This window comes from Hyla sarda, chromosome 5 (assembly GCF_029499605.1).
Source record: "Hyla sarda isolate aHylSar1 chromosome 5, aHylSar1.hap1, whole genome shotgun sequence".
Taxonomy (NCBI): domain Eukaryota; kingdom Metazoa; phylum Chordata; class Amphibia; order Anura; family Hylidae; genus Hyla; species Hyla sarda.
This window is the reverse complement of record NC_079193.1, coordinates 337,718,808-337,790,896: the sequence shown is the minus strand read 5'-3', so window position 1 is coordinate 337,790,896 and position 72,089 is coordinate 337,718,808. Positions and strand designations below refer to the sequence as shown.

General features: G+C 41.7%; 2 protein-coding genes across 11 annotated transcripts in view; both read left to right on the top strand.

Moving 5' to 3' along the window:
* Window positions 1-9,182, top strand: part of UBR5 (ubiquitin protein ligase E3 component n-recognin 5) — a 159,266-nt gene extending 150,084 nt beyond the window's left edge. For all 10 annotated transcript variants that reach the window (XM_056522529.1, XM_056522522.1, XM_056522527.1 and 7 more), the window contains 6 exons: window positions 1-75; window positions 1,903-2,058; window positions 3,114-3,227; window positions 5,312-5,456; window positions 7,863-7,948; window positions 8,138-9,182. The exon at window positions 1-75 is cut by the window's left edge and continues 10 nt beyond it. In XM_056522529.1, coding sequence (XP_056378504.1) covers window positions 1-75; window positions 1,903-2,058; window positions 3,114-3,227; window positions 5,312-5,456; window positions 7,863-7,948; window positions 8,138-8,350 — 789 coding nt within the window. In that variant the 3' untranslated portion in view covers window positions 8,351-9,182. The remainder of the gene's footprint in view (window positions 76-1,902; window positions 2,059-3,113; window positions 3,228-5,311; window positions 5,457-7,862; window positions 7,949-8,137) is intronic.
* A 15,921-nt stretch (window positions 9,183-25,103) lies between these two features.
* Window positions 25,104-58,994, top strand: RRM2B (ribonucleotide reductase regulatory TP53 inducible subunit M2B). The gene is made up of 9 exons (XM_056522530.1): window positions 25,104-25,244; window positions 31,567-31,713; window positions 45,603-45,719; window positions 49,674-49,807; window positions 51,005-51,099; window positions 51,673-51,806; window positions 52,497-52,601; window positions 53,956-54,069; window positions 56,506-58,994. Exons 1-9 carry the CDS (start codon window positions 25,188-25,190, stop codon window positions 56,656-56,658), a joined length of 1,056 nt encoding a protein of 351 aa, XP_056378505.1. The 5' UTR covers window positions 25,104-25,187; the 3' UTR covers window positions 56,659-58,994.
* Window positions 58,995-72,089: the final 13,095 nt, after the last annotated feature.

Sequence of the window (72,089 nt, the reverse complement as noted above, 5' to 3'; positions counted from 1 at the left end):
CTGTGTCTATTACAGAATGAATTGTGTCCAATCACACTAAGCAGACAGGTTATTAAAGTTTTGCTTGGCAGAAAAGTAAGTAGGTCTACTGTCCTAGCTGGTAATGCAAAAAAAATTGTCATTTTAAGTGACTTATTTGCCCACAAATCTGGTGATATAAAGCTCCGTTAGCTGCCAAAAGATTTGTTTTTAATGCTTGAAGTGTTTCTCTGCCTGGAGCATATAGTGACAGGTCACCTATTGACTCCCATTGTAAAAGGCTTACATTTTGCATAGAAAAGTGTATTCTACTTCTGTTTTCAGTACAGTAAAACAAAAAGATATGCCCAATAGAAGTGAAAAGGATGCCCTCTTATTCCTCAAAAGGTGAACTGATCTCAATAGATAAGTTTAACACCGGCAGGACCAAGGGCGTACCAGTAATCGGGTGGTGAACGGAACGGGATGCCTGTTGAAATCATTCAGCCCTGGGGGGTCCTGAGACACGCTGGGCAATTCAGTCCGGCGATTTGTGGCGATTCCGGGTCAATCGGGTCTCTGATCAGCAGGAGTGAGGTGGCATGGGTGCCACTTCACGTTCACGTGATTTGTCGGTCGGGACGACCGACCAATCAATATCCTGCGGGGCGGTGATCGGTGCAGACGGCGGTCCCGTACCTGTCAGATTGTCAGGGGTCCCTTTAGACGGCAGCGGAGATGGTAGGAGCAGCAGCAATGGCGGAAGCGGCAGGATACGGCTGGAGGTGAGGCCTGTTTGCCTTTTGCTGTTGCTGAACAACTCCCAACATGCACAGCCAAAGGGCATGCTGGGAGTTGTAGTTTTACAACAGCTGGAGGCACTTTTTTTTCCCCTATGAAAAAGTGTGCCTCCAGCTGTTGCATAACTACAACTCCTGGCATGCTGGGAGTTGTAGTAGTGTGCCTCTAGCTGTTGCATAACTACAACTCCCAGCATGCCCTTCGGCTGTCAGTGCATGCAGAGTTGTAGTTTTGCAACAGCTGAAGGCACACTGGTTGCGAAACAGAGAATTTGTTACCTAAGTGTTTCACAACCAGTGTGCCTCCAGCTGTTGCATAACTACAACTCCCAGCATGCATTGAAAGACCATACGTGCTGGGAGTTGTAGTTTTGCAACAGCTGGAGGCTTGCACCCCTCTCCCCCATGTGAATGGACAGGGTACATTGACAAGGGTGGGGGTTTACAGTGAGTTTCCCGCTGCAAATTTTCCATCGCAGCTCAATCTCCCAGCGGGAAACTCACTGTAAACACCCGCCCGCTCATTTCGTGAGGGATGTAGTTTAACGAAATAGGGTCACATGTGGGGGGGTCCACTGTTCTGGCACCATGGGGGCTTTATGAACGCACATGGCCCCCGACTTCTGTTCCAACCAAATTTTCTCTCCAAAAGCTCATTGGCTCTCATTCTTCTGAGCATTGTAGTTCGCCCGCAGAGCACTTTACATCTACATATGGGGTATTTCCATACTCAGAAGAAATGGGGTTACAAATTTTGGGGGGATTTTTCTCCTATTACCACTTGTGAAAATGAAAAATTTGGGGTAACACCAGCATTTTAGAGAAAAAAAATCTAATTTTTCATTTTCACGTCCAACTTTAACGGAAAATTTAACATCGGGGGCGGGGCTATGACGTCACGAGCTCCCAGCTCCAGCGTTCGGAACAGTTTGTTCCAAACTCTGATCAGCGGAGTACCCCTTTAAGGGGTTGATGTATACACTTTTTCAGGTGTCTACAGCAATTGAAGGGCTTAAACACTGTGTGAACAAAACCTTGAATAGACAAATTCACTATACAAGTTATAACGTTGAACCAACAAAGTGGTTAGATTTTTGTGGTGATAAAATATTTTTCAACGCTAACGTAATATTTTTATTTCAAGGTAAACTGGCACGATTTTGCATTTTTCGATCACGTGATGTATGAAAGTTTGCGACAGCTTATCCTTGCCTCCCAGAGTCCTGACGCAGATTCAGTGTTTGCATCTATGGATCTAGCCTTTGCAATAGACCTGTGTAAAGAAGAAAGTGGCGGACAGGTATGATGATGCAGTGATTTCTTCTACAGGCTTTCTTCAGACTGGGTAACTCTGGATTCACTCGTGTAGTTAATCCAAAATAGAAATAATATAATGGAGACAAATGTCTCATCACCTCCTGTTTGTTCACAAACTGCATCCACGATTGCATGTGGAATTCCAGCTTAAAGGAAATCTGTCATCAGTGTCACCTGCACTAACTTGTTGGTAGTGCAGGTGACACTGATGACAACGGTGCTCACTTTGTCCCATTCCGTGCTGTTGTTCTCCGGCATCTTCATCTCCGAGCCCGACTTGGAGCATGGGCGGAGCTTAGTGATGTCACTGCTGCTGTTCTCTGCTGGGTTCCCACTGCTAGCAAACAGCAGCCTTGACGTCATTAAGCTCCGCCCTAGCTCCAAGCCGGGCCTGAAGATACCGAAGAGGATTGCCGGAGAACAACGGCACGGAATGGGACAAGGTAAGTACCGTGGTCATCAGGGTCACCTGCACTTACCTGTCTGTACCCACAGGTTAGTGCAGGTGACACTAATAACAGATTTCCTTTTAAAGGTATGTTTACACGTATTTTGCTACTCATTGAATTCCCCCTAAAGGGATCAGAAGCTTTAAAAGGGGAACTATGGAGAAATAAAACTTATCCCCACACACAGGATAGGGGATAATTGTCTGAATGCAGAGTCCATCTCCTAGGGTCCACTGCAATCTCATGTATGTGGCCCAGCTACTTACCTGGTGATTGGCAGAGCGGAGCGTCTCCCAGGCTAGAAGCCCGCCAAGGATGGATGAGTTGCCGAGCACTATACAGGAGATCGCAGGGGCCCTGCACCCCGATCGCACTTATTACCTCTCCTGTGGATAGGTTTTATTTCCCCAGAGTATCCCTTTAACATTGCATGCCGTTACTTATGTTCGTCATGGTTAGTGCATATGTGCACTTTCACAATGTGATCTGGTAGAGTAATGGCTGGATAATTTGCAAGCATATGGTCTCTTATACAAAGAAAAGATCCTGGGACCTTGCCTCCTTACACTTTTTTTTTGTTTTTCCTCAGGTTGAACTTATTCCCAATGGTGTAAATATCCCTGTAACCCCCCAGAATGTATATGAATACGTCAGGAAGTATGCCGAGCACAGAATGCTGGTAGTTGCAGAACAACCTCTTCATGTAAGTTGTCATTTGTACAGTATTTTTGTTTGTACACTGTTTTACATGATGATGATTTTTTTTTTTTTTTATCCATGAGTATTGAAAGCTTGCGAAATTATGCTGGTTGCCGTTACAAACAGAGCAGTGTAGAGCAGAGTTTCCGAACCAGTGGGCCTCCAGCTGTTTTAAAACTACAACTCCCAGCATGCCCGGACAGCCTTTGGCTGTCCGGGCATGCTGGGAGTTGTAGTTTTAAAACAGCAGGAGGCACACTGGTTGGAAAACACTGTTGTAGAGGAACCTTTCACCAAATGCTGGTTACCTTGTTCATAGGCAATTGGACTTGTATCAGGCAATCACCTGTCCATGGTGGCCACACGTATTAACCCCGTGATGCAAATGGACGTTCATTAACATCCATCTGCGGCTCCTGGGCTCAGCCAGTGAGCGCGCATCATTCCCCGTGGGTCCCAGTTGATTTAAGCAACCAGGACCCATGGATAATGCCGGACATCGCCGATTGGGCTGATGCCCGGTATTAACTCTTTAGACGTGGCGATCAAAGTGGATCACTGCCTCGAAAGTGAAAGCTTCCCGGCAGCTCAGTCGGGCTGATCGCGACCATCGCGGTAAAATCGCGATGTCCCGATCAGCTAGAACGCATCAGGAGGGTGCCTTACCTGCCTCCTGCACGTCCGATCGGTGACTGATTGCACCAAGCCTGAAATCCAGGCTTGAGCAATCGACCGCCGATAACACTGATCAATGCAATGGCATTGATCAGTGTATTGAATCAATGTAATGCATGTTATAGTCCCCTATGGGAGCTATAACATTGCAAAAAAAGTAAATAAAGATCATTTAACTCCTCCCCTAATAAGTTTGAATCACCACCCTTTTCCCATTTAAAAAAAAAAGTGTAAATAAAAATAAACATATATGGTATCGCCGCGTACGTAAATGTCCGAACTATAAAAATATACAGTTAATTAAACCGCATGATCAATGGCGTACATACAAAAAAAATTCCAAATTCCAAAATAGCGTATTTTTGGTCACTTTTTAAATCATGAGAAAATTTGCATAAAGCGATCAAAACAAAAATGGTACCACTAAAAACTTCAGATCATGGCGCAAAAAAATTTGCCCTCATACCGCCCCATACATAGAAAAATAAAAACTTTATAGGGGTCAGAAAATGACAATTTTAAACATTAATTTTCCTGCATGTAGTTATGATTTTTTCCAGAAGTACAACAAAATCAAACCTATATAAGTAGGGTATCATTTTAATCGTATGGACCTACAGAATAAAGAGAAGGTGTCATATTTACCGAAAAATTTACTGCGTAGAAACGGAAGCCCCCAAAAGTTTTTTTTTTTTTTTTACTTTTTCAAAACAATTTATTGAAACAACAGAAAACAAACAGATGGACAGTACATCAGTAAATAAAAATGAAGACAAAAAAAGAAAAACAGGGCAGCGGCCCCCAACGCATACATCAGAGTATTGACAGCACATGTGAATGAGAATACAGCTATTAAAATGTGGCACATAAGTAGTAAGCGTCACCAGTACGTAGTCTAGTAACCAAGCGTCCGCTCAGCTGCAACAATATGAAGGCACAATGTAACGCAGCGTTTTTCTTAAATTTTGTCGCACACTTTTTTTTTTTTTTTTTGGGTAAAATGACTGTCATTACAAAGTAGAATTGGTGGCGCAAAAAATAAGCAATCATATGGATTTTTAGGTGCAAAATTGAAAGAATTATGATTTTTTTAAAAGGTAAGGAGGAAAAAATGAAAGTGGAAAAAACAGAAAAACACTCGGTCCTTAAGGGGTTAAATATCAGCAGGTTCAGCGGACATTCATCCAATGTGTATAGCCACTTTATCACAAAACAAAGCTTATCTGAGGCTGCTAGAATGAATAGTAAGAGCCAACCAGCAGATGTATGAATTGGCATTGGGTGTGATTCTAAAAAGAAAACTTATGGAGAAATAAAGTTGCGTAGCTAAAGTAAATATTGTGGGGAAATAAGTTGTTTTTAAGAAATATTTTAGCAGAGCGTCTCTTTAATAATACCTCATGTATACCGCAGGCAATGAGAAAAGGATTGCTGGACGTGCTTCCAAAGTCTGCGCTGGAAGATTTAACAGCTGAGGACTTCAGGCTTCTTGTCAATGGCTGCGGTGAAGTGAATGTTCAGATGCTGATCAGTTTCACATCGTTCAATGATGAATCAGGTAACAGCACCGGGTCATGTTTGACTGTAGCAAAAACCAGGAACAAAACAAAAATCCATCTTGTAGTTTTATTAGGTATCAAAACAGCATCTTTGAACCTGGAAAACCCTTAAAATGTAGCTTGAGTAAAGAAAACCAAGCCCTATAGTCTTTATCCAGGCTTTAAATCATATTTGGACCTAGAATGCTTAAAGGTGTACTCCCCTGGAAACCTTTTTTTTTTTGTATCAACTGATGCCAGAAAGTTAAACAGATTTCTAAATTACTTCTATTTTAAAAATCTTAATCCTTCCAGTACTTCTCAGCTTCTATTTGCTCCACAGGAAGTTATTTTCTATTTGAATTTCCTTTGTCTGACCACAGTGCTCTCTGCTGACACCTCTGTTCATTTTAGGAACTGTCTGGAGCAGGAGAGGTTTGAAATGGGGATTTGCTCCTACACTGGATAGTTCCTAAAATGAACAGAGATGTCAGCAGAAAATTCAAAAAGAAAAGAACTTCCTGTGGAGCAAATAGAAGCTGATAAGTTTTAGAAGGATTAAGATTTTTAAATAGAAGTAATTTACAAATTTGTTTTAACTTTCTGGCACCAGTTGAATAAAAAAAATGTTTTCCAGGGGAGTACTCCTTTAATGTTAAATGAAAATGCTTGCAATCGGTTGCATTACACCTTTTATTAATTGTACATGTGTAACTTATATTGGTGGAAAATTGAACTATTTCATAGTGTGAAAGAGGCCTTACCCCTGCTCTGACTTTTAAAAACTCCACCTGAACTGCCTTTATAAGTTTCAGTGTTTTATGAAAAGTAAAGTTAGTCAAGTTAGATTTAGTGCTCACCAGAGGGGAACTGTTTGCATAACCAATCCCATTTGTTTGAATAGACATTTATCCGGGATCTCAGGTTGGATGCCGGGTGGTGAAACATCCCACATGGGTGCTGGACGGAGGGAACGCATTTTGCTGCATTCTGCTCTCCGGCATGCACAATAATTTTAACGCCTCATCCTAAACTGATGCACTTCTGTCATCAAATGTGGCATCCATTGCAGCTTAGATAGAAGTATGAGAGTTTAGCCCTGACCTGAGTGAGAACATAGTGCCCATAGCAACCAATCAGATCGCTTCTTTCATTTTTGAAAAGGCCTCTGAAAAATTAAAGCAGCAATCTGATTGGTTGCTATGAGCTTTTCCTCATAATAAATCTCCCCCATAGAGAAAAAGCTAATAATAAAAAAAAAAAAACATTATAGCAGTAAAAAAAAATAAGATACAACCTAAACCACATTACTATACTAAAGAAATAGTAAAAAGCAGACAAGAAATTAAGTAAAGGCCAGGCGAGGACTCTGTTATTGTCAGCTTATAGGTTTGTTCGGCAATACGGACATACTGTGACTGTGCTTGTACTGCAACATGGACAGATGGCGGTGCTTAGTAGTATATAGGTAACCACATGACAAAGAGAAAATGAAAACTGGCCACTCACCATTTCTTGTCTTCAAGCTTCTTTATTATCCAAAAAAAATACTCACATAGAATGTTGGGGAGAGGAACATATACTGGGGGGATACAGATAGGCAACAAGCTCCGTTTCACACGATTAAGTGCTTCTTCCGGCCATATGGCCGGAAGAAGCACTTAATCGTGTGAAACGGAGCTTGTTGCCATTTGTACAAACCCCCCTTCCCCGATATATGTCCCTCTCCCCAGCATGCTATGTATTTTTTCGGATAATAAAGAAGCTTGAATACAAGAAATGGTGAGTGCCTGCTTTCATTTTCTCTTTATCATGTGGACTAGGGATCAACAGATTATCGGTTTAGCCGATATTATTGACCGATATTCACGATTTTGGATGTTATCGGCAATTACCTTGTCGATGATGACTAGCCCCGCCCCCCCGGCCAGAGACCACCGCCGCTGCCCCATTGCCTCCCCCATTCCCAGCTTTATAATCACCTGTTCCCGGGGTCCACGCTACTTCTGGCTCCTGCGCGCTGCGCAGCGCAATGACTAGTTGCGTCCTCAACACTGCGTCACCGTCAGTGCGCTGGGGGGAAAGAACAGTCCCTTGGTCTCGTACCACCTGAAGATTAGCTGTTGTGTCCATTCATCATCCTTTCAGGTGAAATGCTGTATTACATGGAGTTTGTTCTAATAAATAGGTTTGTTACACATAGGACACAGAGCCCACAGGAGCGGCTCTTAGAGCTTTAGAAACAGCCATGGCAAAGAGTGTCGTCCTGAAGAAGGGACCTCTGCCTATACCCTAATACATCCAGATGGGACAGTCTTTAATACAGGCTTTCTCAATATTTACTTGGGAGTTTCGCTATTAAGCATTTGCTTTATAGTCTCAAAATCTTAAACTAAATATTGTCGTTTTCTTTTTTGCCTTTACAGGAGAAAACGCAGAAAAGCTATTGCAGTTCAAGCGGTGGTTCTGGTCCATAGTTGAGAAGATGAGTATGACAGAGCGACAAGACTTAGTAAGTGACTGTTAACAAAATGTATTTATTTCACTTCTAGTCAAATGTCCTAAATTTCTTCAACACCTATTATGAGGCAGCTGCTTGGTGGTTTTATATAAGATGATGTAGAGATTGTGTTCTAGAAACCCAGGTGATTTAAAAAAACAAAAATCTCCCTTCAATCTAATATTTGTTCCCTCTTTCTAGGTGTATTTCTGGACATCAAGCCCATCTTTACCCGCCAGTGAGGAAGGATTTCAGCCCATGCCATCCATCACTATCCGCCCGCCAGACGACCAACACCTCCCGACAGCGAACACGTGCATCTCCCGCCTCTACGTCCCTCTTTACTCCTCCAAACAGATTCTTAAACAGAAGTTATTACTTGCTATTAAAACCAAGAACTTTGGTTTTGTGTAGAGTAAATAAAGTGTGCCCCCTCTGTAATATACCTAGTAAAACAATGGGTTTTGTAGATCTTCTTTTCCATTTGTCAATCTAAAACAAGATATGAAGGTTACTGCTGTCACGCCCCCTGGTGGTCACTTTGTCACTTTCAGTGCTCCGGCCACGGTCACTACCGACACCAGTCGGGATAAGACATTCCTCAGTCAGCTGAAGGTACAGACACCCCACGGAACAGGACAGCAGAAGAGGATTACACTGTGATGAATAGCGAGAAGACCAGGCGGATATGTATCACTATTCACCTACTGCCTTTGTGGAAACTTTCATCGCTGTCTCTTGGAAGGGAGTGCGCAATTGCAATGTAAAAAAAATATTCTGTTCCCCTAACTTTTTTATGTGTGGGAATGTTTGGGTACATTTTTTCCCCCCCCCCCCTTCGCCCATGCTATTTAATTTGTAGTTTGGCTACTGTGATGTACATGATGTATATTAAACTTGTAAAAGTGATATCCAGATATGAAATATCGAGCTTATGTTGCACTATTTTGTTTTGAAGTGTCACTTGCCCAGATCTTGGTCTGACCAAGGCTTTTCTCCATAGACTGGAACGATTGTTAACCATGGGTTCTTTTTGTTTTGCATGTACAAATACAGCTGTCATTTTATGTTCTATGCACTCAAACAAATCACCTTTGTTATTTTCTAAAGTCATCCTTCACTTTATTATGCTCTGTCAATTCCTAATCAAATGGGGAAAGTACAACTCAAAGCCGATCTCTACTGTTTTTACTTTAAATGGAAGCTTTTAGTAAAAAAAAAATCAAACAACAAAATGAAAAACCTATAGTAAGTCTTTGCGTTATTTCTGACTTGAGATATTGAGGTTTTGTTATAGTCCAGCCTGCGCTGCATCGGTCAAGGGATATGTTGGCGGGGGGGGGGGGGGGGGGGGGGCTGCACATGTAACCGCTGAATCTGTCTGGTAGGAGATATCAAAATGTACCGAACGCTGAGGCAGTGGAGGGGTACTCCGGTGGAAAACTTTTTTTTTTTTTTTTTTAATCAACTGGTGCCAGAAAGTTAAACAGATTTGTAAATTACTTCTATTAAAAAAAAATCTTAATCCTTCCAGTACTTATTAGTTGCTGAATACTACAGAGGAAATTATTTTCTTTTTGGAACACAGAGCTCTCTGCTGACATAACGAGCACAGTGCTCTCTGCAGACATCTCTGTTCATTTTAGGAACTGTCCAGAGCAGCATATGTTTGCTATGGGGATTTTGTCCTACTCTGGACAGTTCTTAAAATGGACAGAGGTGTAATCAGAGAGCTCTTCCAAAAAGAAATTAATTTCCTTTGTAGTATTCAGGTTCGTGCAGGATCGAAGTACTGTAACTTCGCTCATCTCTAGTTAAAACCATTGTACATTGGGACCAGAACTCTATGGAAACCCAGTAATTGGTTCTGAAGCCATCCAAAGTGTCAAACAAAAATAGGAAAAAATGAGGACTACAGAAAAATAAGTAAATAAATACAGATGAAGCAAATCCTTACATATAAAAGTAATAAAGATCTGCTGGGAGCTGTAATCACTGTCTATGTAGAGGACAGGAGCTTCTTCAGGGTCCTGTACAGTACACACTGGGGGAGATTCTCAAAGAATTTTGTGCCAAAAAAAAATCAATTTAGCACCAAAATTATCAACCACATTTTCAAGCTTTTTGATAGTGTAGAAACCACATAAATAATTGTAGTTTTATTAGTTTTTTTTTTTTAGGAAAAGGTGTTATGTAAGTAATTACAAAAAAAAGAAAAAAATTATTATTGAAATTATTTAAAAAATATATAAATATATATGTATAATTTTTTTTATTTTTACTTTTTTTCTTGGTCACTGCACCTGCACTCACATTTAAGCTCAGAAATGTTTCATTTACATAGTTATCGCTTGTTTGGGCACTAGTAACCAAGGAATATTTTGTGAGAGGTTTCCACCAGAATTTTCTGGGATGTAAAATTTGGTGCAAAAATTGGCAATTTTGGTGCAAAAAAAAAAAAAATTCCAATATGGCTGCAACAAAAAAAATTTGCCGCGAAAATTAATATTCACATATATTCAAAGCAGCCCTAAAGACCTTTTGAAAATGTGAGGAGAATAAAAAAAGGTGTGAATAATATTGCTGGAGCACAAATTACAGTAGTTGACAATCTCCCCCACAATGTCCAAAAAAAAAAGTAAAATGGAGCCACCCCCACCTGGTGTCCAAAGGAGCAGCTAATCCTGGCACAGGTAAAGAGTTAAAGGGGTTTTCCAGGAAAAAACTTGAGATAGATAGATATAGATAGATAGAAATATATATATATAAACTGGCTCCAGAAAGTTAACGATTTGTAAATACTTCTATTAAAAAATCTTAATCCTTTCAGTACTTAGACATAAAAGAACAACCTTAACTTCAGAAGCTCATAAGTGCTGAAAGGATTAAGATTTTTTAATAGAAGTCATTTACAAATCTGTTTAACTTTCTGGTGCCAGTTGATATATATAAATAAAAGTTTTCCTGGATAACCCCTTTAAGTCTGGTTTCAAGTTACAATGACCTCAACATACAATGGTCTCTTCTGGACCATTGTAAGTTGAAAGATCGCTGTATAAATCAGCAGTTTTTTTCTCTTCCTGGATCACTGCTTTTAGGGTTGGGTCACACTGACATATTTTATGCTGCAGATCCACAGACGATAGACCCTACAGAGTGCCCCCAACTGTGCCTGCTCGTATCAGTGATCCACCGCTACGGCCAGACACTGCGATGTGCGAGTCGCCATGCGCGGTGTGCAACTCACACATCGCAGTGTGTCTGCTTGTACTGGCGGATCGCCGCTATGGGGGGGGCACACTGTAGGGTCCATCGGCGGCTGATCCGCAGCATAAAATACGCTGCAGATCCATGTGTGTGACCCTATAGACTCAAATAGAAAAGTCATGCACAGGCAGGAAGCATAGGAACTAATACTGTGCAGTGGCTCATGTCAGCCATATTTGATTGTTGGGACCATCATCTGTGTCTGTTACACCATGATAAATATTTATATACATGAATGTCCCATTTCAGATATTACCTGTACAATTTAATAGAAAGACTACTGAAAAGCTAGATTTCAATGCTGAGCTGCAGTAACCAGGCATGACCACATTGCAGTGAATGGAGCCATGTTGTACAGTAGCCCCATAACGCTGCTTCTTCCACCAAGGTATGTTTGGGATGTAGTCGTAAGGCTATGTTCATACAGCAGAAATTCTGCAGGAAAATTTTGCAGTAAATTCCTCAGAAATGAATTGCTCATTCACTTTAATGGAATTTCCTGTTAACATAGCCTAAAAGTTCAACTTAAAACCTGGAAAATGTCAAGGTCTCACTATTTGGGGTCTTCCCTGCTAAAAAAAATATTAGTAACACTGTGGATATGGATAGATATATATATATATATATATATATATATATATATATATATATGCGGCTACTCAAATTTAATATATATATATATATATATATATATATATATATATAAATATAATAGTAAATTTGAGTAGCCGCATTAGTGACTGTTTCTGTTAGTCCAATAAAAAAAAGTTCTACAAGATACTGAAAATTTTTTTGATCTACATCTATATATTTACCGTATTTTCCGGCATATAAGACGCACCCAATTTTATAGGATAAAAATCTAGGAAAAAAAAGATTCTGAACCAAATACAATGTAAAGTATAGGACAGTGATCTTCAACCTGTGGACCTTCAGATGTTGCAAAACTACAACACCCAGCATGCCAGGAGTTGTAGTTTTGCAACATCTGGAGGTCCGCAGGTTGAAGACCACTGGTATAGGAGGTAATACTCGTGTGTCCCCGCCGCTCCGGACCCGTCACCGCTGCCCTGGATGTCGCCCTCCATTGCTGTTGCGGCGTCCCTGTCGCTCTGGAACGTCTCTGCTGCCCGGTATCCTCGCTCTCTGTCGCTGCCATCACGTCGCTACGCACGCCGCTCCTATTGGATGACGGGACGGTGTGCGAGACGACGTGATGACGAGGAAGGAGAGCGCCGGCCATGCAGGGGATCCCGGCACGGAGCAGACACAGAGGAGGCAGGTAAGGTCCCTCCCGGTGTCCTGTAAGCTGTTCGGGATGTCGCGATTTCACCGCGGCGGTCCCGAACAGCCCGACTGAGCAGCCGGGTTAGTGTCCCTTTCCCTTCAGACGAGGCGGTCAGCTTTGATCACCGCATCTGAAGGGTTAATACAGGGCATCACCGCGATCAGTGATGTCCTGTATTAGCCGCGGGTCCCGGCCATTAATGGCAGCAGGGACCGCCGCGATAGGACAGGTTTTAATGTGTATTTGCCGTATAAGACGCACCAACTTTCCCCCCAGTTTTGGGGAAGAAAAAGTGCGTCTTATACAGCGAAAAATATGGTATATATATATATGTTTTTTTTTTTCCGGATTACAATGCTACATGACTTAGTGTTTAGTGGAGGATCGTCTCATTCTGCTTATCCATATATCAGCCTAAGCACAGGGGGCTGCCAGACTCCTTGAAGGTCCCAACATCTTAGATAAATCCGGGTGACTGTAATACACAAGGAGGGAGAATTATCAAAACCTGTCCAGAGGGTGCCTGAAGCCAAAATTGTCTTATTGGCCCATAACAACCAATCACAGCTCTGCTTTCATTTCTTAACAAGTGCTGGCAATATGAAAGCTGCGCTGTGATTGGTTGTTATGGACAAAACCGGACAGTTTTGTTCTCTGTCAGGTTCATAGGTCTTGGCCAGTATGTTGGTGTAATACTTAATTTCTCCTGTGGTGGTGCTGCAGGAAACTTTGGTAACCCAGTGTTTCCTAACTAGTGTACCTCCAGCTGTTGCAAAACTACAACTCCTAGCATGCCCAGACAGCCGAAGGCACAGATAAACAGACTGTACACCCCTGCTGTCCCTATGTGTTTGTGCACAAATAAAAGCAACAGAGAATGGTGAGTGCAGCTGATTTCTTCCACTTAGACTACAGAATACAGGTATCTGCATTGGCCGAGCACCTCCATTAGTGGCTGATGGCATCTGCACCCTCCCCCATCTAGTGGCACACTGCAGGCTGGGAAATAAAGGGTGGAGGGGAACCGCAGACTAAGGGTAGGGTCACATGATACGGATTCACAGCGTATTTTACACTGTGCATCCGCTGGTGACCTGGCCCTTAGTATCCCTATGCTCTCCATATATAGAGGTCACTATAGACCCCTATGCTCTCCATATATAGAGGACACTATAGACCCCTATGCTCTCCATATATAGAGGTCACTATAGACCCCTATGCTCTCCATATATAGAGGTCACTATAGACCCCTATGCTCTCCATATATAGAGGACACTATAGACCCCTATGCTCTCCATATATAGAGGTCACTATAGACCCCTATGATCTCCATATATAGAGGACACTATAGACCCCTATGCTCTCCATATATAGAGGACACTATAGACCCCTATGCTCTCCATATATAGAGGACACTATAGACCCCTATGCTCTCCATATATAGAGGTCACTATAGACCCCTATGCTCTCCATATATAGAGGTCACTATAGACCCCTATGCTCTCCATATATAGAGGACACTATAGACCCCTATGCTCTCCATATATAGAGGACACTATAGTATAGACCCCTATGCTCTCCATATATAGAGGACACTATAGACCCCTATGCTCTCCATATATAGAGGTCACTATAGACCCCTATGATCTCCATATATAGAGGACACTATAGACCCCTATGCTCTCCATATATAGAGGACACTATAGACCCCTATGCTCTCCATATATAGAGGACACTATAGACCCCTATGCTCTCCATATATAGAGGACACTATAGACCCCTATGCTCTCCATATATAGAGGACACTATAGACCCCTATGCTCTCCATATATAGAGGACACTATAGACACCTATGCTCTCCATATATAGAGGACACTATAGACCCCTATGCTCTCCATATATAGAGGTCACTATAGACCCCTATGCTCTCCATATATAGAGGACATATATAGAGGTCACTATAGACCCCTATGCTCTCCATATATAGAGGACACTATAGACTCGCCTCATGCCTTATATACAGGACACTATAGACCCCTATGCTCTCCATATATAGAGGACACTATAGACCCCTATGCTCTCCATATATAGAGGACACTATAGACCCCTATGCTCTCCATATATAGAGGACACTATAGACCCCTATGCTCTCCATATATAGAGGACACTATAGACCCCTATGCTCTCCATATATAGAGGACACTATAGACCCCTATGCTCTCCATATATAGAGGACACTATAGACACTTATGCTCTCCATATATAGAGGACACTATAGACCCCTATGCTCTCCATATATAGAGGACACTATAGACCCCTATGCTCTCCATATATAGAGGTCACTATAGACCCCTATGCTCTCCATATATAGAGGACATATATAGAGGTCACTATAGACCCCTATGCTCTCCATATATAGAGGACACTATAGACTCGCCTCATGCCTTATATACAGGACACTATAGACCCCTATGCTCTCCATATATAGAGGACACTATAGACCCCTATGCTCTCCATATATAGAGGACACTATAGACCCCTATGCTCTCCATATATAGAGGACACTATAGACCCCTATGCTCTCCATATATAGAGGACACTATAGACCCCTATGCTCTCCATATATAGAGGACACTATAGACCCCTATGCTCTCCATATATAGAGGACACTATAGACCCCCTATGCTCTCCATATATAGAGGACACTATAGACCCCTATGCTCTCCATATATAGAGGACACTATAGACCCCTATGCTCTCCATATATAGAGGACACTATAGACCCCTATGCTCTCCATATATAGAGGACACTATAGACCCCTATGCTCTCCATATATAGAGGACACTATAGACTCGCGTCATGCCTTATATACAGGTCACTATAGACCCCTATGCTCTCCATATATAGAGGTCACTATAGACCCCCTATGCTCTCCATTTATAGAGGACACTATAGACCCCTATGCTCTCCATATATAGAGGACACTATAGACCCCTATGCTCTCCATATATAGAGGACACTATAGACCCCTATGCTCTCCATATATAGAGGACACTATAGACCCCTATGCTCTCCATATATAGAGGACACTATAGACCCCTATGATCTCCATATATAGAGGACACTATAGACCCCTATGCTCTCCATATATAGAGGACACTATAGACTCGCCTCATGCCTTATAAACAGGACACTATAGACCCCTATGCTCTCCATATATAGAGGTCACTATAGACCCCATATGCTCTCCATTTATAGAGGACACTATAGACCCCTATGATCTCCATATATAGAGGACACTATAGACCCCTATGCTCTCCATATATAGAGGACACTATAGACCCCTATGCTCTCCATATATAGAGGACACTATAGACCCCTATGCTCTCCATATATAGAGGACACTATAGACCCCTATGCTCTCCATATATACAGGTCACTATAGACCCCTATGCTCCATATATAGAGGATACTATAGACCCCTATGCTCTCCATATATAGAGGACACTATAGACTCGCCTCATGCCTTATATACAGGACACTATAGACCCCTATGCTCTCCATATATAGAGGTCACTATAGACCCCCTATGATCTCCATTTATAGAGGAAACTATAGACCCCTATGCTCTCCATATATAGAGGACACTATAGACCCCTATGCTCTCCATATATAGAGGACACTTTAGACCCCTATGCTCTCCATATATAGAGGACACTATAGACCCCTATGCTCTCCATATATAGAGGACACTATAGACCCCTATGCTCTCCATATATAGAGGACACTATAGACCTCTATGCTCTCCATATATAGAGGTCATTATAGACCCCTATGCTCTCCATATATAGAGGACACTATAGACCCCTATGCTCTCCATATATAGAGGACACTATAGACCCCTATGCTCTCCATATATAGAGGTCACTATAGACCCCTATGCTCTCCATATATAGAGGACACTATAGACCCCTATGCTCTCCATATATAGAGGTCACTATAGACCCCTATGCTCTCCAAATATAGAGGACACTTTAGACCCCTATGCTCTCCATATATAGAGGTCACTATAGACCCCTATGCTCTCCATATATAGAGGACACTATAGACCCCTATGCTCTCCATATATAGAGGACACTATAGACCCCTATGCTCTCCATATATAGAGGACACTATAGACCCCTATGCTCTCCATATATAGAGGTCACTATAGACCCCTATGCTCTCCATATATAGAGGACACTATAGACCCCTATGCTCTCCATATATAGAGGACACTATAGACTCGCCTCATGACTTATATACAGGACACTATAGACCCCTATGCTCTCCATATATAGAGGTCACTATAGACCCCCTATGCTCTCCATTTATAGAGGACACTATAGACCCCTATGCTCTCCATATATAGAGGACACTATAGACCCCTATGCTCTCCATATATAGAGGACACTATAGACCCCTATGCTCTCCATATATAGAGGACATTATAGACCCCTATGCTCTCCATATATACAGGACACTATAGACCCCTATGCTCTCCATATATAGAGGTCACTATAGACCCCTATGCTCTCCATATATAGAGGACACTATAGACCCCTATGCTCTCCATATATAGAGGACACTATAGACCCCTATGATCTCCATATATAGAGGACACTATAGACCCCTATGCTCTCCATATATAGAGGACACTATAGACTCGCCTCATGCCTTATATACAGTACACTATAGACCCCTATGCTCTCCATATATAGAGGTCACTATAGACCCCCTATGCTCTCCATTTATAGAGGACACTATAGACCCCTATGCTCTCCATATATAGAGGACACTATAGACCCCTATGCTCTCCATATATAGAGGACACTATAGACCCCTATGCTCTCCATATATAGAGGACACTATAGACCCCTATGCTCTCCATATATAGAGGTCACTATAGACCCCTATGCTCCATATATAGAGGATACTATAGACCCCTATGCTCTCCATATATAGAGGACACTATAGACTCGCCTCATGCCTTATATACAGGACACTATAGACCCCTATGCTCTCCATATGTAGAGGTCACTATAGACCCCATATGATCTCCATTTACAGAGGACACTATAGACCCCTATGCTCTCCATATATAGAGGACACTATAGACCCCTATGCTCTCCATATATAGAGGTCACTATAGACCCCTATGCTCTCCATATATAGAGGACACTATAGACCCCTATGCTCTCCATATATAGAGGACACTATAGACCCCTATGCTCTCCATATATAGAGGTCACTATAGACCCCTATGCTCTCCATATATAGAGGACACTATAGACCCCTATGCTCTCCATATATACAGGACACTATAGACCCCTATGCTCTCCATATATAGAGGACACTATAGACCCCTATGCTCTCCATATATAGAGGTCACTATAGACCCCTATGCTCTCCATATATAGAGGACACTATATACCCCTATGCTCTCCATATATAGAGGTCACTATAGACCCCTATGCTCTCCATATATAGAGGACACTATAGACCCCTATGCTCTCCATATATAGAGGTCATTATAGACCCCTATGCTCTCCATATATAGAGGACACTATAGACCCCTATGCTCTCCATATATACAGGACACTATAGACCCCTATGCTCTCCATATATAGAGGACACTATAGACCCCTATGCTCTCCATATATAGAGGACACTTTAGACCCCTATGCTCTCCATATATAGAGGTCACTATAGACCCCTATGCTCTCCATATATAGAGGACACTATAGACCCCTATGCTCTCCATATATAGAGGATACTATAGACCCCTATGCTCTCCATATATAGAGGACACTATATACCCCTATGCTCTCCATATATAGAGGTCACTATAGACCCCTATGCTCTCCATATATAGAGGACACTATAGACCCCTATGCTCTCCATATATAGAGGACACTATAGACCCCTATGCTCTCCATATATAGAGGTCACTATAGACCCCTATGCTCTCCATATATAGAGGATACTATAGACCCCTATGCTCTCCATATATAGAGGACACGATAGACTCGCCTCATGCCTTATATACAGGACACTATAGACCCCCTATGCTCTCCATTTATAGAGGACACTATAGACCCCTATGCTCTCCATATATAGAGGACACTATAGACCCCTATGCTCTCCATATATAAAGGACACTTTAGACCCCTATGCTCTCCATATATAGAGGACACTATAGACCCCTATGCTCTCCATATATAGAGGACACTATAGACCCCTATGCTCTCCATATATAGAGGTCACTATAGACCCCTATGCTCTCCATATATAGAGGACACTATAGACCCCTATGCTCTCCATATATAGAGGACACTATAGACCCCTATGCTCTCCATATATAGAGGTCACTATAGACCCCTATGCTCTCCATATATAGAGGACACTATAGACCCCTATGCTCTCCATATATACAGGACACTATAGACCCCTATGCTCTCCATATATAGAGGACACTATAGACCCCTATGCTCTCCATATATAGAGGTCACTTTAGACCCCTATGCTCTCCATATATAGAGGACACTATACACCCCTATGCTCTCCATATATAGAGGACACTATAGACCCCTATGCTCTCCATATATAGAGGACACTTTAGACCCCTATGCTCTCCATATATAGAGGTCACTATAGACCCCTATGCTCTCCATATATAGAGGACACTATAGACCCCTATGCTCTCCATATATAGAGGATACTATAGACCCCTATGCTCTCCATATATAGAGGACACTATATACCCCTATGCTCTCCATATATAGAGGTCACTATAGACCCCTATGCTCTCCATATATAGAGGACACTATAGACCCCTATGCTCTCCATATATAGAGGACACTATAGACCCCTATGCTCTCCATATATAGAGGTCACTATAGACCCCTATGCTCTCCATATATAGAGGATACTATAGACCCCTATGCTCTCCATATATAGAGGACACGATAGACTCGCCTCATGCCTTATATACAGGACACTATAGACCCCCTATGCTCTCCATTTATAGAGGACACTATAGACCCCTATGCTCTCCATATATAGAGGACACTATAGACCCCTATGCTCTCCATATATAAAGGACACTTTAGACCCCTATGCTCTCCATATATAGAGGACACTATAGACCCCTATGCTCTCCATATATAGAGGACACTATAGACCCCTATGCTCTCCATATATAGAGGTCACTATAGACCCCTATGCTCTCCATATATAGAGGACACTATAGACCCCTATGCTCTCCATATATAGAGGACACTATAGACCCCTATGCTCTCCATATATAGAGGTCACTATAGACCCCTATGCTCTCCATATATAGAGGACACTATAGACCCCTATGCTCTCCATATATACAGGACACTATAGACCCCTATGCTCTCCATATATAGAGGACACTATAGACCCCTATGCTCTCCATATATAGAGGTCACTTTAGACCCCTCTGCTCTCCATATATAGAGGACACTATACACCCCTATGCTCTCCATATATAGAGGTCACTATAGACCCCTATGCTCTCCATATATAGAGGACACTATAGACCCCTATGCTCTCCATATATAGAGGTCATTATAGACCCCTATGCTCTCCATATATAGAGGACACTATAGACCCCTATGCTCTCCATATATACAGGACACTATAGACCCCTATGCTCTCCATATATAGAGGACACTATAGACCCCTATGCTCTCCATATATAGAGGTCACTATAGACCCCTATGCTCTCCATATATAGAGGACACTATAGACCCCTATGCTCTCCATATATAGAGGATACTATAGACCCCTATGCTCTCCATATATAGAGGACACTATATACCCCTATGCTCTCCATATATAGAGGTCACTATAGACCCCTATGCTCTCCATATATAGAGGTCACTATAGACCCCTATGCTCTCCATATATAGAGGACACTATAGACCCCTATGCTCTCCATATATAGAGGATACTATAGACCCCTATGCTCTCCATATATAGAGGACACTATATACCCCTATGCTCTCCATATATAGAGGTCACTATAGACCCCTATGCTCTCCATATATAGAGGACACTATAGACCCCTATGCTCTCCATATATAGAGGACACTATAGACTCGCCTCATGCCTTATATACAGGACACTATAGACCCCTATGCTCTCCATATATAGAGGTCACTATAGACCCCCTATGCTCTCCATTTATAGAGGACACTATAGACCCCTATGCTCTCCATATATAGAGGACACTATAGACCCCTATGCTCTCCATATATAGAGGACACTATAGACCCCTATGCTCTCCATATATAGAGGACACTATAGACCCCTATGCTCTCCATATATAGAGGACACTATAGACCCCTATGCTCTCCATATATACAGGACACTATAGACCCCTATGCTCTCCATATATAGAGGTCACTATAGACCCCTATGCTCTCCATATAGAGGACACTATAGACCCCTATGCTCTCCATATATAGAGGACACTATAGACCCCTATGCTCTCCATATATAGAGGACACTATAGACCCCTATGCTCTCCATATATAGAGGACACTATAGACCCCTATGCTCTCCATATATAGAGGACGCTATAGACCCCTATGCTCTCCATATATAGAGGACACTATAGACCCCTATGCTCTCCATATATACAGAACACTATAGACCCCTATGCTCTCCATATATAGAGGTCACTATAGACCCCTATGCTCTCCATATATAGAGGACACTATAGACCCCTATGCTCTCCATATATACAGGACACTATAGACCCCTATGCTCTCCATATATAGAGGACACTATAGACCCCCTATGCTCTCCATATATAGAGGTCACTATAGACCCCTATGCTCTCCATATAGAGGACACTATAGACCCCTATGCTCTCCATATATAGAGGTCACTATAGACCCCTATGCTCTCCATATATACAGGACACTATAGACCCCTATGCTCTCCATATATAGAGGTCACTATAGACCCCCTATGCTCTCCATATATACAGGACACTATAGACCCCTATGCTCTCCATATATAGAGGACACTATAGACCCCTATGCTCTCCATATATAGAGGTCACTATAGACCCCTATGCTCTCCATAAATAGAGGACACTATAGACCCCTATGCTCTCCATATATAGAGGACACTATAGACCCCTATGCTCTCCATATATAGAGGACACTATACACCCCTATGCTCTCCATATATAGAGGTCACTATAGACCCCTATGCTCTCCATATATAGAGGACACTATAGACCCCTATGCTCTCCATATATAGAGGTCATTATAGACCCCTATGCTCTCCATATATAGAGGACACTATAGACCCCTATGCTCTCCATACATACAGGACACTATAGACCCCTATGCTCTCCATATATAGAGGACACTATAGACCCCTATGCTCTCCATATATAGAGGACACTTTAGACCCCTATGCTCTCCATATATAGAGGTCACTATAAACCCCTATGCTCTCCATATATAGAGGACACTATAGACCCCTATGCTCTCCATATATAGAGGATACTATAGACCCCTATGCTCTCCATATATAGAGGACACTATATACCCCTATGCTCTCCATATATAGAGGTCACTATAGACCCCTATGCTCTCCATATATAGAGGACACTATAGACCCCTATGCTCTCCATATATAGAGGACACTATAGACTCGCCTCATGCCTTATATACAGGACACTATAGACCCCTATGCTCTCCATATATAGAGGTCACTATAGACCCCCTATGCTCTCCATTTATAGAGGACACTATAGACCCCTATGCTCTCCATATATAGAGGACACTATAGACCCCTATGCTCTCCATATATAGAGGACACTATAGACCCCTATGCTCTCCATATATAGAGGACACTATAGACCCCTATGCTCTCCATATATAGAGGACACTATAGACCCCTATGCTCTCCATATATACAGGACACTATAGACCCCTATGCTCTCCATATATAGAGGTCACTATAGACCCCTATGCTCTCCATATAGAGGACACTATAGACCCCTATGCTCTCCATATATAGAGGACACTATAGACCCCTATGCTCTCCATATATAGAGGACACTATAGACCCCTATGCTCTCCATATATAGAGGACACTATAGACCCCTATGCTCTCCATATATAGAGGACGCTATAGACCCCTATGCTCTCCATATATAGAGGACACTATAGACCCCTATGCTCTCCATATATACAGGACACTATAGACCCCTATGCTCTCCATATATAGAGGTCACTATAGACCCCTATGCTCTCCATATATAGAGGACACTATAGACCCCTATGCTCTCCATATATACAGGACACTATAGACCCCTATGCTCTCCATATATAGAGGACACTATAGACCCCCTATGCTCTCCATATATAGAGGTCACTATAGACCCCTATGCTCTCCATATAGAGGACACTATAGACCCCTATGCTCTCCATATATAGAGGTCACTATAGACCCCTATGCTCTCCATATATACAGGACACTATAGACCCCTATGCTCTCCATATATAGAGGTCACTATAGACCCCCTATGCTCTCCATATATACAGGACACTATAGACCCCTATGCTCTCCATATATAGAGGACACTATAGACCCCTATGCTCTCCATATATAGAGGTCACTATAGACCCCTATGCTCTCCATAAATAGAGGACACTATAGACCCCTATGCTCTCCATATATAGAGGACACTATAGACCCCTATGCTCTCCATATATAGAGGACACTATAGACCCCTATGCTCTCCATATATAGAGGACACTATAGACCCCTATGTTCTCCATATATAGAGGACACTGTAGTCTCCCCTCACTCCTTATATAAAGAATACTGTAGTCTCCCCTCACTCCTTATATAAAGAAAACTGTAGTCTCCCCTCACTCCTTATATAAAGAATACTGTAGTCTCCCCTCACTCCTTATATAAAAAATACTGTAGTCTCCCCTCACTCCTTATATAAAGAACACTGTAGTCTCCCCTCACTCCTTATATACAGAACACTGTAGTCTCCCCTCACTCCTTATATACAGAACACTGTAGTCTCCCCTCACTCCTTATATAAAGAATACTGTAGTCTTCCCTCACTCCTTATATACAGAACACTGTAGTCTCCCCTCACTCCTTATATACAGAACACTGTAGTCTCCCCTCACTCCTTATATACAGAACACTGTAGTCTCCCCTCACTCCTTATATACAGAACACTGTAGTCTCCCCTCACTCCTTATATACAGAACACTGTAGTCTCCCCTCACTCCTTATATACAGAACACTGCAGTCTCCCCTCAATCTTTATATACAGAACACTGCAGTCTCCCCTCTCTCCTTATATACAGAACACTGTAGTCTCCCCTCACTCCTTATATACAGAACACTGTAGTCTCCCCTCACTCCTTATATACAGAACACTGTAGTCTCCCCTCACTCCTTATATACAGAACACTGTAGTCTCCCCTCACTCCTTATATACTGAACACTGTAGTCTCCCCTCACTCCTTATATACAGAATACTGTAGTCTCCCCTCACTCCTTATATACAGAACACTGTAGTCTCCCCTCACTCCTTATATACAGAGCACTGTAGTCTCCCCTCAGTCCTTATATACAGAACACTGTAGTCTCCCCTCTCTCCTTATATACAGAACACTGTAGTCTCCTCTCACTCCTTATATACAGAACACTGTAGTCTCCCCTCACTCCTTATATACAGAACACTGTAGTCTCCCCTCACTCCTTATATACAGAACACTGTAGTCTCCCCTCACTCCTTATATACTGAACACTGTAGTCTCCCCTCACTCCTTATATACAGAACACTGTAGTCTCCCCTCACTCCTTATATACAGAACACTGTAGTCTCCCCTCACTCCTTATATACAGAACACTGTAGTCTCCCCTCTCTCCTTATATACAGAACACTGTAGTCTCCCCTCACTCCTTATATACAGAGCACTGTAGACCCCCCTCACTCCTTATATACAGAACACTGTAGACCCCCCTCACTCCTTATATACAGAACACTGTAGTCTCCCCTCAATCCTTATATACAGAACACTGTAGTCTCCCCTCACTCCTTATATACAGAACACTGTAGTCTCCCCTCACTCCTTATATACAGAACACTGTAGTCTCCCCTCACTCCTTATATACAGAGCACTGTAGTCTCCCCTCAATCCTTATATACAGAACACTGTAGACCCCCCTCACTCCTTATATACAGAACACTGTAGTCTCCCCTCACTCCTTATATACAGAACACTGTAGTCTCCCCTCACTCCTTATATACAGAACACTGTAGTCTCCCCTCACTCCTTATATACAGAACACTGTAGTCTCCCCTCACTCCTTATATACAGAACACTGTAGTCTCCCCTCACTCCTTATATACAGAACACTGTAGTCTCCCCTCACTCCTTATATACAGAGCACTGTAGTCTCCCCTCACTCCTTATATACAGAACACTGTAGACCCCCAGCTCCTCTCTTCCTTGTATACAGTTCCTTTCCCCTCCCTGTATGAGGAGGATCCGGGGCGGTACAGCCGGCACTCACCCCCTGTCTCCTCCTCCTCCTCGGCCGCACACAACAGCTGAGGCTGCGCCACAATGGGGGACATCAGGCCTCCTCCTCCGCCGGATGATGGCAGCGGTACCGGAGAGCAGGTAATGTGCACAGCGCCATCACACCCGAGCGACACTATGGACGGGTCACTGGCCCGGGAGGGGGAGGGGCCTGTGATGACGCAGCCGCATTGAACCCGCCGTTTGTGACCTGTAGCTGCCCTTATTTATTGCAGTTTCTGCTGCAGATCTTCCTATTAATAAGGGCAGGGGCCACAGATCTAATAAACCTTCCTTATACGGAGGGCCTGCTCTATCCATTAGATCTAATAAACCTTCCTTATACAGAGGGACTGCTCTATCCATCAGATCTAATAAACCTTCCTTATACAGAGGGACTGCTCTATCCATTAGATCTAATAAACCTTCCTTATACAGAGGGACTGCTCTATCCATCAGATCTAATAAACCTTCCTTATACAGAGGGACTGCTCTATCCATCAGATCTATTAAACCTTCCTTATACAGAGGGACTGCTCTATCCATCAGATCTAATAAACCTTCCTTATACAGAGGGACTGCTCTATCCATCAGATCTAATAAACCTTCCTTATACAGAGGGACTGCTCTATCCATCAGATCTAATAAACCTTCCTTATACAGAGGGACTGCTCTATCCATTAGATCTAATGAACCTTCCTTATACAGAGGGACTGCTCTATCCATCAGATCTAATAAACCTTCCTTATACAGAGGGACTGCTCTATCCATCAGATCTAATAAATCTTCCTTATACAGAGGGACTGCTCTATCCATCTGATCTAATAAACCTTCCTTATACAGAGGGACTGCTCTATCCATCTCATCTAATAAACCTTCCTTATACAGAGGGACTGCTCTATCCATCAGATCTAATAAACCTTCCTTATACAGAGGGACTGCTCTATCCATCAGATCTAAAAAACCTTCCTTATACAGAGGGACTGCTCTATCCATCTGATCTAATAAACCTTCCTTATACAGAGGGACTGCTCTATCCATCTCATCTAATAAACCTTCCTTATACAGAGGGACTGCTATCCATCAGATCTAATAAACCTTCCTTATACAGAGGGACTGCTCTATCCATCAGATCTAAAAAACCTTCCTTATACAGAGGGACTGCTCTATCCATCAGATCTAATAAATCTTCCTTATACAGAGGGACTGCTCTATCCATCTCATCTAATAAACCTTCCTTATACAGAGGGACTGCTCTATCCATTAGATCTAATAAACCTTCCTTATACAGAGGGACTGCTCTATCCATCAGATCTAATAAACCTTCCTTATACAGAGGGACTGCTCTATCCATCAGATCTAATAAATCTTCCTTATACAGAGGGACTGCTCTATCCATCTGATCTAATAAACCTTCCTTATACAGAGGGACTGCTCTATCCATCTCATCTAATAAACCTTCCTTATACAGAGGGACTGCTCTATCCATCAGATCTAATAAACCTTCCTTATACAGAGGGACTGCTCTATCCATCAGATCTAATAAACCTTCCTTATACAGAGGGACTGCTCTCTCCATTAGATCTAATAAACCTTCCTTATACAGAGGGACTGCTCTATCCATCAGATCTAAAAAACCTTCCTTATACAGAGGGACTGCTCTATCCATCTCATCTAATAAACCTTCCTTATACAGAGGGACTGCTCTATCCATTAGATCTAATAAACCTTCCTTATACAGAGGGACTGCTCTATCCATCTCATCTAATAAACCTTCCTTATACAGAGGGACTGCTCTCTCCATTAGATCTGCCTGCATACATAAAGCTGGAATCATTGGGAGCTATGGGCAACACTTTCACTTTCCTTGTATAGGGACAATGAGGGAGATTCCTCAAATCCTGTCCAGAGGAAAAGTTGCTGAGTTGCCCATAGCAACCAATCAGATCTCTTCTTTCATTTCTAACAAGGCCTCTGCAAAGTGAAAGAAGCGATCTGATTGGTTGCTATGGGCAACTGGTCAACTTTTCCTTTGCACAGGTTTAAGGAATCTCCCCAACGTGACCTAAAACATTGACGTCGTCTCATGATATACTGAGTGTGTGGTCTGATCATTGGGATCCCATCACCATAGGGTGGTGTTTCCCAACCAGCGTGCCTCCAGCTGTTGCAAAACTACAACTCCTAGCATGCCCAGACAGCCAACGGCTGTCTGGGCATGCTGGGTGTTGTAGTTTTGCAACAGCTGGAGGCATGCTGTTTGGAAAACACCACTCTATGGAATCTTTCCTGTATGACCAGGACAGGCCTTCATCCTCAAAATGTTCACAAAGAAGGACTCCATTCACTGACAGCAAGTCACTTACATATTAAGGCCTTATTCACACTGCAGACATTCAGCAGGCTTGCAGCAGAGTCCCATTTTTTTCAATGGGATTCTGCAGCTCTGCGCACACTGCAGGATTACACAGAATTCCGCCAGACTGCATTGCCGTCTATGGAGACGATGCATGGCAGCGCCCGCTCCAGACAGAATTTCAGCAGGGAATACCTCCGGGAGGAGATTTAAAAAGTGGTACTCCCATGGGAAACTTTTTTTTTTTTAAATCGACTGGTGCCAGAAAGTTAAACAGATTTGTAAATTATTTCTATAAAAAAAAAAAAAAAAAAAAAAAAAAAAACCTAATCCTTCCAGTACTTATAAGCTGCTGAATACTACAGAGGAAATTCTTTTCTTTTTGGAACACAGAGCTCTCTGCTGACATCATGACCACAGTGCTCTCTGCTGACATCTCTGTCCATTTTAGGAACTGTCCAGAGCAGCATATTTTTGCTATGGGGATTTTCTCCTGCTCTGGACAGTTCTTAAAATGGACAGAGATGTCAGCAGAAAGCACTGTGCTCGTGATGTCAGCAGAGAGCCCTGTGTTCCGAAAAGAAAATAATTTCCTCTGTAGTATTCAGCAGCTAATAAGTACTGGAAGGATTAAGATTTTTTTAATAGAAGTCATTTACAAATCTGTTTAACTTTCTGGCACCAGTTGATTTAAAAAAAAAAAAAAAGTTTTCCACCGGAGTACCCCTTTAACAGTGTGAACAGGACCTAAAGGGTTTGAATGGGATTAACTTCTTTTGTTAACACTGTCATCTCCAAGAGTCTTATATTGTCATTAGATGCTTGACCCGGGGGAAAGACTTGTACTACAGGTTGAGCCCGTTCTACGTGGGTGACACTCCTGCCATATCTATAAGGGTAGGGTCACACGGGCAGTATTTTGCTGCGTATTTTCTGCAGCTGATTTTTCTACCCATTGACTTCCATGGGTAAGAAAATATGCAGCAGATAAGTAGCTAAATACCGCGCGTATGACCCTACCCTTAAAGTTTGCCGCTGTTCTATACGAACGGCGTGACCGTCCCCGCCGGCCCTCTGTAGATGTAGCGCCGATGCACTCGACTACATATTCATTTAAAGGGGTCATCCAGGAATCGAAAAAAACAAAGCCAGCTTCTTTCAAAAAACACTACCAGTCTGTCTCCATGTTGGGTGTGGTTCTGCAGCTCAGTTCCATTGAAGTTAAAAGAGCCAAGTTGTAATACTACACACAATTTGGAGACAGACGGGGAGCGGTTTTTGAAAGAAATGATCTCTGTTTTTTTCGATTCTTGGATAACCCCTTTAACCTCCTCCTGATCATTTTAGTGTGAATAAGAAAGGAGCTGTCGGCAAATGCTCAAATTAGGACCGACAGCTCTCTTTTCCAATGCCACCCTACATTTGCACCCTCATCTTGACTCAGCGTGCATATGTTCTTAATAGAGAGAGCAGAACAAGCCCCTGCCAGATTCCTCTGTTGGCTTATCTCCTTTGAGAACAAGAAGATTGGGTATGTTCGAAATTCGACTGCCTGATCCTTTTCGTCCCCGACATCTACCGTCACAGGAGGCGTCCATACAGTCATAGCCAAAAGTTTTGAGACAGAAAGTTTGGTTTGTGATTTTGAAGGGGTATTCCGATAAGATGTCTAATCGCGGTGGTCTCGCCACTGGGGACCCCCGCGATCTCCGCTGCGGCACCCCAGTCATCCGGGGAGTGGCGACTACAGCCGCCATGCCCCCTCCATTCATGTCTATGGGAGGGGGCGTGACGGCTACGTAGTAGCCGTCACACCCTCTCCCATAGGCATGAATGAAGGGGGCATGGCATGGCGTCACGAACATGAAAGCTCCAAGCTTCCGTGTTTTTCGGATATTGCTGCAGCCAGCCCGGAGATCGTGGGGGGTCCCCAGTGGCGAGTCCCTATGTTCAGATATCTTATCCCCTATCTTTTGGATAAGGGATAAGATGTTTTCCGGCGGAGTACCCCTTTAATTCTTTTAGTCAGAGGTTTCTATGGTATATTGAAGTACAGTTAGAAGCATTTTATTCGTCTCTAAACTATTGATACGTGAAGGCTATGCAAAGACCCTTATGCTGACCCTGCAATGGAATTGCTTTATCCAGTCTTTCCCAACAGAGTGCCTCCAGCTGTTGCAGAACTACAACTCCCAGCATGCCTGGACAGCCGTTGGCTGTCCGGGCATGCTGGAAGTTTTAGTTTTGAAACAGCTGGAGGCACCCTGGTTGGGGAAACTCTGGCCTAGTCAGCGCATGGAGTTTATCACAACTTATGTGTTTTTGTTTGTCCATGCGACACCAAGTTCTCAAGCATTTAGGCCTTGGACCCAAAATTTCAAGGTTTTGATCACCGAGCCCAATTAGTTGTCCCTTTTGTCATGTGACCTAGTGCTCCATCATGCCGGAAATAGCTGCACCTCGTGAGCATAAAGTATAAGGGTCGGTTCACACTGGGAATTTTTCCACTGAATTTTTTTTCAGCGTATTTGTGCAAAAAAAGCCTAAGAAATAAATATACAGAGTATGAATGGTACTGAAATAATACTAGAAATAATAAATAATAGAAATAATAAATAATAGAAATATTAAATAATAGAAATAAATATACAGAGTATGAATGGTACTGAAATAATACTAGAAATAATAAATAATAGAAATAATAAATAATAGAAATAATAGAAATAATAAATAATAGAAATAAATATACAGAGTATGAATGGTACTGAAATAATACTAGAAATAATAAATAATAGAAATAATAAATAATAGAAATAAATATACAGAGTATGAATGGTACTGAAATAATACTAGAAATAATAAATAATATAAATAATAAATAATAGAAATAAATATACAGAGTATGAATGGTACTGAAATAATACTAGAAATAATAAATAATAGAAATAATAAATAATAGAAATAATAGAAATAATAAATAATAGAAATAATAAATAATAGAAATAATAGAAATAATAAATAATAGAAATAAATATACAGAGTATGAATGGTACTGAAATAATACTAGAAATAATAAATAATAGAAATAATAAATAATAGAAATAATAAATAATAGAAATAAATATACAGAGTATGAATGGTACTGAAATAATACTAGAAATAATAAATAATAGAAATAATAAATAATAGAAATAATAGAAATAATAAATAATAGAAATAATAAATAATAGAAATAATAAATAATAGAAATAAATATACAGAGTATGAATGGTACTGAAATAATACTAGAAATAATAAATAATAGAAATAATAAATAATAGAAATAAATATACAGAGTATGAATGGTACTGAAATAATACTAGAAATAATAAATAATATAAATAATAAATAATAGAAATAAATATACAGAGTATGAATGGTACTGAAATAATACTAGAAATAATAAATAATAGAAATAATAATGACACTGGAAGTTACATTTGCCGATTTACAGGATTCTTGTGGAAACTGCACAAAAAAATTGGGTGCGTGGTATGCACCAAATTTTATGTGTTTTAGGGGGTGCCTGGTATGCACCAAATGTTATGTGTTTTAGGGGGTGCGTGGTATGCACCAAATTATATGTGTTTTGGGGGGGGGGGGTATGCACTTTATGTGTTTTAGGAGGGGTGTGGTATGCACTTTATGTGTTTTAGGGGGGGTGTGGTATGCACTTTATGTGTTTTAGGGGGGGGGTGGTATGCACTTTATGTGTTTTAGGGGGGGTGTGGCCTAGAAAAGGGGATGTAACTTAGAGGAGTGCCAGATTTATTACCAGCGTCCGCCGTTTTCAGCGCAGAATATTATTGTAAGCTGTGCCAGCCATGAGGTGGCGCCACGTGGAGAAAACCGTCAAACATGTCTAGAGTGCAGACGACTTATAATATAATATCAATTTGATTTATCCGTCTTATGTCCCATAAAGGTATCTTCTAGTTTTTTACGTTTATTAAGAAATATTGGGCCCATTCCTAATGCTTAGCACAAATGGCGCCATATTAACTATTGTGTCTTCTGTCCACTTTGCAGAATGGATGTGTTAGTAATGGAGCCGGTGAGGAGGACGAGCCTCTTCTTAGGAAGAATCCCCGGCGCTTCGTCATTTTCCCAATCCAGTATCCAGACATATGGAAAATGTATAAGAAGGCGCAGGCTTCATTTTGGACCGTGGAGGAAGTAAGAGATTCTTTTTTCTAAGTGGCAGTGACACTTAAAGGGGTACTCCCGTGGAAAACTTTGTTTTTAAATCAACTGGTGCCAGAAAGTTAAACAGATATGTAAATTATGTACAAACAAGAAAGTTGCAACAGCACTCTAGGTCAAAAAATGGAGGCTCTTAGCGCACTTTTTGATCAAAATGTGTCCCCCCATCCACCACGCGGAGGTGGCCTCATATCGAATGGGACCCTAACATGATAACTCACCTCTGCTGTGCATATAGCCTCTGACTGTGTGACATGTTGGATCAGCCATTGACTAAACCACCTCCAGTCTGAGAGGGGTGGGGTGCACGGCTAAAGAGGGTGCCACACCCCCCAATTTACAAAGTAAAAACAAAAGGAAAAATAACCAGCACAACAACCTAATACACAGGTGCCCGCTGCTGTGGCAAATACAAAATGTACATTTTGGACCGTGGAGGAAGTAAGAGATTCTTTTTTCTAAGTGGCAGTGACACTTAAAGGGGTACTCCCGTGGAAAACTTTTTTTTTTTAAATCAACTGGTGCCAGAAAGTTAAACAGATTTGTAAATTACTTCTATTAAAAAAATCTTAATCCTTCCAGTACTTATTAGAAACAGATTTGTAAATTACTTCTATTAAAAAAATCTTAATCCTTCCAGTACTTATTAGCTGCTGAATAATGCAGAGGAACTTCTTTTCCTTTTGGAACACAGTGCTCTCTGCTGACATCACGAACACAGTGCTCTCTGCTGACATCTCTGTCCATTTTAGGAACTTTCCAGAGCAGCATATTTTTGCTATGGGGATTTTCTCCTACTCTGGACAGTTCCTAAAATGGACAGAGATGTCAGCAGAGGGCACTGTGGTCATGATGTCAGCAGAGAGCTCTGTGTTCCAAAAAGGAAAGAATTTCCTCTGTAGTATTCAGCAGCTAATAAGTACTGGAAGGATTAAGATTTTTTAATAGAAGTCATTTACTAATCTGTTTTAACTTTCTGGCACCAGTTGATTTAAAAAAAAAAAAAGAAAGGTTTTCCACCGGAGTACCCCTTTAAAGCATTATGGTTAATATAAACAGTAACTATTTCTCCTGATTTCCCAATAAATCTGTGCCGTCAGCTGGAGGAGGCTTTGGTTTGGATGATATCCTTAAGGGGGTACTCCTGTGGAAAAGGTTTTTTTTTTTTTTTTTTTTTAAATGAACTGGTGCCAGAATGTTAAACAGATTTGTAAATTAGGGAACCTAATTAGGGAATCTCTAAGGGAACCTATCCGTTGATTCCATTCACTGTTTTCATTAATATCCAGTAATGAGTCAACGGGCGGGATTTGTGCTCCTATAAAAAGGAAATAGTTTATGACAACCATATGACTACTGAGGAAAGGGTTACATTAAATAACCCTGAAACGCGTCTAGTCTTTTGGGCATGACCACTGGCATATATATAATTTCTTATGAATTGTGCCTATCCACCACGGCTGGTTTACCGCTTATGAACTGCTAAAACCATCAGGACATCCAGTCCGGTATCAGTCCGGTCCAAATAATGCCAAATACTTCTAGTGCAACGAACCCGGCTCCAGCAGCAGCTGACGTCACACGCCGGCAACACGAGGTGAGCTCCTCACATCCAGTATACGGTCCTCGTTTCCATCTAGCCAGCGGTGAGGACTTACCATCTCCAGCGCCTGCCAGCGCCAGCGTCCTCCCGGCGATCTGTGACCATCGGCGCCTGCCAGCGCCAATCGCCACCGCTTCCACCAGGACCTTGCTGGATTTCACCGTTACCACCTGGAACGTTGCACAGAGGACCCAGTGTACCAGCACCATCTACACACTGCGGTAACAGCGCCTCTTACCCAGGTTGCCACTATAAGGATCGGTAACATTCATTTGAAACTGTTGCAGATTGTTGAACTATTACAAGGATACATTATATTCTAAAGAGGGAACCGATTATACAGGCACCCTCAGCTATATTTCGCTTGTTTTGTGCAGTTGGTGCCTACATACCAGCGGTTAAACACCAGCTGCACATTAGGAACTAAATCTATGCCAGTGATATTGTCATTATGCCAATAATATTGTCTTAATTTTTGTTATCCACATTTTTATGCACAAGATTATTTAAAGGTTGTTTTATTGTATATGTTCTTCTCACATGGGCTCTGTGAGAAGTAACTAATTATAGTCTATTTTTTAATAAATTGTTTATATTATTATTATTGAAGCACGATCCAGACAATTATTTATTTAAATTTCTTTATCCAATATCTATACTATTACCTACTCACTTAGAAGGTCCGGGCAATTTTTTATTATTGGTTTTTCCTTTTTTGTGCAATTAAGGTATAGTTGCATGCCCTAGTCTGACCTCGGTGTGTATTATTTATTGTGAGCTGCACATACACCCCTTTTTTTCCAGATTTGTAAATTATTTCTATTAAAAAATCTTAACCCTTCTAGTAGTTTTTAGCAGCTGTATGCTACTGAGGAAATTCTTTTCTTTTTGAATTTCTTTTTTGTGTTGTCCACAGTGCTCTGTGCTGACACCTGATGCCCATATCAAGAACTGTCCAGAGCAGGAGAAAATCCCCATAGCAAACCTATGCTGCTCTGGACAGTTCCTGACACGGACAGAGGTGTCGGCAGAGAGCACTGTGGACAAGACAAAAAAGAAATTCAAAAAGAAAAGAATTTCCTCTGCAGCATACAGCTGCTAAAAAGTACTGGAAGGGTACAAATCTGTTTAACTATCTGGCACCAGTTGATTTAAAAAAAAAAAAATCATAATGTTTTCCACCGGCGTTCCCCTTTAAAGCGTTACTCTTTTGATATGTGGATCAGACACGTCAAAGGTTGCTGATGACTCCTGAGCCCCGCTGCGATTGTGAGTTGTTACCAGGGCAAGCGTGCGGCATTGCGCTTCACTCCCCGGCTGGCCGTCCATTTTCTGGATAGACTTTTATACAGAAAATATGTGCAGATCTCTCGGTCGGCCAGGAGTCGAGCGCAATGCGGCAGCTTGGTCTTAGCCCAGTACTGTGGGATTCCTGATATTGACTGTGAATAATATGAATTTTAGGGTCACCGTCGTTTCATGTTTTCTGCATTTCCCACCCAAAATTTAAAGCCATGCCTGGAGACGTGGCTAGGACATTGAGTAATACATTTACAAGAGGGTACAGTAAGCCATCCAAAGAGTTCATTTGAATCAGTACTGTGTACTAGAGATGAGCGAATTTACAGTAAATTCGATTCGTCACGAACTTCTCGGCTCGGCAGTTGATAACTTTTCCTGCATAAATTAGTTCAGCTTTCAGGTGCTCCCGTGGGCTGGAAAAGGTGGATACAGTCGTAGGAGACTCTTTTCTAGGACTGTATCCACCTTTTCCTGCCCACCGGAGCACCGGAAAGCTGAACTAATTTATGCAGGAAAAGTCAGCAACCGCCGAGCTGAGAAGTTCGTGACGAATCGAATTTACTGTAAGTTCGCTCCTCTCTACTGTGTACGAGGGGCTTTGAGCCCTGTATGGTTCAATACAGTGTTTCCCAACAGGGTGCCTCCAGCTGTTGCAAAACTACAACTCCCAGCATGCCCAGACAGCCGTTGGCTGTCCGGGCATGCTGGGAGTTGTAGTTTTGCAACAGCAGAAGGCACCCTGGTTGGGAAACACTGCTCTAGGCATCTGTTTCCTTGCTGGAGACCCCCAACAAAGTCAATTTAGTGCAGTCGTATATAAAATTCAGGGCACATTCACAGGAAGTGTTGCAGATTTGAAGCTCCAGAATTTATTTAGTTACATTGATATCTGCAGAAGATCTTGCCCATGTGACTTTACCTTAAATAGTTATTCCGGTATCAGAAAATAAGGATTTAAATAAAGCTATTGTCTCAAGATATATTACTAACTAAAATAGTTTAAAGGGGTTATCCAGGAAAAAACTTATATATCAACTGGCTCTAGAAAGTTAAAGAGATTTGTAAATTACTACTATTAAAAAATCTTAATCCTTTCAGTACTTATGAGCTGCTGAAGTTGAGTTATTCTTTTCTGCCTAAGTGCTCTCTGATGACACGTGTCTCAGTAACTGTCCAGAGTAGAAGCAAATCCCCATAGCGAACCTCTTCTCCTCTGTGTAGTTCCCGAGACAAGCAGAGATGTCAGCAGAGAGCACTGTTGCCAGACAGAAAACAACAACTCAACTTCAGCAGCTGATAATTATTGAAAGGATTAAGATTTTTTAATAGAAGTAATTTACAAATCTGTTTAACTTTCTGGAGCCAGTTGATATATATAAAAAAATTTTTTTTTCCTGGAATACCCCTTTAATCCTTAATTGTACTGGCTTCAGCATGTCTTGCTCAATTCACCCCTGACAGGAAGTTGTGTAGCCTTTTCATTGTCAGGGAAGTGTTGCCTCAGAAGCTCCCAAGCACCTCCTTCTCATTGTCAGCCATCTTAGGAGGCATGGCTGGATTTTGTCTCTAGGCGCTCGCCCCGTCCCCTTAATAGTGTCACCACCTCTGACTAACCCTACAGCTGCATCCCCATCTCTCTGTCATATACACATGCTGGGAGTTGTAGTTTTGCAACAGCTGGAGGCCCCCTGGTTGGGAAACACTGGTTCAATAGGAGCCATGCAGGAGAGTCTCTGGGTGCCATGTAATTGTCTTGGCAGAGGTACCATCAAACATGGCGACCTTCAAGTTAAAATGATAGTCACAGGGTCAGATTCCGCTACCATCGTCTTATTTTTTACCAATCGCACCTGCAGGGATTTTCAGTTAGGGATCCGGGAACCTCAAAGATCTGTTAATTCTGTTTTTATGGTGATGATAAGAACTCAATACGATCTGCGGGCACCGATATAAACCAACAGGAAACCCGTATGGCAGATGTAGGCAATAAAATGATGTTTTCTCTGAGACAATGCCAGCCATCTGCTTGTATAAAATACACTTCACCACCATCTGTGTGGCCATGCGTTCTTGGACACATTATATGGGGGATAATATCTATATAGGGGGAGATTTATCAAAACCCGTGCAGAGGAAAAGTTGCCCAGTTGCCCATAGCAACCAATCAGATCGCTTCTTTCATTTTTAACAAGGCCTCTGCAAAATGAAAGAAGCTTGTTGCCCATAGCAACTAGAGATGAGCGAACTTACAGTAAATTCGATTCGTCACAAACTTTTCGGCCCGGCAGTTGATGAATTATCCTGCATAAATGAGTTCAGCTTTCAGGTGCTTCGGTGGGCTGGAAAAGGTGGATATAGTCCTAGGAGACTCTTTCCTAGGACTGTATCCACCTTTTCCAGCCCACCGGAGCACCTGAAAGCTGAACTCATTTATGCAGGAGAAGTCATCAACTGCCGAGCCGAGAAGTTCGTGACGAATCGAATTTACTGTAAGTTCGCTCATCTCTAATAGCAACCAATCAGATTGCTTTCATTTTTAACAAGGCCTCTGCAAAATGAAAGAAGCAATCTGATTGGTTGCTATGGGCAACTCGCTTCTTTCATTTTGCAGAGGCCTTGTTAAAAATGAAAGCAATCTGATTGGTTGCTATGGGCAACTGGGTATTGTTTCTTCTACACAGGTTTTGAAAAATCTCCCCCTATGTCCATAATAGAGCATTCAGTTTAAAGGGGTTCTCCACTGCCCTGCCTTCCGGAGCTATGCTCGCAGCGTCCGGAAGTTTATTACTCCGAACGCTGTGTGCGGGCTTCCGTGTTCAAGGCTGCCCCTTCGTGACGTCACGCCCGCCCCCTCAGCGAAAGTCTATGGGAAGGGGGCGTGACAGCGGTCGCGTCCCCTTCCCATAGACTTTCGTTGAGGGGGCGGGCGTGACGTCACGGGGGGGGCCGGCGTGACATCACGAGGGGGCGGCCTCGAACACGGAAGCCCGCACTCAGCGTTCGGAGTAATAAACTTCCGGACGCTGCGAGCATAGCTCCGGAAGGCAGGGCAGTGGAGAACCCCTTTTAAGACATTCATATATCTGGCTACCTATAATGCGAGGTTCTTTCCCCTTATATTTATTAGTACCTGTGCACACAGGGGACGTGACCATGCAGTTATTTTTCTATGATACATTAGCACACTCATATATGTTTGGATACGATTTGTAGTATTTTTGCGTTATGTGTGAGTAGTTCCTACCATTTATAGATAAATACTTGAGGCTATTATGTTCACACAGCGGAAATGTCCTGAATTCAATGGAATTCTTCTGCATTGCGCACACAACGGAGTTTTTCGCCGCAGATTTTTCCGGCATCCGCAGAAAGAATAGACATGTCTGGTCTTTCTGCGGATTCCGCTCAGAAATGCATTGCTGGCTATGAGACGGCACATTTCTGAGCGGTCCTAGCGCCCTCCAGAACATTCAGTAGTGCAGAATGTCTGCCCCTGTTTTCCAGGAAGACATTCCGCACATTTACGGTGTTGTTAACATGACCTTAGGGTCTATTCACACGTACAGTATCCTGTGCAGATTTAAAGGGGTACTCCGGTGGAAACAAGTGGAAACCAAATGTTTTCAAATCGACTGGTGCCAGAAAGTTAAACAGATTTGTAAATTACTTCTATTTCAAAATCTTAATCCTTCCAGTACTTATCAGCTGCTGTATACTGCAGAGAAAATTGTGAAGTTCTTTTCTGTCTGCCCACAGTGCTCTCTGCTGACACCTCTGTCCGTGTCAGGAACTGTCCAGATTAGAAGCAAATCCCCATAGCAAACCTATTCTGCTCTGGACAGTTCCTGACATGGACAGAGGTGTTAGCAGAGAGCACTGTGGTCAGACAGGAAAGAAATTCACAATTTTCTCTGTGGTATATTTGTAGTATACAGCAGCTCATAAGTAGTGGAAGGGTTAAGATTTTTAAATAGAAGTAGTTTACACATTACAAAGTGTATAACTTTCTGACACCAGTTGAAAACATTTTTTTTTTCCACTGGAGTACCATTTTAATGCTCAAGATTTGAAGCTGTGTTCAGTCATTTAGTTTACATTGAAATCTGCAGCATCAAATATGCGCAGGATGCTGTAAATGTGAATATATCCTTAGGGTACGTTCACACATAAGGCTTACGCAGCGTACTTCACGCTGTGCAAAAACTGCTGAGCAGCGGGAAATACGCTGTCTATTCGCCGTTGATCATACACACAGGGCCCCCCGGTGGCAGTCCTATGTGTTCATTAAAGTTTGGAGGCGGGGCCAGGCATCTCTGCTCGTGACCCCGCCTCCAATCCTTACTGAACACATAGGGCTGCCACCAGGTAGAGAATACACAGCGTATTTCCCACTGCTAAGCAGATTTTGCGCAATGAGATATATGGAACTGTAGCCTTAACCTTGCAGTCAGGACAACGCCTGTCTAATTGTGGGGGGGGGGGAAACATGACCGAGGTCAAAGTTTTGCTTTTTTAAAGGGGTACTTCTGTGGGAAAAAAAAATTTCAAATCAACTGATGCCAGAAAGTTAAATAGATTTGTAAATTACTTCTATTAAAAAAATCTTAATCCTTCCAGTATTTATCAGCTGCTGTATGCTCCACGGGAAGTTGATTTTTTTTGTTGTTGTTCTTTTCAGTCTGATGACAGTGCTCTCTGCTGACACCTCTGTCCGTGTTAGGAACTGTCCAGAGCAGGAGAGGTTTGTTATGGGAATTTGCTCCTACTCTACCAGTTGATTTGAAAAGAAAAAATTTCCACCGGAGTACCCCTTTAAGGCTAGGTTCACATTACATTACTGCTCCCGCTAGTTGAATCCATCGGCATCCCGCCAAAAATGAAATGCTGATGTACTCTTACTGTATACGTGAATAGCGGACGCTAATGCTACCTGTGACTCTGTTTAAGACATACACTCTATTTTAAAAAGTGGAGCGGCCCGCATTATCACATCCGTAGAAAATAGCGCATATGTTCTGAACGGAGTCGCTAGGTGGCGCTGTATTGGCCATAGAAAACAGTGGGGCACTGCTGCTCCAGTATAGGTCGGCATCCCGTTTTCGGCGCAGGCCAACAGGAGCACTTATGTAGTGTGAACCTACCCTTAGTTTGTTGTTTTATATTCACTGTAGCTTATGACTAAGACCATGCCAGATCCAAACGCCTATAAAGCTGGATATGCAATATTAAAACAAATAAATAAAGGAGAAAAAGATTTTTATCTGGAATCCTGTGCATGTAATCCAGCTGTTGCAAAACTACAACTCCCATCACGCCCTGATAGCCAACGGCTGTCAGGGCATGGTGGGAGTTGTAGTTTTGCAGCAACTAGAGAGCTGCAGATTAGGGAACATTGGTCCACAGTATGTTATTATAGCTGCATTTTATCCATCAGGCATGTTATCTGTTATACATACCGTAAAGGCCTGTCTATATCATTATACCGTAAAGGTCTGTCTATATCATTATACTGTAAAGGACTGAATGTTATTATTATAATGTAAAGGCCTGTATATAACATTAACATTATACCGTAAAGGCCAGTCTATAACATTATACCGTAAAGGCCTGTCTATAACATTATACTGTAAAGGACTGTATATATTATTATACCGTAAAGGCCTCTCTATAACATTATACTGTAAAGGACTGTGTATAACATTATACCGTAAAGGACTGTCTATAACATTATACCGTAAGGGACTGTATATAACATTATACTGTAAAGGACTGTATATAACATTATACCGTAAAGGCCTGTCTATATCATTATACCGTAAAGGCCTGTCTATATCATTATACCGTAAAGGCCTGTCTATATCATTATACTGTAAAGGACTGAATGTTATTATTATAATGTAAAGGCCTGTATATAACATTAACATTATACCGTAAAGGCCAGTCTATAACATTATACCGTAAAGGCCTGTCTATAACATTATACCGTAAAGGCCTGTCTATAACATTATACTGTAAAGGACTGTATATATTATTATACCGTGAAGGCCTGTCTATAACATTATACTGTAAAGGACTGTATATAAAATTATACCGTAAAGGACTGTATATAACATTATACCCTAAAGGACTGTATATTACATTATACTGTAAAGTACTGTCTATAACATTATACCGTAAAGGCCTGTATACAACATACTGTAAAGGACTGTATATAACATTATATACTGTAAAGGACTGTATATAACATTATACCGTAAAGGCCTGTATATAACATTATACTGTAAAAGGCCTGTCTATAACATTATACCTTAAAGGACTGTATATAACATTATACCATAAAGGACTGTCTATAACATTATACCGTAATGGCCTGTATATCACATTTTACTGTAAAGGCCTGTCTATAACATTATACCGTAAAGGCCTGTCTATAACATTATACCGTAAAGGCCTGTCTATAACATTATACCGTAAAGGCCTGTCTATAACATTATAACGTAATGGCCTGTCTATAACATTATACCTTAAAGGACTGTCTATAACATTATATCTTAAAGGACTGTCTATAACATTATACCGTAAAGGCCTGTCTATAACATTATACCGTAAAGGCCTGTCTATAACATTATACCGTAAAGGCCTGTCTATAACATTATACCGTAAAGGCCTGTCTATAACATTATAACGTAATGGCCTGTCTATAACATTATATCTTAAAGAACTGTGTATAACATTATACCGTAAAGGCCAGTCTATAACATTATACCGTAAAGGCCTGTCTATAACATTATACTGTAAAGGACTGTATATATTATTATACCGTAAAGGCCTGTCTATAACATTATACTGTAAAGGACTGTGTATAACATTATACCGTAAAGGACTGTCTATAACATTATACCGTAAGGGACTGTATATAACATTATACTGTAAAGGACTGTATATAACATTATACCGTAAAGGCCTGTCTATATCATTATACCGTAAAGGTCTGTCTATATCATTATACTGTAAAGGACTGAATGTTATTATTATAATGTAAAGGCCTGTATATAACATTAACATTATACCGTAAAGGCCAGTCTATAACATTATACCGTAAAGGCCTGTCTATAACATTATACCTTAAAGGACTGTATATAACATTATACCATAAAGGACTGTATCTAACATTATACCATAAAGGCCTGTCTATAACATTATACCGTAAAGGCCTGTATATCACATTATACTGTAAAGGCCTGTCTATAACATTATACCGTAAAGGCCTGTCTATAACATTATACCGTAAAGGCCTGTCTATAACATTATACTGTAAAGGCCAGTCTATAACATTATACCGTAAAGGCCTGTATATCACATTATACCGTAAAGGCCTGTCTATAACATTATACCGTAAAGGCCTGTCTATAACATTATACCGTAAAGGCCTGTCTATAACATTATACCGTAAAGGCCTGTCTATAACATTATACCGTAAAGGCCTGTCTATAACATTATACCGTAAAGGCCTGTCTATAACATTATACCGTAAAGGCCTGTCTATATCATTATACCGTAAAGGTCTGTCTATATCATTATACTGTAAAGGACTGAATGTTATTATTATAATGTAAAGGCCTGTATATAACATTAACATTATACCGTAAAGGCCAGTCTATAACATTATACCGTAAAGGCCTGTCTATAACATTATACCTTAAAGGACTGTATATAACATTATACCATAAAGGACTGTATCTAACATTATACCATAAAGGCCTGTCTATAACATTATACCGTAAAGGCCTGTATATCACATTATACTGTAAAGGCCTGTCTATAACATTATACCGTAAAGGCCTGTCTATAACATTATACCGTAAAGGCCTGTCTATAACATTATACTGTAAAGGCCAGTCTATAACATTATACCGTAAAGGCCTGTATATCACATTATACCGTAAAGGCCTGTCTATAACATTATACCGTAAAGGCCTGTCTATAACATTATACCGTAAAGGCCTGTCTATAACATTATACCGTAAAGGCCTGTCTATAACATTATACCGTAAAGGCCTGTCTATAACATTATACCGTAAAGGCCTGTCTATAACATTATACCGTAAAGGCCTGTCTATAACATTATACCGTAAAGGCCTGTCTATAACATTATACCGTAAAGGCCTGTCTATAACATTATACCGTAAAGGCCTGTCTATAACATTATACCGTAAAGGCCTGTCTATAACATTATACCGTAAAGGCCTGTCTATAACATTATACTGTAAAGGCCTGTCTATAACATTATACCTTAAAGGACTGTCTATAACATTATACCTTAAAGGACTGTCTATAACATTATACCGTAAAGGCCTGTCTATAACATTATACCTTAAAGGACTGTATCTAACATTATACCGTAATGGACTGTATATAACATTATACCGTAAAGGCCTGTCTATAACATTATACTGTAAAGGCCTGTATATAACATTATGCCGTGAAGGACTGTATATAACATTATACTGTAAAGGACTGTATATAACATTATACTGTAAAGGCCTGTATATAACATTATACCGTAAAGGCCTGTCAATAACATTATACCGTAAAGGCCTGTCAATAACATTATACCGTAAAGGACTGTATATAACATTATACCATAAAGGACTGTATATAACATTATAGGACTGTATATAACATTATACCATAAAGGACTGTATATAACATTATAGGACTGTATATAACATTATACTGTAAAGGCCTGTATATAACATTATGCCGTAAAGGCCGGTCTATAACATTATACCGTAAAGGCCTGTCTATAACATTATACTGTAAAGGCCTGTATATAACATCATACCATAAAAGCCTGTCTATAACATTATGCCGTAAAGGCCTGTCTATAACATTATACCGTAAAGGCCTGTCTATAACATTATACCGTAAAGGACTGTATCTAACATTATACCGTAAAGGACTGTATCTAACATTATACCGTAAAGGACTGTATCTAACATTATACCGTAAAGGCCTGTCTATAACATTATACCGTAAAGGCCTGTCTATAACATTATACCGTAAAGGCCTGTATATAACATTATGCCGTAAAGGCCTGTCTATAACATTATGCCGTAAAGGCCTGTCTATAACATTATACCGTAAAGGACTGTATCTAACATTATACCGTAAAGGCCTGTCCATAACATTATACCGTAAAGGCCTGTCTATAACATTATACCGTAAAGGACTGTATCTAACATTATACCGTAAAGGCCTGTCCATAACATTATACCGTAAAGGCCTGTCTATAACATTATACCGTAAAGGACTGTATCTAACATTATACTGTAAAGGACTGTATCTAACATTATACCGTAAAGGCCTGTATATAACATTATACCGTAAAGGCCTGTCTATAACATTATACTGTAAAGGCCTGTATATAACATTATGCCGTAAAGGCCTGTCTATAACATTATACCGTAAAGGCCTGTCTATAACATTATACCGTAAAGACCTGTCTATAATATTATACCGTATATTATCTACTGCTATTTTTCTCACTCTTCCTCTCCATGTCCATTCTGCTCAAATCAATTATATCACCGTAACCCCAAGGCTATGATCCTACAATGTGCTGCACAACATGAGCACAGTAAGACATCCCCCTAGAGACATGATGTACGCCCCCTAGGGTCCATAGCCTAGAATCTACTGTATGTTATTAAAGTTGCACATTATACCGAATACTAGAATATTATCTACTATTCTACCGTAGATGAGATGCTGTAAAATACAGATAAATAGCTGTAAATTGTAATAAGTGCATATTATCTACTATATATTATCTTCTGTGATTTATAATGCCGCCATGTTATGTACTGTATGTAATCTGCTGTATGTAGGGGTACTCTGGTGCAAAACAAAGGTTTTCAAATCAACTGGTAACAGAAAGTTAAACAGATTTGTAAATTACTTCTATATAAAAATTGTAATCCTTCCCGTACTTATCAGCTGCTGTATACTACAGAGCAGAGAAAGTTGTGTGGTTCTTTCCTGTCTGACCACAGTGCTCTCTGCTGACACCTCTGTCTGTGTCAGGAACTGTCCAGAGCAGATAAGGTTTGCTATAGGGATTTGCTCCTGCTCTGGACAGTTCCTGACATGGACAGAGGTGTCAGCAGAGAGCACTGTGGTCAGACTGGAAAGAACTACACAACTTCCTCTGGAGCATAGAGCAGCTGATGAGTACTGGAAGGATTAAGATTTTGAAATAGAAGTAATTTACAAATCTGTATAACTTTGGCACTATTTGATTTAAAAAAAATGTTTTCCCCCACCAGAGTACCCCTCTTGGTGTGAACTGCAGAATATATCAGATTTCTTAAAAGGGGTATTCCAGGAAAAAAAACTATTTTTTATATCAACTGGCTCCAGAAAGTTAAACAGATTTGCAAATTACTTCTATTAAAAATTCTTAATCCTTTCAATAATTATCAGCTGCTGAAGTTGAGTTGTTCTTTTCTGTCTGGCAACAGTGCTCTCTGCTGACATCTCTGCTCGTCTCAGGAACTGCACAGAGTAGAAGAGGTTTGCTATGGGGATTTGCTTCTAAACTGGGCGCTTCCCGAGACAGGTGTCATCAGAGAGCACTTAGACAGAAAAGAACAACTCAACTTCAGAAGCTCATAAGTACTGAAAGGATGAAGATTTTTTTAATAGAAGTAATTTACAAATCTGTTTAACTTTCTGGAGCCAGTTGATATACATATATATATTAAAAAAAAAAGTTTATTCCTGGATAACCCCTTTAAGCATTTTCAATTCCATGAATCGCTATAGGACGCTTTATTAGAGCCAGATTCACACAGGTTCGGAAAACATGCCGATTCTGTGACATAATTGGCGTGAAAGTTTCTATCACCTACGAGAATTACTTTATATTATAATTGTTTTTTAATCTTCCTATTAGGTGGATTTATCCAAAGATCCTGCTCACTGGGAGAAGCTGACCTCCGATGAGAAGTACTTCATTTCCCATGTATTGGCTTTCTTTGCTGCTAGCGATGGCATTGTCAATGAGAATCTGGTAGGTGTTAGATTGTTCGTGTTTTGTTACTGTGTGTTACTCTAGGCCAGTGTTTCCCACCAGGGTGCCTCCAGCTGTTGCAAAACTACAACTCCCAGCATGCCCGGACAGCCAAAGGCTGTCCGGGCATGCTGGGAGTTGTAGTTTTGCAACAGCTGGAGGCACCCTGGTTGGGAAACACTGCTCTAGGCATCTGACCATTTATCTGTTCAGATCATAGCCATAGTGCTATCAGCATATTGGATATAGGAGATGAATTCTGCATGTCTGTCATCATGTACCTGGATCATGCACATATTGCTCTGTTTCCTTGCTGGAGACTAGAGATGAGCGAACTTACAGTAAATTCGATTCGTCACGAACTTCTCGGCTCGGCAGTTGATGACTTTTCCTGCATGAATTAGTTCAGCTTTCAGGTGCTCCGGTGGGCTGGAAAAGGTGGATACAGTCCTAGGAGAGAGTCTCCTAGGACTGTATCCACCTTTTCCAGCCCACGGGAGCACCTGAAAGCTGAACTAATTTATGCAGGAAAAGTCATCAACTGCCGAGCCGAGAAGTTCGTGACGAATCGAATTTACTGTAAGTCCGCTCATCTCTACTGGAGACCTCCAACAAAGTCGTATATATAAAATTTAGGGTACATTCACAGGATGTGTTGCGGATTTGAAGCTCCAGATTTTATTTAGTTACATTGATTTCTGCAGAAGATCTTGCCCATGTGACTTTACCCTAAATAGTTATTCCAGTATCAGATAAGGAATTAAATAAAGCTATTGTCTCAAGATATATTACTAACAAAAATAGTTTAATCCTTAATTGTACAGGCATCAGAATGTTTTGCTCAATTCACCCCTGACAGGAAGTTGTGTAGCCTTTTTATTGTCATGGAAGTGTTGTCTCAGAAGCTTCCAAGCTCCCTTCTCTCTTGCGAGATGAAGCATCATTGTCAGCCGTCTTAGAAGGCGTGGCTGGATTTTGTCTCTAAGCTCTCGCCCCGCCCCCTTAGTAGTGTCACCACCTCTGACTAACCCTACAGCTGCATCGCCATCTTTCTGTCATATGCATATATACATATACACCCTGTTCCAAATTATTATGCAGATTCTATTCAAGTGTCACAAAGATTCATTGCCTGTGATAACTAGATCTCAAAGATTAATTACCTGTGATAATTAGATTGCCAGGTGAGCCCAATTTAAGGGAAAACTACTAAAGGTGGGCGTTCCACATTATTAAGCAGACGCAATTTTCAAGCAATATGGGGAAGAAAAAGGATCTCTCTGCTGCCGAAAAGAGTGAAATAGTTTAATGCCTTGGCCGAGGTATGAAAACATTAGATATTTCATGAAAGCTTAAGCGTGAGGATAGCACTATTAAGAGATTTGGGGCTGATTCAGAGCACAGACAGGTTCGGGCAGATAAAGGCACATTGAGAAAGATTTCTGCCAGATCCATGCATTGGATCAAGAGAGCAGCTGCTAATATACCATTACATAGCAGCAAACAGATATTTGAAGCAGCTGGTGCCTCTGGAGTCCCACAGACATCAAGGTTTAGAGTCCTCCAGAGTCTTGCAACTGTGCATAAACCTTCTATTCGGCCACCACTAACCAATGCTTACAAGCAGAAAAGGCTGCATTGGGCAGAAAGATACATAAAAAAAAATAACTGTTCACTGATTAGTGCCGTGCAACCCTGGATGGTCCAGATGGATGGAGTAGTGGATGGTTGGTGGACGGACATCCTTTTTTATCAAGGCTGTGACATCAGCAAGGAGGTGGTGGAGTCATGTTTTGGGCCGGAATCATGGGAAGAGAGCTAGTCTGCCCCTTTACGGTCCCCGAAGGTGTAAACATGACCTCTGCAAAGTATGTGGAGTTTCCGACTGACCACTTTCTTCCCTGGTACAGAAGGAAGAACTATGCTTTGTGTAATAAAACCATCTTCATGCATGACAATGCACCATCTCATGCTGCAAAGAATAACTCTGCATCAATGGCTGCTATGGGGTTAAAAGAAGAGAAAGTCATAGTATGGCCACCATCCTCCCCTGACCTCAATCCTATTGAGAACCTTTGGAGCATCTTCAAGAAAAAGCTCTATGAGGGTGGGAGGCAGTTTACAGCCAAACAGCATCTCTTTGAGGCTATTCTGACATCTTGCAAACAAATTCAGGCAGAAACTGTCCAAAAACTCACAAGTTCAATGGATGCAAGACTTGTGAAACTGCTATCAAATAAAGGTCCTATGTTAAAATGTAACGTGACCTGTTAAGATGTTTAAAAAGTTAAAATGTTGTTAAAAGTTTGATTGAAATAGCTTTTTATTCCAGTAAATATGCTGCAAACACAACAAATGACAATTTTCAGTTCTTTACAACCTATAAAGTGTTTTGAAACTTACTGCTCATAATAATTATCGTACAGTGCATTGTAAGTTTTTTATGTTTAAAAAAAATAATACTGTTATCATTAGGAGATTTGTTCAATAAAATTTGAATTGTACTCTGATAACATGAAAAATGTCATATATTAATTTGGAACAGGGTGTATATCTTTATTAGAACATTTTGGGAGAATGAGGTCTGTTTACAGGTTGCTGCCATTTGGTAAACAATGGCCCCGACTGAGGAGCAGACAAGGAATGATTACAGCATGTGCTGCAACTTCACTGATTGTGCCATAGTCTGCTGTGAAATTAGATGTTCTGCAACAGTTCTGGGTGGGACCTGGTAGAAGTGTTGTGAGAGGGGAAAGAACAGGGTGGGAGGGCTGTGATGTATAGCTGAGGGGAGGAAATTTGGGAAATGTAGCACTAAGCAACTGCTCAGCCAGGAAGTACGGGACCAAGACCCCCAAAATAAACTGATTTTTAATGGTTTCAAAACTGGGGCAGACAGGTAAGCAATGTTATTTGCAGCAATGTTAACTTGGTCTGCTCTTTCCTCAGCTCATTACCGCCGGTTTCTCCGTTTCCCATTGCAGCATTTTTATTTTGTTTTTAATTTTTTATCTGATGTTGGAATACCTCTTTAGAGGAAGGGTCAAACGTAACAGATCTGCAGCGTAAAATACGCTGCGAATCTGCTGATGACCCTATAGTGTGCCTCCTGCCTGTGCCTGCACACAGGGACTCGCCAGTCGCCATGCGCATGAGCAGTGTAGCAGGGGGAGCAAGTGTGATGCCTGTGAGTACACTGTGTTTTGTTGGGTTGTGCGCCAGATTCTGTCGCATTGCGCCAGAAATTCTGTCTGCGCCAGGATTTTCAGCAGAATTTGCGGCAGAAATGAAAAAACCCCGACTAACTCTCCATTTTGGCAAGAAAACACGGAAAAGGGGTGTGGTCTCCAAAACGGGGCGTGTTCCCGAAATTTTTACAAAAAAACAACATATTTACTAAGGTTTCCACATAAAATGTGGTGGATTTCAGCTGAGGAAAACCAGACAGATCAGAGCAGGTGTAAAAATAGCAAAATGTAGGGAAAGGGGAAAATGTAGGGAAACCTTAGTAAATACTGTGGAAAATAAATTGTAGGGAATAAAAACCCACAAAGAAACCTACACAACACTCTTAGTAAATCAGGGCCAGTGTGTGGTTACTCGCAGGTCCCTGTGTGTCTGCTCTTAGCGGCGGATTGCTGCTACGAGCAGACAACGCAGCCTATAGGGTTGGTCATCAGCAGAACCGCAACGTAAAATACGCTGCCGATCCGTTACGTGTGACCCTACCCTAAATTGCCTTGCAATACTACAATTCTCCTGTAGTGGCCACTGCAGGGAAAATGTATGACTGCCCCAGGATTTCAGCAGCCATGATCTCCAGGATGGACTACTTTTGAGAAGACATTGTCCAGTTGGGGAAACCCCTTTAGTTAAGCTTTTTGCATGTTTTTTGTTTTCTTGAGTGGTTCAGTTCATAGAAATAAATTATTATTTTTTTTGTGTCTTCCTCAGGTGGAACGATTCAGTCAGGAGGTCCAGATACCAGAAGCTCGATGCTTTTATGGCTTTCAGATTCTCATCGAGAATATTCACTCTGAAATGTACAGCCTTCTTATCGAGACGTATATCAAGGATCCTCAGAAACGGTACGGTGGGATTGCGGTCACGGAATACATTCACTTTTCCAAATATTACTACATTTTAACTAGATTTAACCCACAGCGTTCACAGTTAAAGGGATTATCCAGGCGCCAAAAGTTTTCTATGTACAGCTAATAGCAATATTTTAAAAAAAAAAGTCATACTTGCCTTACCTGAGTCCCCTACAGCTTCTGGTCCTCCAGTCGTCTTGTTACTTCCTACTTCCAAGACTTTTTGACCTCACCAGGAGCTACCTGCTCAGTCACTGTCCAATGGTGTCAATGATTTGCTGAGACGAGTTTGACTCAGAAGTAGGAAGTAATGGGAGACCGGATGCCAAATGACATTACAGTGATAGCTGTGGAGGGCCAGGGGGTAGGTGAGTATTTTTTTTTTTTTATTATTATTATTATTATATTTTTTTTATATTGCCACCAACCATATATAAAAAATGGTCCCTTTTTAAAATCCAAGTAAAATTTGAGTAACTTAGTAAATTCTTTCCTTTTACTAATCTTCTAATGAGTAAAAAAGGAGTAAAGAACTTTTAAAGAGGTTTTTCAATTTTTTAGATTCTTTTCTCATAAAGATTAAAGTGTTTCGAACAAACTGTTCCGAACGCTGGTGCCGGGAGCTCGTGACGTCATAGCCCCGCCCCCTCAATGCAAGTCTATGGGAGGGGGCGTGACAGTCGTCACGCCCCCTCCCATAGACTTGCATTGAGGGGGTGGGGCTTGACATCATGAGGGGGCGGGGCTATAATGTCATGAGCTCCCGGCACCAGCGTTCGGAACAGTTTGTTCCTAATGCTGATCAGCGGAGTACCCCTTTAAGAACCTCTTTTGGAGACTCGAGCAGGATTCCAATCACCTGTGAGAACCCTGAGGGCTCAGTTTCCCCGCAGCACCATCACATGAGAAATTAAGCATTACACAGTGTCCATTCAAATGAGTGGGTTGTCTGTATAATTTAGGACCGGACTGATCCTCCACACAGAGAGGATCTTTGTAACCACTCCCTACTTTGGCTTTAATTTCAGAATTCCCTAATAGGGTTTATGACTATAGGTTCGCAAAAGTTTATTTTTAGAGGAAAAGAAATCAATTATTGGATTTTACATGCATTCATTTACATATGTTACGCATATTAAAATAAATGTGGTGTTATTTAAAAAAAAAATTTCTGTGTATTTTTTTTTCTAGTAATTTTTTATTTAATGCTATTGAAACAATGCCGTGCATTAGAAGAAAAGCTGAGTGGGCCTTACAATGGATATCAAACCGAGAAGCTTCCTTTGGTATGTATTACGAAGTAAGAGCTACTAGGCCATGTTCACATGGCGGAATTTTTGCAGAATGTCCACCTGGAAAGTTTTTGAGGCAAACAGCGGCGTATGGCCGTTGACTGTCCAGGCATGCTAGGAGTTGCAGTTTTGCAATATCTGTAGGGCCATAGAGTGGAGACCACTGGTTAGGTCTTCAGTCCTATAGATAAGACTAGGACTTGCAGGTGTAATACAGATAAGGCTTCTTTCACATCTGCTGTTAGGACACGGCAGTGTGACGCCCGTCGGGGGAGCCTGTGGGAATAGCGGGAGAAAAAATACTGCTTGGACCGTCTTTCCTCCTGTTACTCCCCCTGAAAAACAGCAGTGCCCAATGGACCACATTGACTATAATGGGGTCCATCGGGAACCGCTGTTGCCCGTTGCACCCTGTCAAAATGACGTCCGTCAAACTTGGGGAAAAAAAGAAAGAGAGTTTGACGGCTGTTCTTGACGGGGTGCAACGGCAGTGTAAAAGAAGCCTAAAAAAGGCCTTTGCTGTAGTGTGAATTGTCACTGTTGTCTCTCATATTGTGTTCATTATAGGGGAGAGAATTGTGGCGTTTGCTGCTGTAGAGGGGATCTTCTTCTCGGGATCCTTTGCTGCTATTTTTTGGCTGAAAAAGAGAGGTCTGATGCCCGGACTCACTTTCTCCAATGAACTTATCAGTCGGGATGAGGTAACATATATCAGATCTTAAGTATATGAGAAGTACAGGTTGGCACTGCTGTATCAAGCTGTCCAAACCAATAACACTCGGTCATCCAGGCACAGCCATAATTCTGAGGTTGTGTCTCCAGATGGTGCTTAGTCACAAAAGTCCAGTAGCAATCAAATCCAAAGTATATGAGAAATGAATGGACGGCACTCACCACTTATTGCTGTGACACTTAACTCATCAGATAAAAAGCAGGTACGTATTACAGGTGCGTTTCAATAAGCAACAATTGTTTCACGCTGGTTGCGCTTCTTCCTGGCTTACACACTAGAAAGAAGTGCAACCAGCGTGAAACAATTGTCGCTTATTGAAACGTAATACTGCTTCTTATCTGATGGAATAAACTGTCACAGCAAGAAGTTGTGAGTGCCGTCCATTCATTTCTCATATTGACTTATGCAAACCTAATATAATATTTGGGGTAATGTATACCCCCTGTTCTACCATCATAGAATATTGAATGTCCATGACCATCGAAAAGTTGCCGGTTGTGTGCATCTATACAGATCAATTAAATGCTGGGTTATCCTTTAAGGAATTGTCCATTATATACAGTTTTTTAGTGTAAAAATAAAAGTGCCCTGAACTTGTTGACTTTGCCCTTTTAGGGTTATTGCTGTACATGTCATTTTCTGACCTCTCTCTCCCCAGGGTCTTCATTGTGATTTTGCTTGTTTAATGTTTTACCACCTGGTGAATAAACCTATACAACAGCGAGTCGCTGAGATCATAGCCAGCGCGGTGAGAATAGAACAGGTAAAGTGTCCTTATTATAACTGAATATTCTACTAAGGGGGTACCATACAGAGGAGACAGGGTGCCCCATACACTCAAGAGAGGGGGTGCCCCATACACTCAGGAGAGGGGGTGCCCATACACTCAGGAGAGGGGGTGCCCATACACTCAGGAGAGGGGGTGCACCATACACTCAGGAAAAGGCGGTGCTCTATAGACTCAGGAGAGAGGGTGCCCAATAATAGGCACAGAAGAGTGGTTGTCACCCATAGACACAGGAGAGTGGGTGCCCCATAGACACAGGAGAATGGGTGCCCCATAGGCACAGTAGAGGGGGTGCCTCATAAACTTTGGAGAGGGGGTGCTCCATAGACATGGGAAAGGGGGTGCCTCATAAACACAGAAGAGGGGGTGCTCCATCAAGACGGGAAAGGGGGTGCCTCATAGATACTGGAGAAAGGGTGCCCTGTAGACACAGGAGAGAGAAGGTGCCCAATAGACACAGTAGAGAGGGTGCCCAAGAAAAGGCACAGAAGAGGGTGTCCTATACACAGGAGAGTGGGTGCCCCAGAGACACAGGAGAAGCGTGCCCCATAGACGCGGTAGAGGGAGGGTTCCCCATAGACATTGGAGAGGGGGTGCTCCATAAAGATGGGAAAGGGGGTACCTCATAAACACAGGAGGGGGGGTGCTCCATCAGGATGGGGAAGGGGGTGCCGTGTAGATACAGGAGAGAGGGTGCACTGTAGACACAGGAGAGAGAAGGTGCCCAATAGACACAGTAGAGGGGTTACATCAAAGAAACAGTAAAGAGAGGGTGCCCATAAATACAGAAGAGTGGTGCTCCTTAGATACAGAAAAGAGGGTGCCTCATAGACCCGAGAGAGGGACCAATTTGGACACATTGACAATTCCCATTTGCCAGCAATTCATTTCCTCTGGGGAGGGGAATCATGGGCAGGTTGTTTTCTTCCCAGGAGCTCAGGGGATGGGCAGGTCTGCTATCTAGAGTTCACCCCAATATGTTATGAATCCATACCTAAGCATTTATAGCAACCCAGACAATCCCTTAAAATGCTTTCCCATTGTACAATGGATCTGGCAGGATATAGTGGTTTTCATTATGTGCATATGATTTCCTTCCTAACAGTTACATAGATGAGTAGTACTACATCCACTCCATGTAAAATTGTATCCAGCTGGATATGTAATACTGAGTGGTTCCAGGGTCCGGGGTTTAGAAATGTAATTTTCAGAACGTCTTAGAAGATCCATCCAGGTCCATCCATTAATAATAAGCCAGGACGCCATGTGGCTGGCAGCAAGTCGCCCTCACTGTATTTCATACATTTTATTAATTTTTTTTCCTTCCCAGGAGTTTTTAACAGAAGCTTTACCTGTGGATCTCATTGGGATAAACTGCAGATTAATGAAGACTTATATAGAATTTGTGGCAGATCGACTCCTGGGGGAACTGGGTTATTCCAAGGTAAATTAAAGGTTTTCCCTGAATTGCCAGGATTACCAGTCTGGGTATTAACCCCTTTGGAAGCTGTAAATACATATTGGTTGTCACCCAGCTTTCCCTAAATATGTCTAGCTGAATAGAATACTTTAAGGCTGGGTTTATACTGAGAAATCTTGGGGCAGAAAAATTCCATCTGGAGATTCCGAGGGCGACATGTGCCAACTGAATCAGTCTAAAAAACAAACATGGCTCTATGTGTCTGTCATACTTGCATCATCCCCCATAGTAAAAAGGGGAGACGGTCCTGATATCTGACATCTTTATGTTGCTTTCTCTGACAGCTGGTCTATGTCTATGGCTGTCTTAGGCTGGGTTCACACTTGTGTAATACAGACTAATTTGTGCATATGTATTACTAGGGGTGTAAGAAAAAAATCGATTGACTCGATTATCGCGATTTTTTCTTTGGCGATACGGTATTGATTCAAAATATTTCTGAATCGATCCTTTTTAGGTATGTGGAATTCGTATCTCCCGACGCCCGGGACATGCAGTTCCGGGCACAGGGCAGGTGAATTTTTCCGGCTCGTGCAAGCAGGGCCGGACCTGACAAGCGAGGCGGTGCATGGGTTCGGAAATCTCACCTCACAGCAGGACTCTGCTGGACTAGGCTCTATCAATGGATCGCAGAGCAATGGAGTTCAATAGAACTCTATTCATCTGTCTGAGGAATCTAATGATTCCTCCTAAAAGTCTAATAGTGTATAAAAAAAAAAATGTTTTAATAAAAGTGTAAAAGACATTGTTTTTGAGACAGAATCGGGATATATTGCGATATATCGTCTCGTAAGCAGAATTGGGATATATTTCAGGATATATCATATCGTCATATGTGTATCGCGATATGTATCGTATCGCCAAATTCTTACCGATTCACACCCCTACGTATTACAGCTATAAGTCCCGGCCGAACTGAGGGCATGCTGACCCGAACTGTCCTAAACCCAATTACAGGTCTGATGACCCGAACTGTTCTGAACCCTCCAAACTATAGTTCTGAAAAAATCTGGTTGCTAGGAACACACTGTCTATCAACCACAGTCAGTGTCCTGCATTAGGCCAAACTGGCCCTGTGCAGAGTACAGGGAAGGAGAAAGCTCTACAGGCAGCTGCAATCCAAGTGTAGGAGAGAATTACTAACCATACAGTTCTTAAAGTGTACCTGTCATAAGCAAAAGTTTTATATATAATTATCAACAAAAATAGTTCCCATGGTCCTAAGTCTCAGCACTATCTCAAAGAGTGTAGTCAACAAACATTGTATACAATGTTTTATATAATGGACAGAGCCCTGCTTGTCCTCAGTGTACAGAGCCCTGCTTGTCCTCAGTGTTTAGAGCCCTGCTTGTCCTCAGTGTACAGAGCCCTGCTTGTCCTCAGTGTACAGAGCCCTGCTTGTCCTCAGTGCACAGAGCCCTGCTTGTCCTCAGTGCACAGAGCCCTGCTTGTCCTCAGTGCACAGAGCCCTGCTTGTCCTCAGTGTACAGAGCCCTGCTTGTCCTCAGTGTTTAGAGCCCTGCTTGCCCTCAGTGTACAGAGCCCTGCTTGTCCTCAGTGTACAGAGCCCTGCTTGTCCTCAGTGCACAGAGCCCTGCTTGTCCTCAGTGCACAGAGCCCTGCTTGTCCTCAGTGCACAGAGCCCTGCTTGTCCTCAGTGCACAGAGCCCTGCTTGTCCTCAGTGTACAGAGCCCTGCTTGTCCTCAGTGTACAGAGCCCTGCTTGTCCTCAGTGTACAGAGCCCTGCTTGTCCTCAGTGTACAGAGCCCTGCTTGTCCTCAGTGTACAGAGCCCTGCTTGTCCTCAGTGTACAGAGCCCTGCTTGTCCTCAGTGTACAGAGCCCTGCTTGTCCTCAGTGTACAGAGCCCTGCTTGTCCTCAGTGTACAGAGCCCTGCTTGTCCTCAGTGTACAGAGCCCTGCTTGTCCTCAGTGTACAGAGCCCTGCTTGTCCTCAGTGTACAGAGCCCTGCTTGTCCTCAGTGTACAGAGCCCCGCTTGTCCTCAGTGTACAGAGCCCCGCTTGTCCTCACTGCACAGAGCCCTGCTTGTCCTCAGTGTACAGAGCCCTGCTTGTCCTGCCCTCACTTCCTGTATTTGGTCTCTTTACTAAGCCACACAGGCAATAGCTGTTGGAACAGCATTTTTTCACCCAAAAAATATACACATTTTTAACCAATGTATATTACAAACATACATATAATATTATTATCTACATTATATAAAAAGTTTTTGCTAATGACAGGTACTCTTTAAATTAGGTTACAGTGGCCATAGAGACCGATAACCAATATATATGGTGCCTAGAACCATGACAAAATAACATTTGGGCTCCCCAGATGTTTTCTCTTTGTCCTAATTTTATCTTATATTTTACTCCATATTTCATTTTCTTTCTAGGTATTTAATGCAGAAAATCCATTCGACTTCATGGAGAATATTTCTCTGGAGGGAAAAACCAATTTCTTTGAGAAGCGCGTGTCTGAATATCAGCGCTTCGCTGTCATGTCTCACACAGCTGATAATGTCTTCACTTTGGATGCAGATTTCTGATTTGTCCCTGGTATACCCGATGGCGCTATCACATCCCATATTATATATGAGGCCCATCTGAGGACTTACGCCTACCCCCTGTGTATGTTTTACTAAGCTGCTATAGAAGATGCCAAAGACGTTTTAATTTCGAAAGACACACCTCAGGGGGAATATATAATTCCCTGCGCCAGTGTAGAGTGACAAAATTGCGCGAAATGTGAGCGCGTACACATTTTTTCGTGTGAAGTGGTAGTTTGTGTAACTTTTTTTTCGGAGACACTTTGTTTGCAGAATTTGCTCAAAAAATGTACTACTCTACACTGGTGAAGGGAGTGATAAATTCCCCCTATTGTGTATGAGGAACAGGTGGATATGATCACGGTTATTTTAATGCTGTATCTGAACTCTGTCGACCTATCCAACAATTTTTTATGGTTCTAATATTATTGAAAGATTGCAAATAGTCCTGATATAAAAGGAACCTGTCATCAATTCTATGCTGCCCAAACTGGGCAACATAAAACTCATGCAGGTAACACGATGCCGGGACACTTTGATTACTCTGACGCGCTCGGGCGTATCAGAGTGACTATACTGTAATAATGCCGCAGAGACCCGGTTAACTAGTCCTTGGGGTGGGTCCTGGGCGCGGTTCTCTGCTCAGCTGGCTTGAGTGATGCGTCTCTCCCTATAGCCGGGTTCACGCTACTGAATTTCCGACTGGAATTCTGCTCAGGAATTTCGTTTGGAAATTCTGCTGCATGAAGCGTGACATGCAGATGAAGGGGTTTTTCATGAACCCATTCACACTGCAGAATTTTCTGGTCAGAATTTCTGACAGAAAATTCTGATAAAAAATTCTGCAAGAACATTTAACCTGCTGAATGTTATCGGCACTGGCCGCGCTCTGAAGCTCTGTATGGAAGGTTTCGGTCGGGAGCTTCTCAAGTGTGAACATGGCCTTTCAGTGTATAGAGAGACGCATCACTCAGCCGGGCAGAGAGCAAATGCCAGGACCTACCCTAATGACTAGTTACCTGGGTTTTGGCAGAATTCTTAAATAGTACCTGTCACCAAATAAACTGTTCTAAACTAACTCAGGCTGTGTTCCCCAACTACTCCTAACACCCCTCCCACAATAAAAAAAAAAATCCAGAGCTTTAAAAAGCTGTGTATCTTACCTTTTTTCCTGCTCGCATAGTGCAATTTCCCAGCAGGAGAAAGTGGGCATTTCCCAGCAGGCATGACATCACTGAAGCCTGCTGGGGGAACACTTCTGCCCTCACATTGTTGCAGCGCTGTGATGAATAGAAGACCTAAGGCTCTGTGCATGTTTCAGTCTGTGTTGCTATCAGTAAGGTTCTCCTTCAGCACTCAGTCTATGCAGCTTTCTGTGAGAATCTGTGGAGCTTTTACTTTCTGTGCAGCTGACAATCAATCTCAGGGCAGAGAAGTACTTCCTGAATTCGGACTTCTGCCAGGCCGGGATGAGACCAAACTCACTGTATTAATTGGGGCAGGGAACAGAACAGCGCCACTTAGTGGCCTTTTTTTTCTATTACATTTTAAACATATTTATGTTGATAATTTTAAAAGCAAGTGAATGGGAAAGTGTCTGCTTATTACACAAGGAACACTATATTAAAAGTTTTATTTGGTGACAGGTACTCTTTAAACTATGATAACTTAGATACACCTAGGCATCTCAGAGTAATCATAGTTTCCCTGAATTGCCCTGCATGCAACAGTTTTATGCTGTCCACAGTTTGGGCTGCATAGAACTGATGACAGGTTCCTTTTAAAATGTCTTACCATTTTATGTAGATACAAGAGTTGCAGAGATGGACATCCCCTGTAAGGCCACGTTCACACAGTGGAATCTCCAAGTGCAGCAGAAAAATTCCAATTCTGTTTCAGCCGAGTCTCTATTGTCTCCAGAGGGATTCTGCTGCACCGAGCACAACATTTGCTTTGGAAATTCTTATTCTAAATTATTATTCTTTTCAGTATTAGTTTGGAAATGCATTGCCGTCTAAGGAGATTCCAAGGGGTCCTAGCACCGGCATGTTCTGCCTTTGCCTGCTGTCTGGGGAATGTCTTCCCAGAAATTTTCCAGACGGACATTCCGCTGTGTGAACATAGCCTAAGGGGTTGTCCTGGATAACAAAACGGGCTCTGTTTTTTATTCCAGAAACAGCACCACACCTGTACACAGGCTTTGTCTGTTGTCGCAGTTCAACCGATTCCTCTATATTAGGGATGATTAAAGGAGTACTCCGGCACGCACTTTTTTCCTTTTATCCCGTCCGGGCTGCAAAATAAAAGAAAACACACTTTCTCTTACCTGCCAACGAGCCCCCGGAGCTCCAGTACACTCCGGTACAGTTGTTCGGTCCCCGGGCTGTATTCTTCTTACTTCTTGTTAGCCCGGCACGTCACACGGAGCTTCAGCCTATCACCAGCCGCAGCGATGTCCCGCCTCAGCCGGTGATAGGCTGAAGCTCCGTGGGACGTGCCGGGCTGACTGGAAGTAAGAAGAATACAGCCCGGGGACCGAACACCTGTACCGGAGTGTACCGGAGCTCCGGGGGCTCGTTGGCAGGTAAGAGAAAGTATGTTTTATCCCGGACGGGATAAAAGGAAAAAAGTGCGCCCGGAGTACTCCTTTAAAGGGATATTCCAATTTAAAATTACTTATCTATAGGATAGGGGATTAGGAAATAAGGGTCAGATCGCGGGGAGGTCCCAGTGTTCTCAGGTCTTTGTAATAAATGTAGCTGCTGAAGAGAGCAGAGTACATGCTTAATTACCTGGGGCAGCTCCCATATCAAAGAGCCGGAGGGGGGTAGGTCCATTCTGGAAATCGCAAGGGGTCTCCGAGGTTGTACCACCCAAAATCTGAGGCTTGGTTCACACCACGTTTTTGCAATACAGTTCCTGTATCAGGTTTTTGATTTTTTTTTAAACGGATTCCTCAAAACCGGACTAAACTGTATCAAAAGTGTACAAATTTTTATCTGTATACGGTTTGAAAAATGATGTCCTGTTGCATCCATTTTTTAAGAAAAAAAAACGTAATACTTTTTAACTTTTCACTCCGTTATGAATAAAGTTTTACTTGTTTGATTGAAATTCCAAGAAAAAAAACTGAGCAAAGCCAAAAACCGTGTAGTGAAAACCAGATGGAACCGTACGCACATACAGGTCTGTACGGTTCCCATTGACTCCCATGTTTAAAAAAAAAACGCATACGGTTTAATACCTGGACCAAAAATTATGGTAGGCCACGGTTTTCTGTCCGGAAAACGAAGACAACCGAATACATTACGGTGCATACGGTTTTGAATGGGAAGTCTATGGGCACGGTTTTCTGTACGGTTGCTTATGTTTTTCTATTTATGAAACCGTATAGTAAAATCGTGGTGTGAACCCACCCTAACACTTATTTCCTATCCTGTCCATAGGGGAACAGTCATTTCAACTCAGAATACCCCTCTAACTGCAATACAAGATATAGCCCATGGGCGGCGCTGCTTTAGTAATAAAGAAACCTTTTTTTTTTTTTTTCGCATCCCAGGCAACCCCTTTGAGAGAAAAAGATAGTGGTTATTTGTAAAAAGAGATATAAGACGATTTTATTCACCATTTTTATTCCATAAATTATTCTTTTTTCTGCCAGTAAGGCTCCACATTTGCATTATAAGTGGGTCCCTGTTGCTGTTGCTCTATATCAGTGCCTTCAGCTTTTGCAAAACTACAACTCCCAGCATGCCCGGACAGCCAAAGGCTGTCCGGGCATGCTGGGAGTTGTGGTTTTGCAACAGCTGCATGCACATTGGGAAACACTGCTCTTCTTGTTCCTGTTTGTACTTTAATTCAGGTCATATCCTTAATATAAAAAAGGGTTTATCTAGGGGCACAGTGACACCCCCGTACATGTGGCCATGCCTGGTACTGTAGTCCTGCCCCATTCACTTGAATGTGTGATTACATTCCCACCAATCACACAAATTCTATTCCTGGGAAAACGCCTATTAAAATCCGCCTTATAGATGTTTTGTGCCGCTTCTTGGCGTCTCGAATTGCACTGTTACCTCCTTTTGTTCTGCAGTCGACATCAGGAGATGTTCCGAAACGCGTGACATGCTAAATGTTGGCCATTGCTGACGGGATGAAGCGCTGAATGGTTTTATATGCTGAGGACTTTGTTTTTGTGTGTTATGACGTAGCTACTGATGTAGATGTAGTATAAGCTAAAGGGCCATAATGGGTAGTGGTCAGTTTACATATCTGTATAGGAGGACGCTGCTGTGTTGTTGTTTTTTTCCCCAATGTTTTAAAGGGTACCTTTCATCGAAAAAACTTTTGCTATATTATAGATTAATGTATGCAGAATAACTTTTACAATTGCATGTTATTAAAAAAATATGCTTCTTTCTATTTAATTTTCCACAAAAAATTATCACTAGGGGTCTCCCTACCAGTCCTGGCCTCAAGCCTTTTTTTTTTTTATAGATTTCAGACTCATGCTGGAGTTCTAAATCTCAGACTGTAGCCGGGACACAGACAAGCTCAGCACTGCTCCCTGCTTGTGACTCAGACAGGCAGGAGCCAGCACTGTGCTCATAACACAGCAGGGCATACTCCTGACTCTGCCTTACTGAATGCCCTCATTCATTTTACTATTTGAGCTCCATCTTTCTTCTCTCTGCACATGCAGTTGTAAACAGAGAGGAGAAGATTCAGAGCTGCCGGCTGCTGTGTTCACAGCCTCTCTGCTGGGCCACGCCCCCTTCCTCCCTTACACTAGGACGGCTGAATGAGCAGCCAAGAAGACAATAAATCAGGTAGAAAGAGGGGGTTTTGAATGAAAAGAAACACAGGGATAGTGTCAGTGAGAGTCAGGGACAGATGGGGGGGGGGGGGGGGGAGGATTAGGGAGAGTACTCTTTAAACTTACTAGGTGCTTTTATGTAGAAGATAAAAAAAAGGTGTCAAATTTATCATAGACAAAAGGAATATTGTCCAAAACTCCCCTGACAAAGTAAACTTACTGTCTGAATTATTTCACTACAATCTGATGAGATGTGAATATCTAATTTGAATATTCACATATTAATCTTATTTGAATATAAATTTTTTTTAAGACCAAGTACGACTACTGATACCAATAGCCGATACTTTTTTTTTTTTTTATGTCATGTGACAGCAGATGTCATGCTAGACTTTGTGAAGCCTTAGGCGAAAGTCAAGCATGAGGTCCTCACTGACACCCCTAATTAATGGTATGACCCCCAGTAGGGAATCCCTCTATTAGGTAGAAGCCACAGTAGGTAGGGAATTCCCCCCCCCCCCCCTTTTAGGGAGATGCTCCAGTAGGTAGGTAAGGTAATCTCTAATTTTATATAGACGCTCCCTGAAGATTGTTGGGTAGGGAATCCCCACTATTAGAGAGAAGCCCTCGGTAGGTAGGTAATCCTCCCCCCCCCCCCCCTATTGGGTAGACGCCCCAGTAGGTGGGTAAGTAGAGAATCCCTCTTTTAGGTTGAAGACCCCAGTAGGTAGGGAACTTCATAGGCTGAAGCCCCCAGTATGTATGGAACCCTCCTCTTTATAGTATAAGCCTTTAGTAGTCAGGTAGGTAGGTAACCTCCTATTAGGTAGATGCCCTCCAAAAGAAAATAATAAAAATCCATCTCACCTCTCCTCTGTTCCTGTGCATCTTCCCTCGCTCAGGGCTTTGCAACCTCTCTTCTGTTAGTGGTGCAGGACCTTTTTCTGTAACCACTCCTGATAACAGAGATAATGATGAAGAAGCCTGAGGAAGTAGAGGGAAGGTGAGAGGGATTTTTATTATTTTATGAGCATCAGGGACATTTGCACAAGTCCAGGGCTGAAGTCCTGCAGGAACGCATGGGAACGGAGTTCCTGCACTTTTTCCACAGCAGGAACGCCATTCCCATTAGCAGTAGTCCTGCAGGACCAGACATTGAGTGGAAATCTGGGGTGAGTTCTCACACTTCTTTCCCCAGGACTTGACCCCTGCACAAGTCCTTATGCAAATGTCCTGTATCTGCACCGATTCCCAAACCAGTATCGGTATCAGGACATCCTATCCACAGTGAACCATCAGGTCGGAAGCAGATGTCCTGCCAGTTAAATGCCACACTTATCTTTCCTTTTTCTTCTTCACTTTTACGCCTTAAATATTTATGTCAGTGAGGAATCTCCAGCAGCGTCTTCATTACATCTAACATTTTGATGACCCTTTGAAAGCCATAGCTTGGAGTATACAAAACCAAGGAATGAGATTAAATGCATCCAGTAATAGTGTATGGGAATTATGATCAACTCACCAAATCCTGGACACTTTAGGAGCGTTGATAGTTTAGATAGCCTCCCCTAAAATATGGGATCACATTTCATACAAGTGTCGAAAATCGTACCATGTTTTGCAAAAGTTTAAATATTTGTCAAACGCAAGCACTACCAGTAAAGACCACCAGGTGGCAGCATATCCTAAGGTATTTCATGCTTGAATCATAATTATAGGATTACCAAGGGGTTTCCAGTAGTCTCCAAACTGTGGACCTTAAAAAGTTGCAAAACTACAACTCCCAGCATGCCCGGACAGCCTCTGGCTGTCCGGGCATGCTGGGAGTTGTGGTTTTGCAACAGCTAGGGGGTCCATAGTTTGGAGAACAAGGCACTATTGGGTTTAGGATCAGCTGATCACTGGGGTACCTGCATTACTAGAATAGGTTGCCCAGTTCTTACAACCTCCGAAAGCATAATTTCCAGAAACAATTGGATTTTATTTGTTTTTAAACTAAATAATATTTTGTACAGAATTTAAGAGAATTACTTTGGTTTAGGCGCTGTTCACATCTGCGTTGTCCATCAGGTATCCCCGGGGTGTCAGTAATTTTTTACTGAAAATATAGCACTGTGTGCAGTACTATTGCTCCAAAGACGATGGAATGTGAACAAAGCCTGAATGATAACCATTATGATACTTTTATTTAAAAATGTAATTTATTAGATCACAGTTTTGTAGTTTCATCTAATAAAGGTTTGACGTTGAAAATAACTCTTTTCTAGTTATTTATTTCTTAAAGCGTACCTGTCATATCACAGAAAGAACATAATGCTTCCATACAGTCATGGCCGTAAATGTTGGCACCCCTGAAATTTTTCAAGAAAATGAAGTATTTCTCACAGAAAAGGATTGCAGTAACACATATTTTGCTATACACATGTTAATTCCCTTTGTGTGTATTGGAACTAAACCAAAAAAGGGAGAGAAAAAAAGTAAATTGGACTTAATGTCACCAAACTCCAAAAATGGTCTGGACAAAATTATTGGCACCCTTTCAAAATTGTGGATAAATAAGATTGTTTCAAGCATGTGATGCTCCTTTAAACTCACCTGGGGCAAGTAACAGGTGTGGGCAATATAAAAATCACACCTGAAAGCAGATAAAAAGGAGAGAAGTTCACTTAGTCTTTGCATTGTGTGTCTGTGTGCCACACTAAGCATGGACAATAGAAAGAGAAGAGAACTGTCTGAGGATTTGAGAACCAAAATTGTGGAAAAATATCAACAATCTCAAGGTTACAAGTCCATCTCCAGAGATCTAGATTTGCCTTTGTCCACAGTGCGCAACATTATCAAGGAGTTTGCAACCCATGGCACTGTAGCTAATCTCCCTGGGCGTGGATGGAAGAGAAAAATTTATGAAAGGTGTCAACGCAGGATAGTCCAGATGGTGGATAAGCAGCCCCAAACAAGTTCCAAAGATATTCAAGCTGTCCTGCAGGCTCAGGGAGCATCAGTGTCAGCATGAACTATCCGTCAACATATTTCCTACAGTGAAATATGGTGGAGGTTCAATGATGTTTTGGGGTTGTTTTGCTGCCTCTGGCACTGGGTTCCTTGAATGTGTACAAGGCATCATGAAATCTGAGGATTACCAACGGATTTTGGGTTGCACTGTACAGCCCAGTGTCAGAAAGCTGGGTTTGCGTCCGAGATCTTGGGTCTTCCAGCAGGACAATGACCCCAAACATACGTCAAAAAGGACCCAGAAATGGATGGCAACAAAGAGCTGGAGAGTTCTGAAGTGGCAGAAATGAGTCCAGATCTAAATCCCATTGATCACCTGTGGAGAGATCTTAAAAATGCTGTTGGGAAGAGGCGCCTTCCAATAAGAGAGACCTGGAGCAGTTTGCAAAGGAAAAATGGTCCAACATTCCGGCTGAGAGGTGTAAGAAGCTTATTGATGGTTATAGGAAGTGACTGATTTCAGTTATTTTTTCCAAAGGGTGTGCAACCAAATATTAAGTTAAAGGTGCCAATAATTTTGTCCAGCCCATTTTTGGAGTTTGGTGACATTATGTCCAATTTTCTTTTTTTCCTCCCTTTTGTGGTTTAGTTCCAATACACACAAAGGGAATAAACATGTGTATAGCAAAACCTGTGTTACTGCAAACCTTTTCTGTGAGAAATACTTCATTTTCTTGAAATTTTTTTGGGCGTTTTTCATCTCCTTGGCGGTTTTTCAAAATCACAGCATGTTGAGCCACTGGCGATTTTTTTTAGTCAAAATCATGGCGTTTTTCTCCCATAGAAGTCTATGGGAGTGAAAAAACGCCAAGAAAAACGATATGTGGGTTTTAACTTTGGCGTTTTTGCAGGCGGTTTTTATTCTTTTTTGGACTTTAGCGATCCAAAAAAGTGATGGAGATACCTTTTTTAATAACATTTTGTAGGGTACCATTAAAAATAAAAAAGATACAGTAGTGAAGGAAAAAATTGTATCTAACGAAATTTATCTTTTTTATAACAAAATGTTTATTAATTTTTAAATCAGGGATCAATTTATGTGGGCGGGCGGAGACCTAAAAATTTAGCCGACAATAATAATAAAAAAAGTAGTGTGTGCGTGTCTTTCACTTTTTTTCTTTATTTTTTTAAATTTTTTTAGGTAGTACTACTACTCCCTGCATGGAACACACTGTTCCATGATGGGAGTAGTAGTACCTGTACTAATTGACAGATCGCCCGTTGTGATCCTTCAGTATAATGTATAGATGTGGCGGCCGCTCTCCTATGGTCCCCTGCACTGATATATATATACACCTATTCATATTTCCTGCAGAGAGCTGTGATTGGCCAGATGGTTCCAGCCAATCACAACTCTGGGAAATATGAATAGGTGTATATATACATCAGTGCAAGGGGACCATAGGAGAGCGGCCGGCCACATCTATAAATTATACAGGAGGACCACTGCGGGTGTCAGGAGTGATACCCGCAGTGATCTTTCCTTAACTGCAAGTACTACTACTCCCATCATGGAGCGCACTCTGCTCCATGCTGGGAGCTGTAGAACCTGCATTACACTCGCTGCCATCTGTCTATTAATGCAAGTACTACAGCTCCAAACATGGAGCAGAGTGTGCTCCATATTGGGAGTAGTAGTACCTGCAGGTAAGAACAGATCACAGTGGGTATCACTACTGACACCCGATGCAATCGTCCTTTCTATTGCAGAGATGCAGAGTAGCTTTCTCCTGCGCTCCACATCTCTGCTCTATACTCCGGCCAGTGATATGAATAGAACATCACTCATTCATATTTCCCTCTGAGCTGTGATTGGCTGCAACCATCCGGCCAATCACCACTCTGGGCGGAAAATATGAATTAGTGATGTTCTATTCACATCACTGGCCGGAGTACAGAGCAGAGATGCGACCGCTGTGTAGAGCCGCTCCACATCTCTGCTATATTATGGACGATCGCATCGGGTGTCACGACTGACATCCCGGGCGATATGTCTATTAGTACAGGCACTACTACTCCCATCATGGAACAGTCTGTTCCATGCTGGGAGTAGTAGTACTACAAAAAAAAATTAAAAATAGAGAAAAAAAGTGAAACACACACACACTTTATTAAAAATTAATAAAAATTTTGTTATAAAAAATATAAATTTCGTTAAATACATATTTTTTGCATCACTACTGCATCCTCTTTTTTTTTTTGGTACCCAACAAATTTTGCCAAGGTGCAATTTCCACACAAATGAGAAAATGCAAGAAAAAACGGCAGACGCAGGAAATTGCACTGGCGTTTTTTCAAGCGTTTTTTTTTCAACCCAAAAAACGAAGGACAAAAAACCAAGTAGAAACTTGGCCTTATGTGTTATTTCCTCTAGCAGCATAACATGTATGTGCACATGCTAGGGTTTCCACCTTTCTTGCAAAAAAAATACCGGCCATGCTAATTTGCATAATTAATTATATATGCGTGACATCACAGGATACACATATGCGGGGGAAATGTTGTCCTATTCTCACCCCTATAACTTTTTTATTTCTACTTATACAGTGATGTATGAGGGTAATTTTTTTGCGCCCCGATCCGTAGTTTTTACCAGTACAATTTTTTATGTGACTTTTTGATTGCTTTTTTTTTATTAAATAGAGGAGTTGCAGCTAGTTACTAACTACAACTTCCAGCATGCCCTAATACAGCCTGTGGCTCAGCAGCTGCCCTAAACGAAAACTACAACTCCCAGTATGTTGGAGTATATAGTAGTATATAGTATAGGTCAATGTTTACCCAACCAGCAGTGCCTCCAGCTGTTGCAAAACTACAACTCCCAGTATGTTGGAGTATATAGTAGTATATAGTATAGGTCAGTGTTTCCCAACCAAGGGTGCCTCCAGCTGTTGCAAAACTACAATTCCCAGCAGATGCTGGCAGTTGTAGTTTTGCAACAGCTGGAGGCGGTCTGTTTGGAAAACATTGGTATAGTATATGGTGCAACATTCCGGTAGTTGGAGGATTGGTTGAATAAATTACAGCCATTGCATTGCCGGTATTTTTAATATAAAAATACTGGCAGGGTGGCCAAAATACCGGCTGTGCCAGTAAAATACCGGCCGGGTGGCAACCCTAATCCTGCCCAATTATGGGGAGGAAAAGGAAACCAAGTTACAATCACACTACGTTCCTGCCGCCATTAATTGTATCCTTCGGCACCCAACGAAAAGCGGGATGGCGATGTATACTGTTTACGGCCTGTATACTTCTATGGCCAAAAGGAGTCGCCTCTAGTGACTCAAATTGGGACTTATCCGCTATTTAAAGCGGACTCATGACGGGGGCTGTTGTGCTTTTGAAACAGCACATATGTACCAAAGAGATCACTAGGTGACTCCTTTTGGCCATCGAAGTGAAGGGGGTCCGCTGCACCCATTACCACTATACCTTGGCGTCCCATTTTCGACAGGGTGTCGATGGATATGATTCATGCGGGCCAGAACATGTGGCATCGTGTGGGCACCGGCCTAATTCTAAGAAGGGGAAAGGAAAACCAAGTAATAACGGAGACACATGAGTTGCCTACTTCACCTGATAACTAACACTCCTATCTGGCAGGGAGGGTCGCCACCCGGACGGCATTTTACCGGTATTTTGGCCACCCTGCTGGTATTTTTATATTAAAAATACGGTCAATGCAATGGCCGGTATTTATCCAACTAATCCTCCAACTCCCGGAATGTTGCACCGTAACCTATAACAGATTTTCCCAACCAGAGCGCCTCCAGCTGTTGCAAAACTACAACTCTCAGCATGCCCGGACAGCCAACGGCTGTCCGGGCATGCTGGGAGTTGTAGTTTTGCAACAGCTGAAGACACCCCTGGTTGGGAAACACTGACATATACTACTATTTAGTCCAACATGCTGGGAGTTGTAGTTTTGCAACAGCTGGAGGCACCCCTGGTTGGAAAACACTGACTTATACATTCTAATACTATATAGTCCAACATGCTGGGAGTTGTAGTTTTGCAACAGCTGGAGACACGCCTGGTTGGGAAACACTGACATATACTACGATTTAGTCATACATGCTGGGAGTTGTAGTTTTGCAACAGCTGGAGGCACCCCTGGTTGGAAAACACTGACTTATACATTCTAAAACTATATAGTCCAACATGCTGGGAGTTGTAGTTTTTGTTTGGGGCAGCTGCTAGCCCCAGGCTGTATCAGGGCATGCTGGGAGTTGTAGTTAGTAACTAACTGCAACTCCTCAATTTAATTAAAAACAAAAGCGATCAAAAGTCACATCAAAACAAAAATGGTACCGTTAAAAACTACATATCGGGGTGCAAAAAATATGCCCTAATACAGGCCCGTATAAGGAGAAATAAAAAAAAGTTGTTATAAGGGTCAGATTCGGACAAAAGTTCCCCCACATATGTGTATCCTGTGATGTTACACATATATAATTAATTATGCAAATTAGCATGGACGGTATTATTATTATTTTATTTATTTTTTTCAAAAAAGGTGGCATTTACCATAGAAGGACAGAACAAACCATGAAAGCTTACCTCTCTGAGGAGCCTCAGGAATCTTACAGAAACTACTATGAGAAGCCCCCATAGTACTGACACATCCATATTGGGGAAAAAACGAAATATATATTCTACAAAAAGATTAAAGGGATACTCCCATGGAAAACTTTTTTTTTTTTTTAATTAACTGGTCCCAGAAAGTTAAACAAATTTGTAAATTACTTCTATTAAAAAATCTTAATCCTTCCAGTACTTTTTAGGGGCTGTATACTACAGAGGAAATGCTTTTCTTTTTGGATTTCTCTGATGTCACAAGCACAGTGCTCTCTGCTGACCTCTGCTGTCCATTTTAGGAACTGTCCAGAGCAGAATATGTTTGCTATGGGGATTTTCTCCTGCTCTGGACAGTTCCGAAAATGGACAGAAGAGGTCAGCAGAGAGCACAGAAAAGCATTTCTTCTGTAGTAGATAGCCCCTAAAAAGTACTGGAAGGATTAAGATTTTTTAACAGAAGTAATTTACAAATATGTTTAACTTTCTGGCACCAGTTGATAAAAAAAAAAAAAAAAAAAAGTTTCCACAGGAGGACCCCTTTAAATAAACTCCAAAAATACTAAGTTTGTCTTCTTCACAAAGCAGCTAAAGGATTTCTAAGGTCAAAAGTCTGAATGATGGCAGAGAAAGGTATTGTCATGTCATGCACTTTTAGTATCCATAGAAACAGTAATGCAATATGTTATACAGAATAGATAGCAACTCATAGGCTAGGTTCAGACTACGGAATCTCCGGGAAGAAAATTTCCACCCGGAGATTCCGAGTGTGGCCAGCGCTGACTGAATCTCCAATAGACTGCAATGTGTTCCGCGCGGATTTCCGCCTGAAGAAGCGGATTTTCCGTTCACAAATTCCACTTCACAAATTCCGAAGTGTGAATTTGTGAACGGAAAACCATTCACTACACTATACATTGTAGCAAGCGGAATTTCTGCTTTGAAATTAGAGGCGGAAATTCCGTAGTCTGAACCTAGCCTTAAAGGTACAGTGACCAACTGTTCACTTATCTGCTGAACCCCTTAAAGGAGTAGTCCAGTCCTGAAAAACTTATCCCCATATTCTAAGGATATTCAGATCTCCTGTACAGGGCCCCGGCAGCCCACAGGAAGGGGGCGTGTTGACCACCGCACGAAGCGGCGGCCGACCCCCCCCCCCCCCCTCAATACATCGCTATGGCAGAGCCAGAGATTACCGAAGGCAGCGCTCCAGCTCTGCCATAGAGTTGTATTGAGGGGGCGTGTCGGCAGCTGCTTCGTCCGGTGGCCAACACGCCCCCTTCCCGCGGGCTGCCGGGGCCCCGTACAGGAGATCGCGAGGGGCCCCAGTGGTCGCCCCCCCCCCCCCCCCCCGCAATCTGAAACTTAGCCACTATCCTTAGGATAAGGGATACGTTTTTCAGGACTGGAGATCTCCTTTAAAGACACGGCCCATTTTAGCCTTTAGTACACAGCCAATTTTAATTTCAGCATTTTTGTTTTGTCCCCCTCACTTTTTAAGAGCCATAACTTTTATTTTTCCATCCACCGACCCATACGAGGGCTTGTTTTTGTTTGTTTTTTCCGAGAACAATTGTACTTTGTAATGAAACCTTTCATTTTACCACAAAATGTTTAGGGAAACCAGAAAAATATTATTTGTGGTGGGAAAATGACATTAATGAAAGAGATGACAGAGTTTCCAAAAATGCATTGTACGTATATATCCACTTAAGGAAATTAAAATTTTTACACTTTTGTTTTTTCCTCTTCGCTTTCTAATAGCTATGACACTTTCAATTTTCCACCATGACATCACCCATTTTACACAAAATTTACTGCAAAACTAACAAAAAAAATTTTATGGGGCAAAATTGAAAAAAATAAATACATAACAAAATCTTACAACTTTTCCGTTTCTACTCAGTGCACCTTTTGGAAACCCTGGCTAATTAAAACATTTGACTCTTGTGATAAGGCATACCTTAAAATAAAAAAAAAAGCCTGATTTGCATAAAATACCAGCAAAAAAAAATAAAAAATGTAGGCACACACATGTGTATATATATATATATATATATATATATATATATATAAAAATCCCAAAAGAAAAAAAAGCGTATTTTATGCCCCTAAAAACAAGAGTGGGGGAGATTTATCAAAACCTGTGCAGGCAAAATGGTGCAGTTGCCCATAGCAGCCAATCGGATTGCTGCTTTCATTTTTAACCCCTTAAGGACCGAGCCCTTTTTCACCTTAAGGACCGGAGCGTTTTTTGCAATTCTGACCACTGTCACTTTAAACATTAATAACTCTGGAATGCTTTTACTCATCAATCTGATTCCGAGATTGTTTTTTCGTGACATATTCTACTTTAACTAAGTGGTAAAATTTTATGGTAACTTGCATCCTTTCTTGGTGAAAAATCACCAAATTTGATGAAAAAAATGAAAATTTTGCATTTTTCTAACTTTGAAGCTCTCTGCTTGTAAGGAAAATGGATATTCAAAATATTTTTTTTTTGGGTTCACATATACAATATGTCTACTTTATGTTTGCATCATAAAATTTATGAGTTTTTACTTTTGGAAGACACCAGAGGGGTTCAAAGTTCAGCAGCAATTTTGAAATTTTTCACAAAATTTTCAAACTCGCTATTTTTCATGGACCAGTTCACGTTTGAAGTGGATTTGAAGGGTCTTCATATTAGAAATACCCCATAAAAGACCCCATTATAAAAACTACACCCCCCAAAGTATTCAAAATGACATTCAGTAAGTGTATTAACCCTTTAGGTGTTTCACAGGAATAACAGCAAAGTGAAGGAGAAAATTCAAAATCTTCATTTTTTACACTCGCATGTTCTTGTAGACCCAATTTTTGAATTTTTGCAAGGGGTAAAAAGGAGAAAATTTTTACTTGTATTTGAAACCCAATTTCTCTCGAGTAAGCACATACCTCATATGTCTATGTTAATTGTTCAGCGGGCGCAGTAGAGGGCTCAGAAGGGAAGGAGCGTCAAATGGTTTTTGGGGGGCATGTCACCTTT

Coding starts and splice junctions, on each gene's coding strand:
- RRM2B (XM_056522530.1), top strand. CDS start 25,188: ATGGGGGACATCAGGCCTCCTCCTCCGCCGGATGATGGCAGCGGTACC. Junction 31,714..45,602: donor CATTTTGGACCGTGGAGGAA/GTAAGAGATTCT, acceptor TCTTCCTATTAG/GTGGATTTATCCAAAGATCC. Junction 51,807..52,496: donor AACTTATCAGTCGGGATGAG/GTAACATATATC, acceptor CTCTCTCCCCAG/GGTCTTCATTGTGATTTTGC.